The sequence below is a fragment of the Artemia franciscana genome, chromosome 4 (assembly GCF_032884065.1).
Source record: "Artemia franciscana chromosome 4, ASM3288406v1, whole genome shotgun sequence".
NCBI classification, from domain to species: Eukaryota; Metazoa; Arthropoda; class Branchiopoda; order Anostraca; family Artemiidae; genus Artemia; species Artemia franciscana.
This window is the reverse complement of record NC_088866.1, coordinates 3,657,740-3,729,828: the sequence shown is the minus strand read 5'-3', so window position 1 is coordinate 3,729,828 and position 72,089 is coordinate 3,657,740. Positions and strand designations below refer to the sequence as shown.

General features: G+C 35.2%; 2 protein-coding genes across 2 annotated transcripts; both read left to right on the top strand.

Annotated features, from left to right (window-relative positions):
- Positions 1-34,137: 34,137 nt before the first annotated feature.
- Positions 34,138-35,104, top strand: LOC136025628 (E3 ubiquitin-protein ligase CHIP-like). The gene has a single exon (XM_065701620.1). It carries the CDS (start codon positions 34,220-34,222, stop codon positions 35,102-35,104), a length of 885 nt encoding a protein of 294 aa, XP_065557692.1. The 5' UTR covers positions 34,138-34,219.
- Positions 35,105-49,317: 14,213 nt separating this feature from the next.
- Positions 49,318-57,908, top strand: LOC136025870 (E3 ubiquitin-protein ligase CHIP-like). The gene has a single exon (XM_065701909.1). The coding sequence runs from the start codon at positions 49,396-49,398 to the stop codon at positions 50,278-50,280; it is 885 nt and encodes a 294-aa protein (XP_065557981.1). The 5' UTR covers positions 49,318-49,395; the 3' UTR covers positions 50,281-57,908.
- The last annotated feature ends 14,181 nt before the right edge of the window (positions 57,909-72,089 follow it).

Sequence of the window (72,089 nt, the reverse complement as noted above, 5' to 3'; positions counted from 1 at the left end):
AAAACAACAGGAAATCAATAAGCCATCCCATTTAAATTATTTACTTATTTTCTACCCAGAAGGTGGTTCTTCAGTCTACTCTTAAACTAGCTAACATTTTCAAATAACCTTATACTCATAGGTAAAGAATTCCACACTACTGGTCCAGCTCACGGACGTCCAATTCACGGATTTGCCAGCCCTTAATTTTCCTTCTAAGTGCCGGTAATTTCCGACGAGCCTCTCTAACAGAAAGTGGCATATAATCTGTCAAATAAATATTAGAAAACTTCATAAGACTTTTTTATTATTTTTTAGTATTTTTCAGTAGTGCCAGTGGAGTCTCTGTGTTGTGCATCTCAACTTTGATGTATTTTTTCTCCTTTCCATATTCCAAAACTGAATAATCACAAATAGGTTCATAGTCAAGCCCATCTTTGACGAGCTTTTCGAACACCACTTTTGCTGATGCTGCGTCACTCGCCGAAACGTTCCTTAAAATCACATTCTTACGAGTTTCTTTAGCTTCTACTTGTCGGAGGTTTTGCTTACCTGTAAAAAACAGTATTATTAACTTTGCATTTTCACTAGCCAAAACCGAAATTTGCAACTTCAGATTTGACGCTTCATCTTCTACGGTGGAAACTCGCAGCTTTAATTCAGAAATTTTCCTTTTTGAATCCGTCACTGATTTTTCCACTTCCGTTAATCGGTTCTCTACTGCTTTCATACTAACCGCTAGACCTTGTAAAGCAGTTGATTTGCCCTTTACTGTTGCTAAAATTATAGCTATGCTGTCAGATAACGATTTTATTGACAATTCTTCAATTGATGTGCCTGTCGAGACATTTGAAATTTTAGAGCTGTCGAGCTCTTGCTGCTTCTTTTGTTTTTTCGTCATTCCTAATGAGCCTCTCCAATAAATTTAAATAAATAATCAAAAGAATGGGCTCACCTAGAAAGCTCCTTTTTTTACCCACATAGAGCAAAACATGTAATTTGCTTTATAGGCCGTTAATTGAGCGACTGCGAACAGCTAAATTCACGAACAACCAGGCCTTAAATTGCCAATTTTCCTCTCTAATAAACGATTATCTTGATATTACTAGCCGATTTTAAAATCTCTTTTCCCTCCTCAAAATCACCTGGCAACACATAATAGCCAGGTCAGGATGCAAGCAAATCTACCTGTTCCAATATATTCAGGTAATTAAATAAAAAAAACAAGTTTTTTTAGCTGAAAATAAGGAGCGACATTAAAACTTAAAACGAACAGAAATTACTTCGTATATGAAAGGTGCTGTTTCCTCATCAACGCCCCACTCTTTACGCTAAAGTTTGACTCTTTCTCTCAACTCTGCTTTTTAAAACGGTATATTATAAATATGTCGCTCCTTTCTTTCAGCTAAATAAACTTGTTTTTTTGTATTTAATTTCTGAACGTTTTAAATCAATGCATGTTTTGATTTTGGCTCTCTGCAGAGGAATAATTAACACGAAATTTGCAAGTTTTTTTTTTGGCTAAATGGCTTTCTCATAGTTTTGGTCGAATGATTTTGAGAAAAAAAGGAACGGTGGAGGAAGTCTAGTTGCGCTGCGACTTTTTGGTTACTTAAGAAGGCAACTAGAACTTTTAATTTTTTACGAATGTTTTTATTAATAAAAGATAAACGTAACTTTTAAATTAGCTTACGTAACGAACTCATGTTTTTATTACATATATGAGGGGTTCACCCCCTCGTCAGTATCTCGCTCTTTACACTAAAGATAAAATTTTGTCCCAATTCATTAAGAATGACCCCTGAATCACAAAAGCCGTAGAATAAATAGTTGAAATCACTAAAAATACTTTAGCGTAAATAGCGAGGTATTAGGATGAGGTGAGCCCCTCATATGCGTAATAATTTCTGTTCGTTTTAAGTTTTAATGCTGCTCCGTACTTCAAGTTGAAAAAACTTTTCATATTTATTTTTTCATTTTTTTAATAATGCTAGAAAATCCTGCGCTCCCTCCATGGAAATTTTCTCCCCCCATGAGAAATTCCTCGATGGAAAGTTCCCCCTCTTGTCAAACCCTCCCCCCAACCAAAAATCCCCTGAAAATGTCTGTACACTTCCCAATAAGCATTACTATATGTAAGCACTTGTCAAAGTTTGTAACTTGTAGCCCCTCCCACGGGGACTGTGGGGGAGTAAGTCGTCCCCAAAGACATATTTATAAGGTTTTTCCACTACGCTGAATAAAAGGGCTATCTCAGAATTTTGATCCGTTGACTTTTGAAAAATAATTAGCGTGGGAGGGGGTCTAGGTGCCCTCCAATTTTTTTTGTCACTGAAAAAGGGCTCTAGAATTTTTCATTTCCGTTAGAATGAGCCCTCTCGCAAGATTCTAGGACCACTGGGTCGGTACAATCACCCCTGAAAAAAACAACAACAAACAAACAAACAAATAAACACGCATCCGTGATCTGTCTTCTGGCAAAAAATACAAAATTCCACATTTTTGTAGATAGGAGCTTGAAACTCTACAATAGGATTCTCTGATACGCTGAATCTGTTGGTGGGATTTTCGTTGAGATTGTATGACTTTTACGGGGTGTTTTTCCCTATTTTCTAAAATAAGGAAAATTTTCTCAGGCTCATAACTTTTGATGGGTAAGACAAAATGATGGGGAATATATTTGATGGGTAATATATTTAAAATCAGCATCAAAATGTGATTCTTTTGATGTAGCTATTGGTATCAAGCTTCCATTTTTTAGAGTTTTGGTTACTATTGAGCCGGGTCGCTCCTTACTACAGTTCGTTACCACGAACTGTTTGATTAATAATAGTGTCAGAGTGAAATGTTGAAGTCTTGAAAAAACCAGACAGACAAGTTTTACAGTAATCCCGTTTACACTTTTCCAATGCGCATTATTGTATAAAAAACAAAACAAAAAACTTTCAATGAGTCCAAAAGAGGTGCTATTGCACTAAATATTGAATGGTTACTGAACAACTATGAAGTTATTTGAAAAATAACTTTGAAGAAACAAGACATGTGGAGATCTAATTGGAAAATCAACTTTTGAGAAGCAAAATCTATGGAGATCTAATAGGAGAAAAATATTTTTTGAGTTCTTTAACTTTGGAAAAACTAAATTTTTAGAGATCTATTTGAAAAAACAACTGAGAAACAATATCTGTGGAGACTCCATTGGAAAAACAATTTTGGAGAAACCATATCCATGGAGATCTAAATCCAACCTCTTCTATCTAAACTTCTTTTAGTTCCTTGTTCTAAACCTCCTTCTTCTAAACCAAGAGATCTAAATCTTGTTTAGTTAACCCCAAATACAATGAAAAAAAAAACATTTTTTCATTATTCATGCAAAATGACAGTGTGAAAGCATAAATTTCATACAAACATTGTAAAACCCTTAGTTGTGAGAAAATCATTTTCTTACGACATCTCTAGCAAAACCAGCATGTTCAAAAAGAATATACCTAGAAAAAGCAAGACTTCGGTGAAAATTGCATTTCGTCAAAATTGCATTTTTTGTCATTTCACCAAAATGGCTAGTTAAAAAGTATTTCATTTCGTGTCATCAATTGTCAAAATGTGGCTTGTTTTGGCATTTTATGTCACTTTTTTGCCCTTTTGTGTCATTGTGACCAAGCACATGAGAATATCTCCCTTAGACATAAAAAGTGTCCAGTAGGCAACTCTGTTCCATACCTCCCGCCCAAGCAATACTTTGTTTCTAGTGCCGTACGGTGTCACCTATATTTTAGAGCAGGCCCTACTTACTAGCCATGGAGACTTAGCGAAATCTACTGTAAAACAAAAATTTTGAAGAAAATTTAGTTACTCGTAACTTCCCAAGAAAGAACACTTTTTTTCAAACTGGCTTAAGACATTATGGAGTATGTAAACTACCAAGAGGATCCAAAAGATGATAACCAATTTTGAAAGAAGAATGGCGTCGTATTGTAACAAAAAAAAATAATCTTCGTCACACAGAAATTATAGAGGGATGAAAGCAAGATTAAATTAAACCTCATTGATGATACGCACTTTGGAAACAAATTTACTGGTATAGATTTGCTGTGTTCATTTTCTGGGGTTTATAGGCCGAGAAAACGGAATTCTTAATATCCAGTCTTAAATTCTTTTAAGTTTATGCCAATAAGAAAATACAGATTTTCAGTTCTTTTCATGGCTTCTCAAATTGATGCAATGAAATTTTGTCAATATGTTTGTCTTCATTGAATTCTTCCTGGATATGTTTAACCATTACAGAAAATTTGTGCCGACAGTGATGTCGTTTGGAAGTGGGCAAGAGGGATGGCAGTTGCCCCTTAATGATTTTAAGAAAAAGTTACTTGGACGATACCCTTTTTATTTATTTAAAAAAAAATAAAAAACAACCCAAACTGCATTTTTGGGTGCCATATGGCACTTGCCTTACTAATTTGCCTTATGTTTGCCTTACTAACCAAACTATGTTTGCCTTACTAATTCAGACTCATAAAGAGCAATTGAATGTAAAAGTTAATTTATAAATGAGCCAAAATCAAACTCTCTACAATATCCATGTGTCTGGCCCAGCCTTTACATTCCAAAAATATCACCCGAATTGTGCTCTTAGTGTACCATGTCACATTTTATGACTGCCTAATTGAATTTTAGGTCTAAAAAAATAAGATACAAGAACTAGCCTTGAAGAGTCCTTAAACAGCTCTATGATTTTCCAGTGCCCTAGGTGAAAGGGTTACCCCCTTCACCGTTACTGATAAAGGGTCATCATGTTTTAGTTTTGTGTTTTGTTTTAAGGGTTTTCTTTATATTTTTATCAGTTCATTCTGCAGTGAGGACGGTCAAGCGGAGATTTTGACCGAAATATTTAGAGAATTAGCTATTAAGAGTTCTTAAACAGCTTTATGATGTTCCAGTGCCCTGATAATGATATTAAAGATAAGAGGACATATCACTGCTGTCCGTGCCAAAAAGTGATTTTTCCTTGTTGTTCAGTGAGGGGGGGGGGTGTAATTTTCCTTTATAAGGTTTCAACAATGGCAAGTTAAAGGCCTTTTTGATTTGTTAAGACGGCAATTTTAGGTTACATGCAACTGAATGACGCCGTGCTCGTGGCTGCTGGAATAGAACGTAGTTAAACTGCGATATTTAGCCTTCTATCATGGGCACGGGAGTTGAAGGAAGTGGAAGGGGGATATGCACTTTAATATTAACGGTAAAGCTCGCAAATAATCCAACCTTATTAAAGTCATTTTCACCCACCCAAAGTGTTTACAGTACCCTACTGTCGTCTGCACCCAATGGCGTCGTTGATGGGAGGAAGCAGTTGCCCCCCAATAATTTTGAAAAAATATGTATAACCTATTAGGTATACTGCTACTAATGCCACTGCTGCTACTGCAACTACTACACAAGCTAAGGGTATTAAGGTGAAGCTCTCAAGGAACATTTAGGTAGATGTTAAACTAAATCAAAACGAACTATGATCATGTAGATTGTCAAAAGGGTGACAAAGCAGTATCAGACTAACGGCTTAGATTATTAAGTTAGAGCTTTCAGGATAAGTTGTGGCGGATTTTGAACAAGCTAGAAGATGCTATGTGTATACTTCTAACATTACCTCTACGGTTACTGTAATTAATGACACTGAGGGCATTAAGTTAAAACTTTTAGGGAACATTTAGTGGGAGTTTCAATTAAACAAAAGAACTATATGCATGCAGGTATTAAAAGGGCATATAAGTAATATCATAGGCAGTGCTGCTCTATCTTAACTTGTAATATTGATATTTTAAAGGAACTGATTTGAATGGAAATTAAAAGTTTTAATGCCCTCTTTAAGAGTCTAATGTTATTGGAAGGCAATCAGACCTCTTCTTTAGCTCATAATTTCCAAAAACTTCCAATCAAAATGTTAAGACAGCCTTTTTATTCAGCATAGCTGAACGGTCTAGTAACTCAATCTCAATGGTTAGTGGGTAAGTAAACCCCTACACAATTATGCAATTTGCACATTATGCTTAAAAACTAACTGTTGCTTTCAACTTAAATAAAAACGCGCTGAGTGTATATTGTTACCAATAAGACAACTCAGTAGTATCCCTAGAACAATTGAGGGTATTAAGATCAAAGTTTTATTCAAAGTTTTATACTTTTATCATAACTTCTGCTCTTGAACTTTAACCAAATCAAACGAGTGTAACTGTATCTAAGCTGTCAAAGAGAATGGTATTAAGTTTTATTTTTCAGGTCAACTAGAGGATGTATAAAACTGAGTTAAACACTACTATTTTTGTCAAGATTTTCAAAAGGATGTATGCTAATAAAACAAATTGTTGAAAAAGTTCCTCTAGCGCACAAATAACAGCCCAAACTAAAAATTCTTAAAGAAGGAAATAAATGGATTTAATATAAATGGACTGTCAGTAGGCCTACAAAATGATTAAAAATTAATTTTAAAAAATTCCACAAATTAAGTATTTCAAAGAAAAGTAAAGAACTCATTTAAACCAAAAATGAGCGAAATTGATATCAAATAATTTATCCAAGATTTAAACTACCACAAATCAGCATCAACAAATAAATAAAACCCAAAACGAACATAAATCACAATAGATACCAGAGTCAAATTCAAAACGAGCAGAAAATAACAAGAGTAGGGCCTACAAACCCTATGCCATCTCAAGGAAAGAACATAATTTCTAATTTACTGATTTTTTCTTTTTTTCACATTTTTAATGAATCAAAAATAATGAAGATTTCAAGGAATAAATAATAACATATATATATTAAACTAACAATGCATATTCACTTGTATTATTTTCAGCAATGTGCCAATAATGTTTTATCCTTGAGAAGGCATAGGGGTTTTGAGCCCTACTTATTTTACTTTCTGCTTGTTTTGAGTTTGGTTCGGTTATTTATAGTAATTTCTGTTCGTTTTTGGTTTCATCTATTTATTAATGCTGATTTATGGTAGTTTAATGCTTGGTAAATATTACACAAAAGCTTTTCTTGTGTAAATCGCGGTATGGAGGGTGGTCTCAAAGCGTGGTCTCCTAGTGCTGCATGATAAAAATCATAACAATAGAAAGCGACATTGGATTGGCCACAAAGTCTCTAAATTGTGAGAAAAATATACATATTTTTCTAAAATTCACTTTTTTCTATTATCAGTAGACATTTCGTATAGCAAGCTGATGCATAGATAATGTCCCACAAGTAGCAATGGCTTTGTGTGAAATACGACTAATTTCTATCAAGCACGCCTATGTCAGTTCTTTTTTGGCTGGTAAAAATAAACATTTAAAAAAGTGAAAATAGCGAGAAATCAGCATGGTATCAAACAGTCCGTGGAAAAAAACTGTAGTAAGGAGCGACCCCCTTATTTTCTAAAAAGGGGAAACAGCCCTTAAAAGTCATTGAATTTTAATTAAAATCAGACCATCAGATTCAGCGGGTCAGAGAACCCTGCTGTTAAATTTCAAGCTCCTATCTGCAAAAATGTGAAATTTTGCATTTTTTCCAGAAGAAAGATCACTGATGCGTGTTTGTTTGTTTTTTTGTTTTTTTTTTGTTTATCAGGGGTTATCGTATCGACTCTGTGGTCCAAGAATGTCGTAAGAGGGCTCATTCTAACGGAAATTAAAAGTTCTAGTGCCCTATTTAAGCGAACAAAATAATGAAGGGCTTTTATTGTTTTAATAAGTGCCCTCCCGCACTTATTGTTTTCCCAAAGTAACCAGATCAAAATTTTGAGATGGCCATTTTGCTTAGCATAGTTAAATACTTAATAAATACGTATTTGAGGACGACTTAATCCCCCACAGTCCCAGGCGGAAGGGTTGCAAGTTATGAGCTTTGTCCATTGTTTACGTATTATCATCGTCATCATTTTATTTATAACCCGTCACAAAAAAAAAAAACTGGGCAGAAAGCCCAGATAAAGAAAGAGTCAAAATCAAGAAAAGACAAAAAAAGAGACAACAGAAATAAAAACACACTTTGACAACTACAAAAAAGGGATAAACAGAAATTACCAAAGATGGAATTACTTCCTGTATTCGGTAGTGAAATCAAAAATACGCTTTCTTGTCCAAGTAGAAAGTTTCATTAAATACTTTGCAAATTTAAAGTAAAGGAAATGAACTTGCTTTCTTTTGCCACAATTAAGTAAAGACCAAACAGGAGCAAGAGCAAGTACGTGACGAACCGTTAGGCTATTATATAAGTGAGAACGGTGAACTCTACTTAGATACGCAACGTTTGAAGCCAGAGAGGCATATGCAGCCCGGATCTGACTGGTATAACTTTTGATTGCCAGGTTTACAGTTTAGGTTAGGTTAGGTTAAAGGTTTGCTCCAATAGGCATACCCCGGTAAGTAAGGCTGCTAGCAAAAGAAAAAAGTAAAAGAAAAGTAAAAGTAAAGGAGATAAACTTGATTTCTTTTGCCACATTTAAGAATAGACCAAACAGGAGTAAGGGTAAGTAAGTGATGAACCGTTAGGCTATTATATACGTGAGAACGGTGCACTCTATTTAGATACGAAACCTTTGAAGCCAGATAGGCCCACGCAGCCCGGATCTGACTGGCATAACTTTTGATTGCCAGGTTTACAGTTTCTTTCAAGTTTTCTCCAATAGGCATGCCTAGGTAAGTAAGGCTACTAGCAAAAGAAAACTCAGAGTCGGATAAACTTGTTGAATTTCTATTCCATTTATAGTTCAATGGTAGAACAACTGTTTTATCAAACAGTTCGTGGTAACGAACTGTAGTAACGAGCGACCCTGCTCAATAGTGAACGAGACCATAAAAAACAGATTTTTGATACTAAGAGATACATCAAAAGAAACAGATTTTCATGCTGATTTTAAATATATAAGTCTCATCAAATTTAGTCTTTGTCATCAAAAGTTACTAGCTGAAAAAATTTGCCTTATTCTGGAAAACAGGGGGAAACACCCCCTAAAAGTAATTAAATCTTAACAAAAATCACACCATCGCATTCAGTTTATCAGTGAACCCCATTGCAAAAATTTATCAGTGAACCCTATTGCAAAAATTTCAAGCTCCTATCGACACAAATGTGGAATTTCGTATTTTTTGCCAGAAGACTAATCACAGGTGTGTGTACTTGTTGTTTCTTTTTTTCCAAGGGGTCATCGTATCGACCAAGTGGTCCTAGAATGTCGCAAGAGGGCTTATTCTAGCGGAAATGAAAAGTTCTAGTGCCCTTTTTAAGTGACATAAAAAATGGGAGGGCACCTAGGCCTCCTCCCACGCTCATTTTTCCTCAAAGTCAACGGATCAAAATTTTGAGATAGCCATTTGTTCAACATAGTCAAAAATTGTAATAACTATGTCTTTGAGGATGACTTACTCCCCCAAAGTCCCCGGAGGAGGGGCTGTAAGTTGCAAACTTTGACCAGTGTTTACATACAGTAATGGTTATTGGGAAGTGTACAGACGTTTTCAGGGAGATTTTTTTGGTTTGGGGGGGGGGGGGCGAGGACAGGAAGCTATGTGATAGGATCTTTCCTTAGAGGAATCTGTAATGAGGGAAGAGAAATTCAGTGAAAAGGGTGTAGGATTTTCTAGCATTACTATAAAATAAAAAATGAAAAAATAAACATTGAAAAGTTTTTTCAATTGAAAATAAGGAGTAGCATTAAAACTTAAAACGAACAGAGATTACTACGCATATGAGGGGTTATTCTCCTCCTAGATACTTCGCTCTTTATGCTAAAGTATTTTTAGTAATTTCAATTATTTATTCTCCGGCTTTTCTGATTCAGGGGTCATTCTTAAAGAATTTGGACAAAACCTAAGCCTTAGTGTAAAGAGAGAGGTATTAAGGAGGGGACAAACTCTTTCATATACATAATAAAAATATAAGAATATAAGTTTGTTACGTAAGTTAATTCTTAAGTTACGTATATTTTTTACTAATAAAAACGGTTCGTTAAAAATTTAAAGTTCTAGTTGCCTTTTTAAGTAACCGAAAAATTGGAGGGCAACTAGGCCTCCTTCCACCCCTTATTTCTCAAAATCGTCTGATCAAAACTAAGAGAAAGCCATTTAGCCAAAAAAAGAATTGATATGCAAATTTCATTTTTTGGTTGGAGGGTTTTGGTTGCAGATATCTAATTTGCAACAATATTGTTTCCAAAATCAAGAAAGAACTTCATATTCTACTGTTCTCTAAGTACAGCTTGAAGTTCTGTTCCAGTGTTGCCACAGCCCCATTTGCTTCAGAGACTTTGTAGGTGAAGGAAATCACCAACAAATGTCAGGTTAAGCAATCTAATCGTCTTTACAAATTGGCCGTGACAACACCTGTCCTAGCTGCTACTGCCAAAAGAATATGTAGCTAGCTAAGGTTTGTTAATAATTTGCTAAGAACTCTCTCGAATAGATTCACTCGAGTTTTCGGCAAATGAAAAAGACCTCACCGATGCCTCTGACTCTGATTGACTGAAACAAACAAAACAAGATTGTCCAGCACTACTCCACTCTGAACAAGGGGTGAATACAAATTTTTCTGTTTTTAATTACACATTTACGTATGAGGCATTCCGCTTTAGTTTCTGTTTTGTCTCCATAGGTAAGCATAAATGATAAAGGATTAATGTATAATAAATTGTCGAGAGTCGTACAATACGATTTTGGAGTCGTTTAAATGAGGGGACCTCATCCTCCGAAGCCTGGATGCTTCGAGTCACCCTTGCGTGCAGGAATACTCTTAGTCCAATGCGTGTGGTATTTTATATTATCTTGCTTACATAAAAAGGGTCTAAAAGTTTGGGAAACTTATCAGACTAGAAATTTGCCTGAAATAAGAAACGTGCTAAAAATAAATCACTGACGCTATCTTGCGTTAAATGTTTTTTTTTTCAATAAACTGGTGCAAAATACCGTATTAGATACTTTACAGCGTTGGGCAGCATAAACAAGTGGTATTAGGTCATCAGGAGGCATAGTAGCTCAAAGTTAAACTACCTAAGTTATTCAGATAGCCTTTGCTTTGATATCCTTCTTCTAGTTTACAGATTCTTTACTGTTTTAAGTCAATTGGAAAAAAAAATGCCCTGTTTTGGGATAGAACAAATTTCGTTTTTCATACCCGGTAGGCAGGCCCTACTCTAAAATATAGGTGACCACCAACAGCACTAGAAACCAAGAGGTGCCAATTGGGCGACAGGTGCAGGGTTGCCAACTGAACACTTTTTAAGTCAAAACGAGACATTCCCATGTGCCTAGACAGATAGGCATAAAAGGGAAAAAAGTGATACATATTAGAAATTTGGAATATAAGATGGCAAAACAAAACAAAATTTGTAAATTTTAAACATTAAACGAAACATTTCCCAACTTATTATTAAAAAAAAATGTCATTCTTCACTTAATTCGTGATTTTTCTCGGTATTTTATTTTTTTAACATCCTCATTTTTTTCAAAAATGTCGTAAGTAAGGAATTTCCCCCAAAGTAAGGGATTTACATGTTTATATACATTTCATGCTTATTCAACTAAGTAATCTTGCATGAATGCTTATATGGATTTGTTTTCGTTTTCATCGCATTTGATGTGAACTGGCCGCTTTGAAAGAAGTTTGTTTGCAAGGCGTCTTTCGGTTATAACTGGCCAAAAACTAATCTCTAGTTTTTGAGATTTCAAGCTTGAAACATAGTAGTTAAAAACGACATATTTTAAGATGGTCACGGGTCTTGAGAAAACCTGTAAAAATACAATAAAAAAATTCTGAACTAACATTGCAATATGAAAAGAATGCAAAATTTATATACTCATTCAATTAGCTAAGGGTAAGCTTGGCAAAAATGGGCTTCTTTCTTAAGAAAACACATAAAATACAAAAAAAAAAAAATCAGTATATTTTGTGATTAGCAATCCAATACGAAAAGAATGCAGAATATACGTACTCATTCAAATAGCTAAGGCTAAGCTTGGCAAAAATGGGCTTCTTTCTTAAAAAACACATAAAAGTATAAAAAATTCGGAATATTTCATGATTAGCGATCCAATACGAAAAGAATGCAAAATTTATATACTCATTAAAATAGCTAAGGCTAAGCTTTGCAAAAATGAGCTTCTTTCTTAAGAAAACTTCATCTACTGACGCACTGTAGAACCGGTTTCTTTCATTTGTTTCTTTTAGCTTAGCGAAAGACAAGACAAAGACAAGCGACATAATAGATGGAATATACATAATTTGGGCTATATATTTGCATATTAGGGGAGATAGGGGTAAATATTTTGACAGTGTGAACATATGGCGTAATTTCGTAAAAATAGTGGATGAAAGGAGGGGAGGGAGGTGTAGCCAATTTTCCCAAATCAAGAGAAAATGATAGTAAAAACTATAAGAATAAGCCATTTGAAGGTACTATTTAGTACTATAAAAGTGCTATAAAGGTAAATATATATTTAAGAAAACTAATCTGTTTCTGTTGATGCTTAAATTATGCAGAATAATCTTAGTTTTGACAAGATTTTGGAAGAAAAAAAATAAGCTGGGGGGCAAACGGGGTCTGGGGGGAACTGAGGTCTGGGAAGGACAGTTCCTCCCTTCCCCATAGCAAATTACGCCCCTGATTGTGAAGTTAGAAAACAGTTCTTACTTCATAATATACAGATTAAATGTACTTAACACATCTTGCATTCAGACCCACTATAATTTACCCTCACCCCCTAATGTGCAAATATATAGCCCGAATTTGTTTCTAAAGTAGAATATTTTTATCATACTTAGGTATATTTATTAGGATTAACCTAATTTCCCTTCTTGAGTGTTGTTGCTATATCAGATAAGTATGCAGGATAAATATATCACCCTAACTTCCTTGATTGACTAAGGACATGGTGCTCTCTTAGCTAAGTCTGGCATTGTTAATAAGAGGAGGGGGAGTAATTGAAATTTTAGATAGAATTAGGGAAGAACATTTTCGTCATAAACCCTTTTTGAGTAATTTTATTCAAATAAATTTAAATGTCCCCCATACCTCATGATTTTAACACCCTTTTTCCATCTTCTCAACAAAATCCTAACCCTCCCCCAAAGTTTCCATGGTTTGGCATCCCTGTTTTATGAACTAGTGAGGTATATCTTTGAAGTTCGAACTGATAAATCCCTCAGAAAACTCAGTTGATTTTTATTATTCGAAATGAAACAGTCCACCCGCTGAAGACACGCCAAACAAAACACCTTTTCAGAAGGGAAATTAATGTGCTAAGTGCTAAGTGGAAGCACGCTGCTTATTAGTAGTTTTAATTTCTCATTGATACAAATAAACAGGTTAGACAGGCTTTGTAGGAAAAAGCCCGAGTCAGAGTCTGCGCGTCAGAGTCTGGACTGGACTCTTTCCAACATGAATTCTGTGCTTGGGAATATCTTGTTTGACTTATGACTTCATACATTTTTGATTGAAGTCTGAATGAGGAATATCTTGTTTGACTTGTACATTTTGGATTGTTTTTGTTGAAATTGGAATGATTTCACTTTTTTAGATGTAAGTTTCTGTTGTTTTTTTCATCAGTGTATTGAAATGTGGAATCACGCAATTTTGGGTCATAGTCAATAGACTGATATTGGGGGTAATGTTTATATTAACGGACTATTCTGTCTGCTTAAAGATAAGCTTACCTCTATTGGATCCTGAATCAAAATTTAACATTCATATGTGTCAGAAATGAGCTTTACCCCCACCCCTATGTATACCAATTCAGAGTATGTTCTTGCACATTAAGGGGGATAGGGGTGAAGTTCAGACATACCTCTATAGTCAGAATTGCATCCTGAATCCAGATTTAACATTCATTTAGGCTACATCGGAAATAAACTTTACCCCTACCTTATATATACCAATTCAGGATATATTCCAATTCATTGTATATATTTGTACATTAGGGGTGACGGCGGGGAAATATCAAAAAAGATATTATCCTACAAAAGGAACTATCAAGAGAGAGAGAGAGAAAAAAAAATTAGTTAACACATTTGAAGGTGCTTCCACTATAGTTCAGCCTAACCTGGGTAAAATTCTAGTTAATTGATTTCTTGCTATCTCAGAATGGGTTTAGGTTAGGAAAATGAAACTTTCAGGGATGAATCTACAGACTAAAGTATGTCCCGGGAAGGTATGTTGAAGCAACTACCTCCACTCCTCCCTCTAGAGGGCCCTGACCTTTAGAAATGTGTGTGTTATAAAAGTGAAATCTTGCCAAATAGATATTCTGCTTAATTGAAGTACAACAAAATTGTTTTCAGCTTCATAACTTTGCCCAATTCCATTTTATAAGGTTTTAAAGATAGGCTATGCAAATGAATTTCCTAAATTTTGAAAAAAAATATTAATATGGCTCAAAATTCTACTCAAATAACAGGAATTGCATTTTGAGAACTAAAGGCAGAGAAAAAGCAACTAGTAACCCAAAATTAAGGTAAAATGTTTTGTCAAAATTTCAATAGGTAGGCCTATAGACCTGTCATGAAAGCAAAGTTTAGGGCCCTCTAAAGGGAGAAGGGTTCTTGGAAAGGGTTCAGGTTAGGAAAATGAAACTTTCAGGGATGGGTCTACAGGGTAAAGTATGTCCCGGGAAGGTATTTTGAAGTACCTACCTCCACTCCTTCTCCCACTAGAGGGCCCTGACCTTGGATGACCTTTAAAAATTTGTGTGTTATAAAAGTGAAACCTTGCAAAATAGATCTTCTGCTTAATTGAAGTACAACAAAATCGTTTTCAGCTTCATAACTTTGCTCAATCCCATTTTATAAGGTTTTAAAGATATGCAAATACATTTCCTAAATTTTGAGAAAAAACATGGATATGGCTCAAAATTCTACTCAAGTAACAGCAATTACATTTTCAGAACTAAAGGCAGAGGAAAAGCAGCTAGTAACTGAAAATTAAGGTAAAATATTGTTTTGTCAAAATTTCAATAGGTATACCTGTCATGTAGGCAAATTTCAGGGCCCTCTAGAGGGAGAAGGTGTGGAGTTGGGTACTTTAAAATACCTTCCCAGGACATACTTTAGCCTGTAGACCCATCCCTGAAAGTTTCATTTTCCTAACCTAAACACTTTCCGAGATAGCAAGAAGTCAATTAACTAGAATTTTACCAAACTTTACCCTAACCTGTTCTGTTTGAGGGATGGGACAACTGGGGCAGTTGCTCTGAGTGCCGTGGCATAGAAGGCGTCGCGGTCGGAGAATTGACCATTTAAATCTAATTTTTCTCTTTAATTTGGCTTTATTTTTCTTATTTTTGAGTTGGGAAGCAAGGGGAGGGGACTATAATTAACTTTTCTCCAGACACCATCAACCCCAGGACCAACTCTGCCCCCTCTGTTTCCTAAAGTGCATATATTTAGCGCAAATTATTGCTTGGGTCATTCCCTAAAAGAGTGGTTCTCAAACTTATTTAGACACTGTACCCCTTTTTACCCAAACAATTTTTTAGGTAGCCTACACCTCAGTTACCGCTACCAAGTAAACTATAGCTATAATATAGGCCCATTTGAAATTGTCAGTCCTAGAGGTAAAGGGTTGTTTTTTTTTTTAGCCGGCCACTTACCCCTTAAAAATTTTGCATACCCCCAAGGGGTGCGCGTACAACAATTTGAGAACCACTGGCCTAGAAAACTAACTAGAGAAAGGAACATGCTAGGAAAACAATTGTTGTTTCATAGCCTGCAGAATAATCATGGTTAACACACTTTGCATATACTTTGCCTCCCTATACTTGGCCCCTCCCCTCTAATGTATAAATATAGCCCAAATTATGTATTTTAAATGCATTCGGCCACCATAACTTATTTTTCCAGTTTTTATTTCGTCGCAGTTGATTCAATTTACAGGCACACTCACAGTCTACATAGACATTGTCTATATAGGCTCCTTTATACACGGGTTGAAACAAGAGTGACGCACTGCGAGAATAGCTGGAAAATATATTCGGGTTATATATTTGCGCATCGTCTGGGGGGGGGGGCTGGGGGTAAAGTATAGCGAGGCTGAATGCAAAATGTGTTACATTATTCTTATTCTGTATACTGTGATGTAAGAATTATTTTCTTAGTATGTTTCCACCTCTCCAGTTAGTTCTCTAGGAAGATACCCTCTGGTATTTCCCAAGTATTTGGCCACGAACCTCTACATTTTCAACCCGTGTACTCTAAATACATGGTTGCCAGTGTTTCGACGGAAACAGTTTAAAGAATAGAGTTGGGACTAAGTCAAACTTTAGCGTAAGGAGAGTTACTCTGAGGAGGGGACATACCCTTTCATATACGAAATAATTTTTATTCGTTTTAAGTTTTAATGTTGCTCCTTACTTTTAGTTAAAAAAATGTGTTAAAAAAAATTATTTTCTGAAAGTTTATCAGCTAATGCAGGTTTGAATTTGGCTCAACTTACACGAAAAATTAAAACAGAATTTTGGATATTAATTTTAGTAAAGTATCCCCCCCCCCATGTCAAGTTTTATTTGAAAAGCTCACCTCCAGAAACTACCCTATCAATGTGAAAATCTTCCCGTATAAAATACCCGCTCCCCCTCCGGAAATAATTCCCTCGAAAAAATATCTGTATACTTCCCAATAACCAATAAACTATGTAAACACTAGCCAGAATTCAAAGCTTTTAGCCTTTGTCCCGTGGGTGTTGAGGGGTCAAGTTATCTTTAAAAACGTAGCTATTAAATCTTTTAACTATTTTTAACCAAAATTGGCTAAAAGACCTTTCCCCAGGGTCTGCTGGTGATCGTGTTATATCCAGAGCCATAGTTATTTGGCCTTTCAACTATGGTGAACGAAATGGCCATCTCAAAATTTTTACCGGATGATTGTAAGAAAAAGGGGGGAGGGGTGTATTTGCCCTCTAATCTTTTTGGTCTTTTAAAAAGAGCACTAGAACTTCAATTTTCATTCAGACAATCCCTCTCCCAATATTTAAGGAGTACTGGGTCAATATCATCATCCCTGAGAAAAAAAAAACAAATAAAAAAAACAACAACAAATAAACACGCATCCGTGATATTTCGTCTGGCTAAAAAGATGTGATTTTCATTACAATTATTTGACTTATAGGGGGTCTTTCCCCTTGTCTCGCATATCAGGCAAATTTTCTCAGGCTGGTAGCTTTTGATGGGTAGACTAAAGTTCAATTAGACTTATACTTTTTGAAATCATCATAAAAAGCCAGTTCTTTTTATATATCCATTGTTGTCAAAATGCCGTTTTTTTAAGTCTTGGTTACTATTGAACCGAGTCGTTCCTTATCTACAGTCCATTACCACGAACTTTTTGACTTATTCAAACTAACAAAATTCACCTTGTCTCCGTGGCTACTACTTTCATTGTGATTTGATATTCAGAATGTGGAGTTTTTGTTAACTTTTTGATATGAGTTGGTAATAAGGATGCATTTCTGGCTTTTAGAAGCCGGATGAGAAACAAGAAGGGGATAACCATAGTTCAAGACACGGATTATAATATTATTGTGGTCCAAGACTCCAAGGAAGGTAAATGACCAAATAGATATAATAAAGTAGTCGCAATATGGCTGTGCAAAGGGATAGATCAGGAACGCCAAGAGCTTTAAGTTGAAACTCTCAGGGCTACTGCTACTTCTACAATTATTAGATGCACTAATAGAGTATAAAGTAAAAACTTTCGAGAAATTTTAGATTGAAAAAAAAAATGAAAAGGCATAATGTAACTGCTGGTTTTCAAAGTGATAAAGCGCATATTTCTGTAAGTACCATTACAAAGCCATTCTTAGCCCTCAAAAAAGGAAAAACCCAAAAAAAAGTAAAGTGAAATGCCAGAAACAATAACCAAAGCCGAAGTAGTGAAAATCTCATTCAGAAATTAGATAATGCAAACTGTCTTGCTAGTGATTGATGCAGTCTGTCTAATGACCGGGTTCTTATTAGTTATAGCAACTACGCCAATGTTGGGAGACCGTGAAGTTAGAAAACAATTCTTGCTTCATAATATTCAGAATAATCGTGGCTAATCCCGTTTTTCATGCAGACTCGCTGTACTTACCCCTCCCCCCTAATGTACAAAAACGAAGCCCAAATTATACAAGTCAAATGTATTCTGTCACCTGTCACTTATTTTCCGGTTCTTGTTTCGTCACAGTGATTCAATTTATAGGAACACAGGTTGAATTAAGAGAGCCGCGTTCGGAGAATATCGGGGAAATATATAATTTGGGCTATATATTTGCACATTAGGAGGGGGCTGGGGGAAGTATAGCGGGTCTGCATGCAAAATATGTTAGCTATATTTATTCTGTTTTCCGTTTTCTAGCTTATCTTCATGAGTTTGGTCGCTATAATTAACTTCTATGGTGTGGTCGGTATAATTATCAAGTACCCAGATTTGCTTTAAAACTGCGAGTTGGTATTTTTTCCAAATTGTATAATTTTTTCCTGGAGAAAGTAAGGAGTGATATTAATACTTAAAAGAACATAAATTATTGCTTATCGGACAATAGGGGAACTAGCCTACCTGTTACTCATCCCTCTATCTTTACGCTGAATTAAATAAAAAGATAAGTTTTTTAAATGAAAGTAAGGAGCAACATTAAAACTTAAAACGAAGAGAAATTACTAAGCATATGAAAGGGGCTTTTCCTCCTCAACGCCCCGCTCTTTACACTAAAGTTTGACTCTTTTTCTTAACTCTATTTTTAAACAGTAAGAAACTTTAGCGTAAAGAGCGGGGCGTTGAGGAGAAAAAGCCCCTTTCATATAAATAATAATTTCTGTTCGTTTTAAGTTTTAATGTTGCTCCTTACTTTCATTTAAAAAACTTGTTTTTTTATTTAATTTCTTTTTGAATTAATGCATGTTTTGATCTTGGCTCTCCGCACATAAATAATTAAAACGAAATTTGCATATTAATTAATTGCAATTAATCGGAAGATTTTGAGAAAAAAGGAGCAAGGGGGGAGGCCTAGCTGCCCTCCAATTTTTTGGTTACTTAAAAAGCAACTAGAACTTTTAATTTTTTACAAACGTTTTCGTTGGTAAAAAATATATTTAACTTACGAATTAATTTACGTAACGAACTTTAATATTCTATGTTTTTATTGCGTGTATGAGGGGGTTCAACCATCGTCGATACCTCGCTCTTTACCCTAAAGCTAAAATTTTGTCCCAATTCCTTAAGACTGACCTCTGAATCACAAAGGTCGTTGAATAAATAGTTGAAATTACTGAAAATACTTTAGCGTATAGAGTGAGGTATAACGAGGAGGTAAACCCGTCATATGCGTAATAATTTTTGTTCTTTTTTAGTTTTAATGCTGCTCCTTACTTTCAGTGGACAAAACTTACTTTCAGAGAGGTAAAACTAAAAAAATGAGGTGTTCTTAACTTACGAATGGGTTATCGGATGTTAATGAAATTTGATATTTAGAAGGACCTCGTTTCTCAGCGATCTCATTTTAAATCCCGACCTTATCCGGTGATATTTGGGGAGTTGGTGGGGGAAACAGGAAATTTTTGAAAATGCTTAGAGTGGAGAGATCTGGATGAAACTTAGTGGGAAGAATAAGCACAAGTCCTAGATCTGTGGTTTACATAACTGGACTGAATCCACTCTCTTTGGTGGAGTTAGGGGGGATGGTATTAGTTCGAAAAAATTAGAAAAATTGAGTTATTTTTAACTTAAGAACGGGTGACCGGGTCTTATTGAAATTTGATATTTAGAAGAAACTCATGTCTCAGAGCTCTTATTTCAAATCCCGACCAGATCTGTTGACATTGGGGGGAGCTGGAGGGGGAAAACAGAAATCTTGGAAAATGCTTATAAATGTCGTAGATATGTGACTGACGTAACCGGACTGGATGTGCTCTCTTTGGGGGAGTTAGATAGTGGGGTTCAGTGCTTTGGTGAGTTTGGTGCTTCTGGACGTGCTATAACGATGAAAATTGGTAGGTGTGTCAGGGAGCTGTACAAATTTATTTGATGAAGTCGTTTTCTCCGATTCGAACATCTGGGGGGCTGAAGGGAGAGGGAAAATTAGAAAAATTGAGGTATTTTTAACTTGCGAAAGCGTGATCGGATCTTAATGAATTTTGATATTTAGAAGGACCTCGTGACTCAAAGCTCTTATTTGAAATCCCGACCTACATTAAGCTTCTGATTTTCCTTTTAAAGCAATCTATTGATTCTTAGAATTTTGCTAGAGCTCATACCATGCAACTTCATGGGTCTTGGCTCTTTCAACCTCGTAACAAGTGCCATATGAGCTCTTAGCTCTTCTCAATATCTGTGATATTTTTCTGGTTGTCAGGTTACTTTCCAACTTTTTCTTGATTAATGCTATTCCACACCTGCATGTCTAGATTTTGGGTGTGTTTTTATCAGGGGGGGGGGTTGTTTAGTGAAATTAGCTAAACATACAAAAAGTTTGCTAAGGTCTTTAAAACCTTAAAAATCTTCTTTAGAAAAATAGTTACTCTTTCTTAACTGTCGAGTTTGCCCACTGTCGAGCGACATTAAAACTTAAAACGAACAGAAATTACGTCTTAGAATTACGTCTCAGAATTAAGTTTTAAGTTTTAATGCCCCTCCTTACTTTCCCTTAAAAAGCTTGTTTTTTTATATTTAATTTCTGAAAGTTTTTAATCAATGGATGTTTTGATTTTGGCTCTCCGCAGATGAATAATTAAAACTGCTTGACTGATATAATCGGACCGGACCCGCTCTCTTTGGTGAAGTCGGGGGGGGGGAGGAATAATGTGGAAAAATTTGAAAAAATGCGGTATTTGCAACTTACGAACAGTTGATCATATCTTAATGAAATTTGATATTTAGAAGGATTTTGTGCTTTAGAGCTCTAATTTTTAATACTGACCAGAGTCTGTGACATTTGGGGGAGTTGTAGGGTGAAACCGGAATGCTTGGAAAACGTGAAATCTTTATCTTATGAATAGGTGATCGGATCTTATTGACGCTTGATATATAGAAGGATCTTACGTCTCAGATGCTCCATTTTCGACTCGAATCTGATCCGGGGACATAGGAGTCCCCAGATCAGATTTTCATAATCTTGGAAAAAGCTTAGAGTGGAGAGATGGGGATGAACCTTTATCAGAAGAATAAGCACAAGTTCTAGATACGTGATTGACATAATTGGAACGGATCTGTTCTCTTTGGAGGAGCTAGGGGGGTTAATTTGGAAAAATTAAAAAATTGAGGTATTTTTAACTTAAGAATGGGTTACCAGATATTAATGAAATTTGATATTTAGAAGGAACTCATGTCTCAGAGCTCTTATTTCAAATTTCGACCAGATCTGTTGACATTGGGGGGAGTTGGAGGGGGGGAAAGGAAATCTTGGGCAAAGCTTAGAGTGGAGGAATCGGTATGAAACTTGGTAGGTAGAATAAGCAAATGTCAGGGAGCTGCACAAATTGACTTGATAAAGTTGTTTTCCCCGATTTGACCATCTGGGGGGCTGAAGGGAGAGGAAAAATTAGAAAAAATGAGGTATTTATAACTTACGAGTGGGTGATCGGATCTAAATGAATTTTGATATTACAAGGACATCGTGGCTCAGAGCTCTTATTTTAAATCCCGACCGGCATTAAGCCTTTGATTTTCCTTTTAAATCAATCTATTAATTTTTGGAATTTTGCTAGAGCTCATACCATATGAGTTCTTGGCAACAGCCTAGAATCTATTTTATCAATCTATCTAATTATATTTTCACAGTTTGTTTTGCTTTTTTTTAGATTAAAGTTGTATGAATCGTAAAACAGTCCAAATTAATATCATAAATTTGACGCATAAAATGTAGGGTTTTGTTGACATTATTATTTTGAAAAAAAAAAATTCTTGGAATTTCACATGAAACCTCTGTTAAATTACACCTTTTTTTATAGTTAGGGCTTTTGATAGGAAATACATGCACTTCTAGAAATAAATGGCGTTTGCAAAAAACGTTTTTTAAAATAAAAGCTGCATGACGTTTGAAAAAAAACAAGGAATTATAATCTAGAAATCGAGGGTGATTTTACGCATTTGTGAAATAAAGAATGGTTAAAATAAAAACGTATGTTTCGACTGGGATCTCCGCCAACCTGCAGTAAAAAACAAAAACAAAAAATCGAACCCAAAAAAACCTTTAAACGAACTCTGTTTGGTGGAAAATCTTTTCTTTAAGAAAATTCCGCTGGAAAACCCCGCCCCTCTACCGGAAATTTCCTTTGGGACCCTCCTCTCTACGAAATATTCCATCTGCGGAAAATCACTGAAGGAAATTTGTGACATTAACTTATTTCTTTTAAATCTTTTCTTTCGGTTTTGTGGTTGGGTTTTGAGTTCCATTATTGGATTGAGTAACAGAATATTTTAATTGATTTACTTGTTGATTTGAAATTAGGGATTTAGGCCAATCGTTCCTGTGAGCTTTTGAAAGACTCCTAGATAAAGAAGAATATACAAAAATTAATGGTTCGGTTTCCTTTCTGATAAATAAACGAAATAGAAAATTACGCTAAAATGATAAATGAATATTTTGCGAAAGTAAGATCCAAATAATCACAAATATCTTCTATTCTATCTCTTAAATCATTCCTCTGTTTTTCTCTCTATTCCTAGCTACCTTTACACCTCGTTCCTCTTTCATTTAGCACCTCTATTAGTAAATATATTTCTTAACCTTTTACTTGGTGCTCCTCTTTTCGTTCTGCAAAATGCTTTCATATTCCCTTTTATAAAGATTAGTCTAGTTTTATCTTATCTTTTAAAGTTGTCAAAGATTTTTTTTACATCTGGTTTTGTACTCATAGCTGTCAACTATTTTATTCAGTCTGGGAAATTACTCTTTATTAAAAAACCAAAATTGCAGTCTTTAAATTAAGATAATGTGTATCATAGCTTCACGTATTTCAATCCATTGGGTGTATTATAAGATCTCAAGTTTTCTTATCAAAGAAAACATCCCTACCGTATAATTTACAAGGCATTTAAAACTTTATTTTAGGTCCAGAGTCACTCACTTACGCACATAGTTTCGGAGACACTGATGGATGCTATACTCCTTTTATTTGTGGGATTCAGAATGACCCCATCAAGAAAAAAGGCTCTGAAAAAAAAACAGAAGTTAACGTAGGAAAAACCAGATTATGACTCAGGGAAACTTATGTTTAAAATATCCAGTTCAAAATTAATGGATCAGAAAGTATTACTAAACCTGGTTAATTGTCCAATTTTAGTAAAAATGATGTTTTGAAATAATATAAATTTTAGAGGGGTTTTATACTTTCACTTAACGAGAGCTGTAATATAGGGGTCGGTAGCGTAATATCTATATTATCAGAGATTTCGTTATAACTCTATACAACGTAAAATTTTCTAGCTTTTTTCAAGATAATAGAAAATCCATTGCATTAATGCAATTCAGGGTATATATTTGCACACTAAGGGGGGAGGGGGGTTGTAAAGTCATTTCTGGGGTTAATGAATTACTTAATGTATGCTAGTTTTCAAAATAAAACATCTTACCCTGACAGTGTACTTTCTTCTCCTGATAAACTCATTTTTTGTTTTAATAACATATTTTTCTGTTATTTTTTTCCATTGTTTAATCTGTTCTAGTACTGCTTGTGTTAATTTGCCTCGAATATATTTAGTTTAAAATGAGTGACTGTGATGAATATTCGCAAAAAATGTGTTAAAAATCACTTGTGTTAGTGATGTGTTAAAATGTGTTAAGACAAATGTGTTAAAATTCATTTTCAAATGTGTTAAAAATTTAAATAATAATCCTACATGGAGTGTAGCTCTTGTGTATGTAATACTTTTCATTCGATTCATTTTTCAGGGTAAATGTTTTACCAAAAATAAACTTGAATTTCCCCTTTTTGCTGTTTCTGATTTTTGCAAGCAGAAACCCGTATGCTCCAAAGACAAAAGATTGATTGATGAAAAGTCTCAAATAAAATTTGGAACAGTTATAAGTGGAACAGGAGGGTGAGGCATACCACCATTTAGCAACGTCCACACTTTTCTCTTTGATATTGCATTTGATTACACATTTTGTCTTAAAAATCAATAAATACATAGAAGTAAAAAGGAAAAAATATTGCACAACATATGAAGAGGGCTGCAACTTTTAATCATTTTGCTTTTCGTCTGATCCCTTGCAAAAACCAGAACTCTTAAATGTTTTATATATAAGCCGAAGTTAAATTTAATTATTCCAGTTAAATTTTTTTAGAGTTAAAATTGATTGGAGGGTTACAGGCACCTATGCTCTCTTTCCCGCAAATAGTCTATATGTCGTATAACCATGCCTCTTGGGCTTATACAGCCCCCCAGAGCATGGAGGAAAGGTCTTCCAGTTGTGGCCTGGGGGCCTATAGTTGTTTTGGAAGAGGTGGTCATGTCAACCCTGGAGGATGGTCTTTTGATTGATAATTTAAAATTCTAGTTTTCTTTTTAAGATTCAAAAGTCATTTGAGGGCAATAGACCCCCGGAGCCTAGGCGACAATGGTTGTAAGTTGTGCCCGGGGTTATATAGAGTTATTTTGGAAGGGGTGGTGATATATACTTTGGAAGATGCTGATTTAATATTAAAATTTGTCTTTGTTAAATCGATTAAAGGGCAGCTAGCCCCCCCCCGCAACCTTTCCCCCCCAATATATCTGATCAGAATTTTGAGATAGTGTTTTGTTAAAAATAGTCCACTTGTCATATAACACTGCCGCTGTGGTTTTCACTGGCCCCCAAAGCTTACGGGATAGGGCTATAAATTTTGCCTCAAAAGCTGTAGAACAAATTGTTCAGTTGTCAAACTGAGCAAGTTCTATTGTTAAACTAGCTCGTTTGTTCAACTTATCTCATTTTGTTCTCAAGTTAAATATAAGTTTCTATTGTTTCTTTTTCATAAGGGTTTTCCAGTGGAATTTATATTGTGTAACATGCCGTATTTGATACGGTAATAATATATTCTCCAAGCCTTTAATCACCCGAAATAAAACTTTGGATACGTTTTGAGTAAGGGACCTCAGAAGCAGTGATGGATCCAGACGGAGGAAGGGGGCAAGCGGTGTACAGCTCCCCCATGAAAAGGTGGTGGATTTGTGGTTGGGACCATTTGTTCTGGTTTGGGTTGGGATGAAAGTCATTTTTTTTAAATTGGTTTTTATGGCACTTGGTATTAACCAAGTGACATATAGCGGTCGGAAATTCTGTCGGTCGGTCTGTTGGTCTGTCGGTCGGTCTGTCTGTCTGTCTGTCCCGATTTTGCTAGTTTAAGCACTTCCAGATAAGCTAGGACGATGGAATGTGAAGGATGATTTATTTTGTGAGGAAGAATAAGTGACAGTAATAAAATGATTAAAACATGATAATGCCCCAGGTGCTGATAATTGGTAAATGGAGTTGCTAAATATGGTGGTAATGGGCTTGGAAATAAGCTACCGAAGATTATGAATGCGATTTTTGAAAAAAGGTAGCACCTAGCAATTTTAAGAAAATCTTAATTAAAACCTCTGTATAACAAAAGTGATAAAAGCAAATTATTGATTTTTAGGTATCAGCCACAGCCTTTCTAATTAATTAGTTTCCATAGCTAGCTAATTAATTAGTATGATGGTAATCATAGTAAAGACACAGGATTTGTCCTATTGCTAGCAACAGCAATTCAGGGTTTAATTTGTAGACTAGGAGATATAGTCGACAAAACTTTAAAGAGAAGAACAGTGTGCTTTTATGAAGCAAAGAGAATGTACACAGTTTTACTGGTATTTTAATAATTAAGAAGTGCCTGAGTTATCAAACACCTTTTTGTCGTCATTTCTATAAATTAAATAAAAAAAATTTTTTTTAACAGAAAGTAAGTAGCAAAATTAAAACTTAAAACGAACAGAAATTACTTCGTATATGAAAGGGGTTGCTTCCTCACCAACGCCCCACTCTTTATGCTAAAGTTTGATTCTTTCTCTCAACTCTTCTTTTTAAAACAGTAAAGAACTTTAGCGTAAAGAGTGGGGCGTTGGTGAGGAGGCAACCCTTTTCATATACGAAGTAATTTCTGTTCGTTTTAAGTTTTAATTTTGCTCCTTACTTTCAGTTAAAAAAACTTGTTTTTTTTTTCAATCAATGTATGTTTTGATTTTGGCTCTCCACAGAGGAATAATTAAAACGAAATTTGAATATATATTATCTTTTTTCTTTGCTAAATGGCTTTCTCATAATTTTGATCGAATGATTTTGAGAAAAAAGAGCGTGGGAGGAAGCATTAGTTGCCCTCCAATTTTTTGGTTAATTAAGATAAAGGCAACTAGAACTTTTAATTTTTTACGAATCTTTTTTTTAGTAAAAGATATACGTAACTTATAAATCAGCTTACGTAAAGAAGTTTTGTATTCTCAAGTTTTTATTACATATAAGAAGGGGTTAGCCCCCTCGTCAGTACCTCGTTCTTTACACTAAAGCTTAAATTTTGTCCCAATTCATTAAGAATGACCCCTGAATCAAAAAAGCCGTAGAATAAATAGTTGAAATTACTAAAAATACTTTAGCGTAAAGAGCGGGGTATTAGGAGGAGGTGAGCCCCTCATATGGGTAATAATTTCTGTTCGTTTTAATGCTGGTCTTTACTTCCAGCTGAAAAAACTTTTTCATATTTTTTTTTCATATTTTTTTTTAAATAATGCTAGTAAATCCTGCACTCCCTTCAGGGAAATTTTCTTCCACCATGACAAATTCCTCTATGGAAAGTTCCCCCAGCCTATCCCCCTATTCTCAACCCCTCCCCTCAACCAAAACATCCTACTGAAAACGCCTGCACACTTCCCAATAACCATTACTATATGCAAGCACTGGTCAAAGTTTGTAACTTGTAGCCCCTCCCACAGGGACTGTGGGGGAGTAAGTCGTCCCCAAAGACAAAGTTATAAGGTTTTTAGACTACGCTGAATAAAATGGCTATCTCAGAATTTTAATCCGTTGACTTTGGGAAAATAATTAGCGTGGGAGGGGGCCTAGGTGCCCTCTAATTTTTTTGGTCACTTAAAAAGGGCACTAGAACTTTTCATTTCCGTTAGAATGAGCTCTCTTGCAACATTCTAGGACAACTGGGTCGATACGATCACCCCTGAAAAAAAAAATAAAAAAAAAAAATAAATAAACACGCATCCGTGATCTGCCTTCTGGCAAAAACAAAATTCCACATTTTTGTAGATAGGAGCTTGAAACTTCTACAATAGAGTTCTCTGATACGTTGAATCTGATGGTGCGATTTTCGTTAAGATTCTATGACTTTTAGGGGGTGTTTCCCCCTATTTTCTAAAATAACGCAAATTTCTCAGGCTCGTTTGGAGCCCAAATCGAAAATCCAGATCAATTTATGTCTACTTTCAAAGTAAAAGGGCAAATTTATCATAGAGCAGGGTCCCTTCTACCATTCTCAGGCGAGAATCATAAATTTTTACAATTGTACTTCATCAGTGATAGAAATTCTGAATTGAATGCACGTTGCGAAATTTCTCCCAACGTTGAAAGGGCAATCGTTTCCCAATTGCAAAATCTTTTCCACGAAAATACTAATTTAGTGCGTCTGTTCAAAACAGTAATCGATTTGATGCCTACTGATACGCATAAAATTGTTATTTCCGCTGACAAAACGCCTCCTGGCCAACATGTGCGTAGATACAATGCTCCAACTATCGACGAAGTGGCAATCGTTATGGTCGGTGATCAGTTTTTATCTCGAGATATTATTCTTCATAAGTGAAACGCTCAGTTGTTAATAATTGCTGAAACTCATCGATGCTACGATGCCCTACAATATCCTATCATTTTTTGGGATGGAGCCGACGGCTATCACTTTAATATTAAATTGATGAATCCAGCCACTAACAAAGAAATGAATAAGAAATGCAGTGCAATGCATTATTATTCCTATAGACTAATGATTCGGCAGGATGAAGAAAATTATATTTTAAAATGCCGTGAATTGTTTCACCAATTTGTCGTTGATATGTATGCTAAAATTGAATCAGAACGTTTGCTATATATCCGCCTGAATCAGACCAAGCTCGAACTGAACAATACATTCATTTGCGAGATGCAGTTATAAATGACGGTAATACCACAAACGGAAGATTAACAATTTTACCTTCGTCATTTGCTGGCAGTCCCCGTCATATGCATGAATATGCTCAAGAGGCTATTGCGTATGTTCGTCTCTATGGTCGTCCAGATTTATTTATTACATTCACATGTAATCAATCTTGGGACGAGATACTGCAGCTTTAACTTCAAGGACAATCGGCGGTTCATAGGCATGACATTACGGCCCGTGTCTTCCGGCAAAAGTTGAAATCACTGATAAACTACATAGTAAAACTTGAAGTGTCTGGGTCAGTGCGATGCTGGATGTACTCAGTGGAATGGCAAAAACAAGGTTTGCCACACGCACATATACTAATCTGGCTACATAAAAAAAATTACTTCGAACGAAATTGATGATGTGATTTCTGCTGAAATACCTGATAAAAATGTCGATAAGGGTTTACATGATATTATTGTAAGAAATGTGATACATGGACCTTGCGGTGCACTGAACGAAAATTCACCATGCATGGCCAAAGGAAGGTGCACAAAGCAATATCCTCGACTTTTAGTATCAAACACAATTACTGGCAATGATGGTTACCCACAATATAGAAGAAGATCTACTGAAGATGGCGGTAAAACAGCAATAATAAAGAAGCGTAACGGTACCACCATCGAAGTAGATAACCAGTGGGTTGTTCCATATTCCCCATTATTATCAAAAACGTTTAATGCACACATAAACGTTGAATACTGTAACTCCGTAAAGGCAATCAAATACATATGTAAAAACGTCAACAAAGGCAGTGACATGACAGTTTTTGGCTTGCAGCCCGAAATCAAATATTTTGACGAAATCGTACAATATCAGGCTGGAAGATACATAAGCAGTAATGAAGCTATTTGGCGAATTCTTTCATTTCCGATACATTAACGTAGTCCAGCTGTTGTTCACTTAGCGGTACATTTACAGAATTGTCAACGTGTTTATTTCACAGAAACCAACGTGCAAGAAAGAGCCCTGAATCCACCGGATACAACATTAACAGCTTTTTTTTCGCTTATCAAAAATTATTCTTTTGCAAAAAAACTGCTGTATACTGAAGTGCCTTCGTATTACACGTGGAATACTAAAAATAAAGTATTTGAACGTCGAAAACAGGGTAAGTCAGTCGACGGCCAACCTACCATCTTCAAAGATACCACGATAGGAAGCCTCTACACCGTTCACCCCAATCAACATGAATGCTTCTTTCTACGCCTGCTTTTGGTGAATGTACCCGGTCCGACATCCTTTGAGTATTTGAGAACTGTAAACGGTACTACACATGACACTTACCGTAGTGCATGCCAAGCTCTGAATTTATTGGAGAATGACCAACACTGGGATAACTGCATCAATGACGCGTGCGAAACGTCAAACCCAAGTCAAATTCGTGCATTGTTTGGCATCATTTTAACAACTTGCTCTCCATCAGCTCCTACAGAGTTATGGGAAAAATATAAGTCAAAAATGTCCGAAGATATACGCCATCGAAAACAGTTAGAGACGTCAGATATGACTTTTGATTTTACATCAGAAATTTATAACTACACTTCAGTTATTATAGAAGATTTGTGCGTACGTATGGCAAACAAACCTCTTCAGCATTTGGGAATGCCTTCACCTAACCGTATCGCTGTTGTTTCGACATGTGTAGAATTGGATCGTGAACAAAGTTACAGTACGAGTGATCTATTGTCGTATGTACAAAATAACATTTCCAAGTTAACGTCGGAACAAAAAGACATTTATGATACGATAATGCATTGTGTCGATAACAACGTTGGAGAAATTTTCTTTTTGGATGCGCCAGGAGGTACTGGTAAAACGTTTGTGATAAAACTGATTCTGGCATCAATTCGATCAAAAAATGATATAGCGTTGGCAATTGCGTCGTCCGGAATAGTCGCAACATTGGTGCCTGGTGGAAGAACTGCTCATTCCGCTTTGAAATCGCCTCTGAATTTGCATTCTACAGAAACTCCCACGTGCAATATTTCCAAATCATCTGGGATGGGTAAAGTATTGCAGCAATGCAAACTTATTATTTGGGATGAGTGCACAATGGCACACAAAAAATCGCTCGAGGCTCTGGATCAATGCTTGAAAGATTTGAGAGGGAATTCAAAACCCTTTGGCAGCACATTAATATTGCTTGCGGGAGATTTCAGGCAAACATTACCTATAATACCTAGATCAACTCCTGCAGACGAAATGAAAGCTTGCCTGAAAAATTCTAATTTATGGGCACACGTAAAAATATTAAAATTAACTACAAATATGCGTGTCCGATTGCAAAACGATGACTTTGGTCAAACATTTTCAGATCAATTGCTGGCAATTGGAAATTTCAGGACGTATACAACTACCTGCTGATTTCTGTAATTTAGTGACGTCCAAAAATGAATTGATTGAATAAGTATTTCCGAATATTCTAAAAAACTATAAAAATAATAAATGGCTAAGTGAAAGAGCGATTCTCGCACCCAAAAATATAGACGTCCACGAAATCAACAATATTGTTTTGACCAAGATTCGAGACCAGGCAGTCCTTTACAAGTCAGTCGACACAGTTTTGGAACCAAATGAAGCGGTTAATTATCCATCTGAATTTTTAAATTCCATAGATCCTTCAGGGTTTCCACCACACGTGCTACAACTAAAAATAGGCGTGCCAATAATATTTTTAAGAAATATCAACCCACCAAAGCTTTGCAATGGCACGCGACTTACCGTAAAAAAAACAATGGAAAACCTAATAGAGGCCACAATCTTGACAGGGCCTTTTGAGGGTGAGGATGTTCTTATTCCTCGCATTCCCATGATTCCAACGGATCTGCCTTTTCAATTTAAAAGATTGCAATTTCCAATTCGATTAGCATTTGCAATCACCATTAACAAAGCTCAAGGTCAATCATTAGAAAAATGTGGTATAAATCTTAATACTGATTGTTTTTCCCATGGACAATTGTACGTTGCATGTTCGAGGGTTGGTAAACCTGACAATCTATTTATATGCAGCGACAATTGGACAGCGAAGAATGTTGTATATTCGCAAGTTTTACGCAGTTAATTTGTATTGTATCTATCTATCTATCTATTTATATAAAAACGAGTTGTGTGTATGCATGTTTTTTGTTTGTAAAAAGAGTGTTTGCATATGACGTCATTATTAGTACATACGGCTTTGTATATGCACAGACAATGGGAAAGCCAAGAATGTTGTATATTCGCAATTTTTACGTAGTTTGAAACACATATATAAATCTATCTATATTCACAGGTGGGACACAGGGACACAACTACAATGGCGCATAACTAATATGGCGCGTAACGACTTACGCGCACGGGGGGGGGGTTGGGGGGCGCAAAGCGCCCCACCAACTAGGTGTTGGGGTGGCTTGAAGCGCCACCCCAACAGCTAGTCTATATATAGAAATAAGTTGTCTGTCTGTTGTCTGTTACATATGTCTGTTACGCCAGATTATATCTTCTATATATATAAAAATAAGTTATATGTATTTTTGTGTTGAGGGTTTAAATGTAAAAACTGGGTATTGCATAAATATTTCGAAATATTTTGACAATCATAATATTTGAACGAGTCATGTCAAAACCTTGAAGAATTTTTGGAAGTGGAAGAATTAATGATATGAAAGAGAAGGGTCCCAAAAGTGAATCACCAAAAAGATTAAATGTTAAGGATATGAGTGACAAGGACTTAAAAGAACAAGGGTTCCCAAGCCCCCCCCCCCCCCGTGCGCGTAAGTCGTTACGCGCCATATTAGTTATGCGCCATTGTAGTTGTGTCCCTGTGTCCCACCTGTGAATATAACAATATTCACACGAAATCAACAATATTGTTTTGACCATGATTCGAGACCAGGCAGTCCTTAACAAGTCAGTCGACACAGTTTTGGAACCAAATGAAGCGGTTAATTATCCATCTGAATTTTTAAATTCCATAGATCTTTCAGGGTTTCCACCACACTTGCTACAACTAAAAATGGGCGTACCAATATTACTTTTAAGAAATATCAACCCACCAAAGCTTTGCAATGGCACGCGACTTGCCGTAAAAAAAAACAATGGAAAACCTAATAGATGCCACAATCTTGACAGGGCCTTCTGAGGGTGAGGCTGTTCTTATTCCTCGCATTCCCATGATTCCAACGGATCTGCCTTTTCAATTTAAAAGATTGCAATTCCCAATTCGATTAGCATTTGCAATCACCATTAACAAAGCTCAAGGTCAATCATTAGAAAAATGTGGTATAGATCTTAATACTGATTGTTTTTCCCATGGACAATTGTACGTTGCATGTTCGAGGGTCGGTAAACCTGACAATCTATTTATATGCAGCGACAATTGGACAGCGAAGAATGTTGTATATTCGCAAGTTTTACGCAGTTAATTTGTATTGTATCTATCTATCTATATAAAAACGAGTTGTGTGTATGCATGTTTGTTTGTTTGTAAAAAGAGCGTTTGCATATGACGTCATTATTAGTGCATACGGCTTTGTATATGCACAGACAATGGGAAAGCCTAGAATGTTGTATATTCGCAATTTTTACGTAGTTTAACTCCTGCAGACGAAATGAAAGCTTGCCTGAAAAATTCTAATTTATGGGCACACGTAAAAATATTAAAATTAACTACAAATATGCGTGTCCGATTGCAAAACGATGACTCTGGTCAAACATTTTCAGATCAATTGCTGGCAATTGGAAACGGAAAGCTCCCAATAGACTCAATTTCAGGACGTATACAACTACCTGCTGATTTCTGTAATTTAGTGACGTCCAAAAATGAATTGATTGAAAAAGTATTTCCGAATATTTTAAAAAACTATAAAAATAATAAATGGCTAAGTGAAAGAGCGATTCTCGCACCCAAAAATATAGACGTCCACGAAATCAACAATATTGTTTTGACCAAGATTCGAGACCAGGCAGTCCTTTACAAGTCAGTCGACACAGTTTTGGAACCAAATGAAGCGGTTAATTATCCATCTGAATTTTTAAATTCCATAGATCCTTCAGGGTTTCCACCACACGTGCTACAACTAAAAATAGGCGTGCCAATAATACTTTTAAGAAATATCAACCCACCAAAGCTTTGCAATGGCACGCGACTTGCCGTAAAAAAAAAACAATGGAAAACCTAATAGAGGCCACAATCTTGACAGGGCCTTTTGAGGGTGAGGATGTTCTTATTCCTCGCATTCCCATGATTCCAACGGATCTGCCTTTTCAATTTAAAAGATTGCAATTTCCAATTCGATTAGCATTTGCAATCACCATTAACAAAGCTCAAGGTCAATCATTAGAAAAATGTGGTATAAATCTTAATACTGATTGTTTTTCCCATGGACAATTGTACGTTGCATGTTCGAGGGTTGGTAAACCTGACAATCTATTTATATGCAGCGACAATTGGACAGCGAAGAATGTTGTATATTCGCAAGTTTTACGCAGTTAATTTGTATTGTATCTATCTATCTATCTATCTATATAAAAACGAGTTGTGTGTATGCATGTTTTTTATTTGTAAAAAGAGTGTTTGCATATGACGTCATTATTAGTACATACGGCTTTGTATATGCACAGACAATGGGAAAGCCAAGAATGTTGTATATTCGCAATTTTTACGTAGTTTGAAACACATATATAAATCTATCTATATTCACAGGTGGGACACAGGGACACAACTACAATGGCGCATAACTAATATGGCGCGTAACGACTTACGCGCACGGGGGGGGGGGGGCTTGGGGGGCGCGAAGCGCCCCACCAACTAGGTGTTGGGGTGGCTTGAAGCGCCACCCCAACAGCTAGTCTATATATAGAAATAAGTTGTCTGTCTGTTGTCTGTTACATATGTCTGTTACGCCAGATTATATCTTCTATATATATAAAAATAAGTTGTATGTATTTTTGTGTTGAGGGTTTAAATGTAAAAACTGGGTATTGCATAAATATTTCGAAATATTTTGACAATCATAATATTTGAACGAGTCATGTCAAAACCTTGAAGAATTTTTGGAAGTGGAAGAATTAATGATATGAAAGAGAAGGGTCCCAAAAGTGAATCACCAAAAAGATTAAATGTTAAGGATATGAGTGACAAGGACTTAAAAGAACAAGGGAACAGATATTTCCAACAGAGAAAATATGAGGATGCTATTTCCTGCTACTCAAAGGCTATTGCAAAGAATAACCTTTTCCCACCTTATTTCACAAATCGAGCACTTTGTAACTTGAAGCTTGGAAGGTGGATTGCAGCATGCCAAGACTGCAGGCAAGCACTGGAATTAGATTTACTCTTTGTGAAGGTTCATGTGTTCCTAGGTCAGGCCCTAATGGAACTTGAACAATTTGACGAAGCTATCAATCATTTTCAAACTGCTCAAGATTTAGCACGCGATCAAAAGCTTTTGTTTGGCGATGATATTACGTCGTTTATTAGGAAATCGAGAAAACGAAGATGGAACGTATTGGAATGTAAACGGGTTTCAGAAGAAATTGAACTTCAGACATATTTGAATCGCTTGATTCTTGAAGATAAGGATAGGCAGATTGAGAATATTCACAATGGAAGAGATTATAGTGAAGTCCAAGATGAAATTGCCTCAATGGAAGAAAAGAGTGATAGATATGTTGGGGAACTTGAGGCATTGTTCAGCAAGGTCGATGAACGTCGAATGAAAAGGGATGTTCCCGACTTTTTGTGTGGAAAGATAAGTCTCGAAACTCTTAAAGACCCGGTGATAACCCCGTCGGGTATCACATATGACAGAAAGGATATTGAAGAACACTTACAGAGAGTTGGTCACTTCGACCCAGTAACCCGAGCTCCATTAACTCAGGATCAGCTGATACCCAATTTTGCTATGAAGGAAGTTGTTGACGCCTTCTTAAGTGAGAACGAGTGGGCCATTGACTACTGATAAAAATCCAGAATTGATCAAGGCCAGGTACAGAATTATAGAGCAACCCGCGGCCCATAGTAATATTTCTTAAGCATCTTTTTAAAAACGGTGCTACAAAATTGCCATTTGTAACTCAGTGAGAAATACCAACTATTATTACCATTGCTCTTAACTGAAAAAGGTCATTTTAAAAACAAATTTAAACAAATTCTTAAATAAGGGCTTGAAACCATTTGAAAATGGAGTAGGATAAATATGAAAATACACATTTGGAATTGATGAAGCCCGATTCGTAAAAATTGCAATCCCCCCTTTTGACCAACAAAGAAACTCACTTATTGCATGGATGCTCGTTTAAGTTTCGTTTTAAGTTTCGCTGTTTCTTTTAAGTTTTAATGTTGCTCCTATCTTTCAGTTGAAAAAAAAACTTGTTTTTATTTATTTAATCACAATAATCAAACGACTCAAACTCAAAATGAGCAGAAATTAATATGAATAGGGTCACAATTCCTATGCCTTTTCAAGGAAAGAACATAATTTGCACTTTATTGAATTTATTTTTAATGTTTTGACTTTTATAACTTTAATAAATACAAAATTATTAATATTTTAAGAAATAGAAATCTTTACGTGATATTAAACTGATAAATCATATTCATTTGTATTTTTTTAAGCAATTAAATGAAAAAAGTTTTTTTCACTGAAAGTACGGAGCAGCATTAAAATTTAAAACGAACAGAAATTATTACGTATATGAGGGGGGTATTATACTGATGATTTAAGCATCCTTGATGAAAGTATGAGCAAAATAATTGAACTGTTAGAGGTTTTGCGAAATCAGGGTGCCAAAATAGGCTTGAAAATTATGGTAAGAAAACTAAGTCACTAAGGCTAGGAATAAGTGCAGATGAGAAGGTGAGGTTGGGTCAGAGAATTGGGACAGAATTCAAATTTTTGTGTTAAGAGCGAGGTATTTTGGAGGAGTAAACCCCCTAATATAGGCCTACGTAATAATTTCTGTTCGTTTTAAGTTTTAATGTTGCTCCTTTCTTTCGTTAAAAAAAAAATTTAATTTCTGATCGTTGTTTAAACAATTCCAGGAAATCTGGCTGCTCCAGACTTCCTTAACTTAATGTTTCCAGGTTAAGGAGCAGCACTAAACCTTTTTTAAGTTACCTCTTTTAAGTGACCAAAGACATTGGAGGGAAATTAGCCCCCACCCTAGCCCCCTATTCCTAAAGTCATCTGAACAAGAATTTGGGATTCATTTGAGCACTTATGTATTGTGTGGCAAACACTCAACAAATGAAGCTGGGTTAATCCTAATGAAAAATAGCAACATGTAAAGTATGTTGATTCCGCATGCAAAATGTGTTGCAAGAAAGACTAATTGCGAGAATAGTTTGAAATATGTTTAATTTGGGCTATATATTCGTACATCAGGAGGGGGAGGGATAAAGTATAGCGAGGCTGCGTACAATGTGTGTTAACTATGCCTATTCTATATATTATGAAGTAAGAATTGTTTTCTTAACATGTTTCTTTCTCTCCAGTTAGTTATCTAGGAAAATGCTACCTGGGTATTCCCTATGCATTTTGCCATGATTCTCTTGTGTTTCAACGCATGTACTCGTATATCTATGGCGCTTTCATCTTGCTTTATTTAATTGACTCCACTTGGATTTTGTCATATTTTGCAGTTTAAGTATCTTATTCTTGTTTTTAATCAGAAATTCCTGATCGAATGTTGAAACTGCGACCCATCTGTCGACGAGAAGTTGACACAAAAAATACGCAAATCAACAAATTCAGCAAAGTTTTTGTGTTGCCTAGAACTACATCGGGACCCATTGAGGGGTACGGGAGGTGTATCCGGAACGCTGAAATGGACATCGACTGACACGTTTTTTTCTTCGTAGCTGAGCTCACGGATTCATCGGGAAAATCGAGAATGTCCCGAAAATGTAAGTTTATTAACTTAAAATTTAATATACTATTTGTATTTTTGTTTATCCGCCGATAGCGGGCCTTTATGACCTATGCTATTATTATCATAGGCAGCGCAATAGTGCTAGAGCAATGCGGGCGCAATGTATTATGTGTTTATTGATTTATTTATTTTTTTGCTTTTTTTTTGACCAGGGTAGTATTATAAGTAGTATAAGTAGTTATGACAGAAACTTTGAAACGGACTCAGCCAATTCGAAATTGAAAATCCTTTTTGATAATCAAAAGTGATTGGAGGAAAGCTAGCCCCCCTTCCCACGGTCATCATTTCCCTAGACACATCCAATCAAAATTTAAAATAATGTTTTTTTCGGCTTTGTTAAAAGGTCTAGAAATTATGCCTTTTGCATGACAGCCCCCCTCCTACAGTCCTCAGGACAGGAGTTTTGAGTTATTACCCAGGGTCATTTAAGCTTGTAGAAATGTTAGTCAAATAAACTTTGGAGGGGGCTCGTCGGATTGGAAATGAGAAATTCTAGTGCCTTTTTTGTGAGTCAATGATCGGAGGCCAGTTACCCCCCCCCCCTCTTCCATGCCCAAAGAAGAAACCCCCTCTTCCCCCATTTTTCCATGCCCCCCTCTTCGGATTGATTTTCCCCAAATGAATCCGATAGAATCTGCTTAAAAAAATGTCCAAAGATCACGTTGCAAAGCCTTTGGGGCTGACAAAACTCCTCATAGTCTGGGAGCAAGGGTTGTAAGTAATGCCCCAGGGGCGTATGAGGTTTTTATGGAAGGGATGGTCCTGTTAAGGTAAGAGGAGGCTCATTGGAATGAAAGTGTATAGTTCTAGTTCCCTTTTAAAAGTCAAAAGTGATGGAGGGCAACTAGTCCCGTGTCCCTGAGATACTCAATTCCCAAAACATATCTGATCGAAAGTGTGAGATAACCATTATGTTCATAATAATCCAACGAACATATAACATTGTCTAGAATGACCCCCATAGATTATTGGGCAAGGGTTGTAAGTCATGTCCTGGGCCTTATTATGGTTTTTACAGATCATGTTGTCGCATAAACTTTGGATCGGGTGAGGCTCATTTGATTGGAATCATGGCAAAATGCATAGGGAATACCCAGGTAGCATTTTCCTAGATAACTAACTGGAGAGAAGGAAACATGTTAAGAAAACAATTCTTACTTCATAATATATAGAATAGGCATAGTTAACACACATTGCACGCAGCCTCGCTATACTTTATCCCTCCCCCTCCTGATGTACGAATATATAGCCCAAATTAAACATATTTCAAACTATTTTCGCAATTAGTCTTTCTTGCAACACATTTTGCATGCGGAATCAACATACTTTACCCCCACACCCCTAATACACAAATATACAGCCCAAATTTGTCTCTAAAGTATTATAATTTCATTACATGTTGCTATTTTTCATTAGGGTTAACCCAGCTTCATTTGTTGAGTGTTTGCCACACAATACATAAGTGCTCAAATGAATCCCAAATTCTTGTTCAGATGACTTTAGGAAAAGGGGGCTAGGGTGGGGGCTAATTTCCCTCCAATGTCTTTGGTCACTTAAAAGAGGTAACTTAAAAAAGGTTTAGTGCTGCTCCTTAACCTGGAAATATTAAGTTAAGGAAGTCTGGAGCAGCCAGATTTCCTGGAATTGTTTAAACAACGATCAGAAATTAATTTTTTTTTTTAACGAAAGAAAGGAGCAACATTAAAACTTAAAACGAACAGAAATTATTACGTAGGCCTATATTAGGGGGTTTACTCCTCCAAAATACCTCGCTCTTAACACAAAAATTTGAATTCTGTCCCAATTCTCTGACCCAACCTCACCTTCTCATCTGCACTTATTCCTAGCCTTAGTGACTTAGTTTTCTTACCATAATTTTCAAGCCTATTCTGGCACCCTGATTTCGCAAAACCTCTAACAGTTCAATTATTTTGCTCATACTTTCATCAAGGATGCTTAAATCATCAGTATAATACCCCCCTCATATACGTAATAATTTCTGTTCGTTTTAAATTTTAATGCTGCTCCGTACTTTCAGTTGAAAAAAACTTTTTTCATTTAATTGCTTAAAAAAATACAAATGAATATGATTTATCAGTTTAATATCACGTAAAGATTTCTATTTCTTAAAATCTTAATAATTTTGTATTTATTAAAGTTATAAAAGTCAAAACATTAAAAAAAAATTCAATAAAGTGCAAATTATGTTCTTTCCTTGAAAAGGCATAGGAATTGTGACCCTATTCATATTAATTTCTGCTCATTTTGAGTTTGAGTCGTTTGATTATTGTAATTAAATAAATAAAAACAAGTTTTTTTTTCAACTGAAAGATAGGAGCAACATTAAAACTTAAAAGAAACAGCGAAACTTAAAACGAAACTTAAACGAGCAAACTTAATGGCAATTTTGTAGCACCGTTTTTAAAAAGATGCTTAAGAAATATTACTATGGGCCGCGGGTTGCTCTATAATTCTGTAGCTATTGCATTAACCGAAGACTGGCTTTTTGCGACTGTGCATATTCAAATTTCTATTTCATCAAATTTGTTTACGCTGTTTTCATCAGTTGGGAGGTGTATACCAATTTTAGCTCTAGGCGTTCTTTCCCCCATGGGAAAATATTCCCCCTCCCCCGATAAAAATATCCCCGTGGAAAATACCCCCCCGCCCCAAAAAAAAGAAAATACACCCCGTTGAAAATAATCCCAGCGGAAAATACCCCACCTCCCGAAAAATACACCCCTTTGAAAATACCCTCCCCCCAGAAAATTGCTCCGCGGAAAATATTCCTCCAATAAATACCCCCCCCCCCTCCCAGGAAAATACTCCCAACAGGAAACAAAAGTTTACAAATTTCAAAATTTTACTTGAGCTTTGTTTTTTATTTTCCGTAGGGGGAAGGATTTTGGTACTTGTGTATTATATACCACTCACTCAAGTTTATTATAAAAAGTCCATAAATTTATAAATGATATACAAATAAAGGTGACAAATAATCACATAAAATTGTTAATTAGAACACACTTTTTCCTGAACTTTATTTCTAAATTCTTCAAACCTTGTTATGTCATTAACTGTATTATCATTACTATTCCGGAATTTTATTCCTTGATAAAAAAAAGGAAACTTAGATCGCGTAGTGATTGTAATTGGAGCAGACAACCTTTCACTTAGCGGTACATTTACAGCATGGACAACGTGTTTATTTTTTGGAATCTAACGTGCGACAAAGAGCCCTGAATCCACCAGACACAACTTTAACTGCTTTCTTTTCGTTATGTCAAAATGATTCTTTTGCAAAAAAACTTTTTTCTTTTGCAAAATCATATTAACAACGTCCTCTCCTTCAGCTCCTACAGAGTTATGGGAGAAATATAAATCGAAAATGGCTGAGGATATACTCCAAGAAAACGGTTAGAGACGTCAGATATGACCTTTGATTTTACATCAGAAAACTATATTACGCTTTAGTTATTGTCAAAAGTTTGAGAAAATTCGTTAAGGTCCTTAATTTAGAGAAAACTATTTGTTAGTCACGTCATTTTTGTATACCTTAGCAAGGCAATGACGTTGTCACACTTGTCAAACTTCTAAGGAAAAACTGAGGAAGATTTTTATGCATGGAGATACTTATATTAAATTACTTAATGAGAGAAAATAAAAATTTGCATAGATTTTCAATACTATATTTAATATATATGTATTAAAAACATTTAGAAATATCTAGTATTTAGTATCTAGTATTTAGTATTTAGTATTATTATTTTTATTAAAGATTTGTGCGTATGTATGGCAAACAAACATCTTCATAGTTTGGGAATGCCTTCACCTAATCGTAACGCTGCTGTTTCAACATGTGTAGAATTGGACCGTGAACAAAGATACAGCACGAGTGATTTATTGTCGTACAAAATAACATTTCTAAGTTAACGTCTGAGCAAAAGGACATTTATGACAAGATAATGCATTTTGTCCATAACAATGTTGGAGAAATCTTCTTTTTGGATGCCCCAGGAGGTACTGGTGAGACATTTGTGATAAAATTGATTCTGGCATCAATTCGATCAAAAAATGACATAGCGTTGTCAATTGCGTCATCCGGAATAGCCGCAACGTTGCTGCCTGGTGGAAGAACTGCTCATTCCGCTTTGAAATTGCCTCTGAATTTTCATTCTAAAGAAACTCACTCGTGCAATATTTCCAAATCATCTGGGATAGGTAAAGTATTGCAGCAATGCAAACTTATTATTTGGGATGAGTGCACAATGGAACACAAAAATCGCTCGAAGCTCTGGATCAAACATTGAGAGATTTGCGAGGGAATTGGAAACCCTTTGGCAGCACATTAATATTGCTTGCGGGAGATTTCAGGCAAACATTACCTATAATACCTAGATCAACCCCTGCAGACGAAATGAATGCCTGCCCGAAAAATTCTAATTTATGGTCACACGTAAAGACATTAAAACTAACTACAAATATGCGTGTCCGATTGCAAAACAATGACTGGTCAAAGATTTCCTGATCAATTGCTGGCAATTGGAAATGGAAAGCTCCCAGTAGACTCAATTTCAGGATGTATTCAACTGCCTGCTGAATTCTGTAATTTAGTGACGTCCAAAAATGAATTGGTTGAAAAAGTATTTCCGAATATTTTAACCAATTATAAAAATCATAAATGGCTAAAAGAACAAGCGATTCTGACAGCCAATAATAAAGACATCCACAAAATCAACAATATTGTTTTGACCAAGATTCGAGACCAGGCAGTCCTTTACAAGTCAGTCGGCACAGTTCTGGAACCAAATGAGGCGGTTAATTATCCATAAGTATTTTAAAATTCTCTAGGTCTCCCAGGGTTTCCATCAAACGTGCTACAACTAAAAATAGGCGTACCAATAATATTGTTACGAAATATCAACCCACCAAAGCTTTGCAATGGCACGCGACTTGCCGTAAAAAAACAATGGAAAACGTAATAGAGGCAACAATGTTGACAGGGCTTTTTGAGGGTGAGGCTTTTCTTATTCCTCGCATTCCAATGATTCCAACGGATCTGCCTTTTCAATTTAAAAGATTGCAATTCCCAGTTCGATTAGCATTTGCAATCACCATCAACAAAGCTCAGGGGCAATCATTAGAAAAATGCTGTACAGATCTTAATACAGATTGTTTTTCCCATGGACAATTGTACGTGGCATGTTTGAGTGTCGGTAAACCTGACAATCTATTTATATGCACTGACAATGGGACAGCGAAGAATGTTGTATTTTCGCAAGTTTTACGTAGTTAATTTGTATTGTATATGTGTGTCTATCTATCTATCTATATAAAAATAAGTTGTATGTATGCATATTTGTTTGTTTGTAAAAAGAGCGTTTGCATATGACTTCATTATAAGTATATAAGGCATTGTATATGCACAGACAATGGGAGAGCCAAGAATGTTGTATATTCGCAAGTTTTACGTAGTTAAAAACATATTTATCTATCTATATTCACAGGTGGGACACAGGGACACAACTACAATGGCGCATAACTAATATGGCGCGTAATGACTGACGCGCGCGCGGGGGCTTGGGGGGTGGGGCAAAGCGCCCCCACCAACTAGGTGTTGGGGTGACCAACTAGGATATATATATATATATATGTATATATATATATATATATATATATATATATATATATATATATATATATATATATATATATATACATCTATATAAAAATAAGTTGTCTGTCTGTTATGTCTGTTTCACTTTGTCTGTTAATCGGCTTGCTTGAATAATCAAATATCTTTGAAAAGACAACAGTATTGAAAGAGATTAAATTTCTTAAAGAGTAAAAAACTGGTAACTTCAAAAATCTATCTATCTATCTATCTCTGTCTTCTATATATATAAAAATAAGTTGTCTGTCTGTGTGTCTGTCTGTCAGGTGACGTCATGTTTCTGTATCGACTGACGTCATGAAGTTAATTGTCGTCATTTTTGCTATGACGGTGACGTCATTAAAGATATTTAACACATATATGTTCACGTAGAAATCTATTAATGTTTAAGTTTAAAATGGCTGATGAACTTACAATGGCAAAAGCCGATGAAGATGCTCAAAGAGTCTATGCCAAAAAACTTGCTGCTGATAGAGAAAGTCAGAAAAGAAAGCATGCCGAGGAATCAAAAGAACAACAAGGAAACAGGCTTGAGGCTGATAGAGAAAGAAAGAACAGAAAGCGTGCCGAGGAATCAAAAGAACAGCAAGGAAACAGGCTTGAGGCTGATAGAGAAAGAAAGAACGGAAATCGTGCCGAGGAACTACCAGAGCAACGCGAAAGCAGACTTGCTGCTAAAAGAGAAAGTGAAAAAAGAAGGCGTGCCGAGGAATTACAAGAACAGCAAGAAATCAGGCTTGCTGCTGATAGAGAAAGTAAGAAAAGAAAGCGTGCCGAGGAATCACAAAAACAGCAAGAAATCAGGCTTGCTGCTGATAGAGAAAGTAAGAAAAGAAAGCGTGCCGAGGAATCAGAGCAACCTGAAAGTTATCGCCTGGCATTCAGGTACAGCCCAGTCGATGATTATAGCTTGAGTAGATGTGTTCAAATCGGGACAATGTCTAAAATTTGTCCCTATTGCAAGGCCTTGAAATTCAATGGTGAAACAATGGGAATGTGTTGCGCCTCAGGAAAAGTTAAACTTCCTCTATTGGCTGCACCACCAGAGCCATTGAAGACTTTCCTTACTGAAAATACGTCAGAATCTAAGCGTTTTTTGTCACAAATCAGAAAATACAACTCATGTTTCCAAATGACGTCGTTTGGAGCCCAAATCGAAAATCCAGATCAATTTATGTCTACTTTCAAAGTAAAAGGGCAAATTTATCATAGAGCAGGGTCCCTTCTACCATTCTCAGGCGAGAATCATAAATTTTTACAATTGTACTTCATCAGTGATAGAAATTCTGAATTGAATGCACGTTGCGAAATTTCTCCCAACGTTGAAAGGGCAATCGTTTCCCAATTGCAAAATCTTTTCCACGAAAATACTAATTTAGTGCGTCTGTTCAAAACAGTAATCGATTTGATGCCTACTGATACGCATAAAATTGTTATTTCCGCTGACAAAACGCCTCCTGGCCAACATGTGCGTAGATACAATGCTCCAACTATCGACGAAGTGGCAATCGTTATGGTCGGTGATCAGTTTTTATCTCGAGATATTATTCTTCATAAGTGAAACGCTCAGTTGTTAATAATTGCTGAAACTCATCGATGCTACGATGCCCTACAATATCCTATCATTTTTTGGGATGGAGCCGACGGCTATCACTTTAATATTAAATTGATGAATCCAGCCACTAACAAAGAAATGAATAAGAAATGCAGTGCAATGCATTATTATTCCTATAGACTAATGATTCGGCAGGATGAAGAAAATTATATTTTAAAATGCCGTGAATTGTTTCACCAATTTGTCGTTGATATGTATGCTAAAATTGAATCAGAACGTTTGCTATATATCCGCCTGAATCAGACCAAGCTCGAACTGAACAATACATTCATTTGCGAGATGCAGTTATAAATGACGGTAATACCACAAACGGAAGATTAACAATTTTACCTTCGTCATTTGCTGGCAGTCCCCGTCATATGCATGAATATGCTCAAGAGGCTATTGCGTATGTTCGTCTCTATGGTCGTCCAGATTTATTTATTACATTCACATGTAATCAATCTTGGGACGAGATACTGCAGCTTTAACTTCAAGGACAATCGGCGGTTCATAGGCATGACATTACGGCCCGTGTCTTCCGGCAAAAGTTGAAATCACTGATAAACTACATAGTAAAACTTGAAGTGTCTGGGTCAGTGCGATGCTGGATGTACTCAGTGGAATGGCAAAAACAAGGTTTGCCACACGCACATATACTAATCTGGCTACATAAAAAAAATTACTTCGAACGAAATTGATGATGTGATTTCTGCTGAAATACCTGATAAAAATGTCGATAAGGGTTTACATGATATTATTGTAAAAAATGTGATACATGGACCTTGCGGTGCACTGAACGAAAATTCACCATGCATGGCCAAAGGAAGGTGCACAAAGCAATATCCTCGACTTTTAGTATCAAACACAATTACTGGCAATGATGGTTACCCACAATATAGAAGAAGATCTACTGAAGATGGCGGTAAAACAGCAATAATAAAGAAGCGTAACGGTACCACCATCGAAGTAGATAACCAGTGGGTTGTTCCATATTCCCCATTATTATCAAAAACGTTTAATGCACACATAAACGTTGAATACTGTAACTCCGTAAAGGCAATCAAATACATATGTAAAAACGTCAACAAAGGCAGTGACATGACAGTTTTTGGCTTGCAGCCCGAAATCAAATATTTTGACGAAATCGTACAATATCAGGCTGGAAGATACATAAGCAGTAATGAAGCTGTTTGGCGAATTCTTTCATTTCCGATACATTAATGTAGTCCAGCTGTTGTTCACTTAGCGGTACATTTACAGAATTGTCAACGTGTTTATTTCACAGAAACCAACGTGCAAGAAAGAGCCCTGAATCCACCGGATACAACATTAACAGCTTTTTTTTCGCTTATCAAAAATTATTCTTTTGCAAAAAAACTGCTCTATACTGAAGTGCCTTCGTATTACACGTGGAATACTAAAAATAAAGTATTTGAACGTCGAAAACAGGGTAAGTCAGTCGACGGCCAACCTACCATCTTCAAAGATACCACGATAGGAAGCCTCTACACCGTTCACCCCAATCAACATGAATGCTTCTTTCTACGCCTGCTTTTGGTGAATGTACCCGGTCCGACATCCTTTGAGTATTTGAGAACTGTAAACGGTACTACACATGACACTTACCGTAGTGCATGCCAAGCTCTGAATTTATTGGAGAATGACCAACACTGGGATAACTGCATCAATGACGCGTGCGAAACGTCAACCCCAAGTCAAATTCGTGAATTGTTTGGCATCATTTTAACAACTTGCTCTCCATCAGCTCCTACAGAGTTATGGGAAAAATATAAGTCAAAAATGTCCGAAGATATACGCCATCGAAAACAGTTAGAGACGTCAGATATGACTTTTGATTTTACATCAGAAATTTATAACTACACTTCAGTTATTATAGAAGATTTGTGCGTACGTATGGCAAACAAACCTCTTCAGGATTTGGGAATGCCTTCACCTAACCGTATCGCTGTTGTTTCGACATGTGTAGAATTGGATCGTGAACAAAGTTACAGTACGAGTGATCTATTGTCGTATGTACAAAATAACATTTCCAAGTTAACGTCGGAACAAAAAGACATTTATGATACGATAATGCATTGTGTCGATAACAACGTTGGAGAAATTTTCTTTTTGGATGCGCCAGGAGGTACTGGTAAAACGTTTGTGATAAAACTGATTCTGGCATCAATTCGATCAAAAAATGATATAGCGTTGGCAATTGCGTCGTCCGGAATAGTCGCAACATTGGTGCCTGGTGGAAGAACTGCTCATTCCGCTTTGAAATCGCCTCTGAATTTGCATTCTACAGAAACTCCCACGTGCAATATTTCCAAATCATCTGGGATGGGTAAAGTATTGCAGCAATGCAAACTTATTATTTGGGATGAGTGCACAATGGCACACAAAAAATCGCTCAAGGCTCTGGATTAATGCTTGAAAGATTTGAGAGGGAATTCAAAACCCTTTGGCAGCACATTAATATTGCTTGCGGGAGATTTCAGGCAAACATTACCTATAATACCTAGATCAACTCCTGCAGACGAAATGAAAGCTTGCCTGAAAAATTCTAATTTATGGGCACACGTAAAAATATTAAAATTAACTACAAATATGCGTGTCCGATTGCAAAACGATGACTTTGGTCAAACATTTTCAGATCAATTGCTGGCAATTGGAAATTTCAGGACGTATACAACTACCTGCTGATTTCTGTAATTTAGTGACGTCCAAAAATGAATTGATTGAAAAAGTATTTCCGAATATTCTAAAAAATTATAAAAATAATAAATGGCTAAGTGAAAGAGCGATTCTCGCACCCAAAAATATAGACGTCCACGAAATCAACAATATTGTTTTGACCAAGATTCGAGACCAGGCAGTCCTTTACAAGTCAGTCGACACAGTTTTGGAACCAAATGAAGCGGTTAATTATCCATCTGAATTTTTAAATTCCATAGATCTTTCAGGGTTTCCACCACACGTGCTACAACTAAAAATAGGCGTACCAATATTACTTTTAAGAAATATCAACCCACCAAAGCTTTGCAATGGCACGCGACTTGCCGTAAAAAAAAACAATGGAAAACCTAATAGATGCCACAATCTTGACAGGGCCTTCTGAGGGTGAGGCTGTTCTTATTCCTCGCATTCCCATGATTCCAACGGATCTGCCTTTTCAATTTAAAAGATTGCAATTCCCAATTCGATTAGCATTTGCAATCACCATTAACAAAGCTCAAGGTCAATCATTAGAAAAATGTGGTATAGATCTTAATACTGATTGTTTTTCCCATGAACAATTGTACGTTGCATGTTCGAGGGTCGGTAAACCTGACAATCTATTTATATGCAGCGACAATTGGACAGCGAAGAATGTTGTGTATTCGCAAGTTTTACGCAGTTAATTTGTATTGTATCTATCTATCTATATAAAAACGAGTTGTGTGTATGCATGTTTGTTTGTTTGTAAAAAGAGCGTTTGCATATGACGTCATTATTAGTGCATACGGCTTTGTATATGCACAGACAATGGGAAAGCCAAGAATGTTGTATATTCGCAATTTTTACGTAGTTTAACTCCTGCAGACGAAATGAAAGCTTGCCTGAAAAATTCTAATTTATGGGCACACGTAAAAATATTAAAATTAACTACAAATATGCGTGTCCGATTGCAAAACGATGACTCTGGTCAAACATTTTCAGATCAATTGCTGGCAATTGGAAACGGAAAGCTCCCAGTAGACTCAATTTCAGGACGTATACAACTACCTGCTGATTTCTGTAATTTAGTGACGTCCAAAAATGAATTGATTGAAAAAGTATTTCCGAATATTGTAAAAAACTATAAAAATAATAAATGGCTAAGTGAAAGAGCGATTCTCGCACCCAAAAATATAGACGTCCACGAAATCAACAATATTGTTTTGACCAAGATTCGAGACCAGGCAGTCCTTTACAAGTCAGTCGACACAGTTTTGGAACCAAATGAAGCGGTTAATTATCCATCTGAATTTTTAAATTCCATAGATCCTTCAGGGTTTCCACCACACGTGCTACAACTAAAAATAGGCGTACCAATAATACTTTTAAGAAATATCAACCCACCAAAGCTTTGCAATGGCACGCGACTTGCCGTAAAAAAACAATGGAAAACCTAATAGAGGCCACAATCTTGACAGGGCCTTTTGAGGGTGAGGATGTTCTTATTCCTCGCATTCCCATGATTCCAACGGATCTGCCTTTTCAATTTAAAAGATTGCAATTTCCAATTCGATTAGCATTTGCAATCACCATTAACAAAGCTCAAGGTCAATCATTAGAAAAATGTGGTATAAATCTTAATACTGATTGTTTTTCCCATGGACAATTGTACGTTGCATGTTCGAGGGTTGGTAAACCTGACAATCTATTTATATGCAGCGACAATTGGACAGCGAAGAATGTTGTATATTCGCAAGTTTTACGCAGTTAATTTGTATTGTATCTATCTATCTATCTATCTATATAAAAACGAGTTGTGTGTATGCATGTTTTTTGTTTGTAAAAAGAGTGTTTGCATATGACGTCATTATTAGTACATACGGCTTTGTATATGCACAGACAATGGGAAAGCCAAGAATGTTGTATATTCGCAATTTTTACGTAGTTTGAAACACATATATAAATCTATCTATATTCACAGGTGGGACACAGGGACACAACTACAATGGCGCGTAACTAATATGGCGCGTAACGACTTACGCGCACGGGGGGGGGCTTGGGGGTTGCGAAGCGCCCCACCAACTAGGTGTTGGGGTGGCTTGAAGCGCCACCCCAACAGCTAGTCTATATATAGAAATAAGTTGTCTGTCTGTTGTCTGTTACATATGTCTGTTACGCCAGATTATATCTTCTATATATATATAAAATAAGTTGTATGTATTTTTGTGTTGAGGGTTTAAATGTAAAAACTGGGTATTGCATAAATATTTCGAAATATTTTGACAATCATAATATTTGAACGAGTCATGTCAAAACCTTGAAGAATTTTTGGAAGTGGAAGAATTAATGATATGAAAGAGAAGGGTCCCAAAAGTGAATCACCAAAAAGATTAAATGTTAAGGATATGAGTGACAAGGACTTAAAAGAACAAGGGAACAGATATTTCCAACAGAGAAAATATGAGGATGCTATTTCCTGCTACTCAAAGGCTATTGCAAAGAATAACCTTTTCCCACCTTATTTCACAAATCGAGCACTTTGTAACTTGAAGCTTGGAAGGTGGATTGCAGCATGCCAAGACTGCAGGCAAGCACTGGAATTAGATTTACTCTTTGTGAAGGGTCATGTGTTCCTAGGTCAGGCCCTAATGGAACTTGAACAATTTGACGAGGCTATCAATCATTTTCAAACTGCTCAAGATTTAGCACGCGATCAAAAGCTTCTGTTTGGCGATGATATTACGTCGTTTATTAGGAAATCGAGAAAACGAAGATGGAACGTATTGGAATGTAAACGGGTTTCAGAAGAAATTGAACTTCAGACATATTTGAATCGCTTGATTCTTGAAGATAAGGATAGGCAGATTGAGAATATTCACAATGGAAGAGATTATAGTGAAGTCCAAGATGAAATTGCCTCAATGGAAGAAAAGAGTGATAGATATGTTGGGGAACTTGAGGCATTGTTCAGCAAGGTCGATGAACGTCAAATGAAAAGGGATGTTCCCGACTTTTTGTGTGGAAAGATAAGTTTCGAAACTCTTAAAGACCCGGTGATAACCCCGTCGGGTATCACATATGACAGAAAGGATATTGAAGAACACTTACAGAGAGTTGGTCACTTCGACCCAGTAACCCGAGCTCCATTAACTCAGGATCAGCTGATACCCAATTTTGCTATGAAGAAAGTTGTTGACGCCTTCTTAAGTGAGAACGAGTGGGCCATTGACTACTGACAAATCCGGAATTGACATCCATATTTTTAGCTTTCTTGTAATGTATTTACGTTTGATTGATTTATCTGTTGTTTTATTCAAGCCACTGTTTCTAATCAAAATTTTTTTTTCAAGAGCGACATGATTCTGCAATTATAATGCTAAAAAAAAGGTATTTTTCAAAATCTCAGAGGGGGAGGGGGCATCGATTAGATAAGGTTTGGATGGATCAAATTTTTTATTTTTAAAATGGATTATCATTAGCTCACTTTGACCAAATTCGTATTTCGAAGTGAAAAAAAAATTTCACGAGCTTTAGATGATTTGAAACAAAGTTCAAGTAAAATCGCTAAAAATTATATTAACAAATAAAATCTCTAACACAGACTTAATAATTATTCTTTGAATGTTAGGTAAATTTTTCATTCGATGAATTTGACGCAGAAAAGAAAATATGTATATTTTAATCGAGAACTATAAAAATCTTTAAGATCCGTTACGTGGTTTAGGAATAACATTTCTAGCTAAAAACCCTGTTGTATGAAACTTGTGCCTCCCCAAAATATAAATTCTAGATCCCCTTGCCCCCCCCCCCTTCAAAAATAAGTCTTGAAACTTCCATCGCGATATCCCAGCCGCGAAAAAAAAAACAAGATGCGATTACTAAAACACAAAATTCCAATAATAAAAATGCTTCCTTGCCATTAGGCATCGGGTACCCGGCACTTGATGTACACCATCACACAGTATTCCCATATTAATGATTGGCTGGGACTCGTAGACAATTAGGGCTACATTCAGTAAGAAAATAGAATTATAAGGTGCGGAATCACGTTCCTTCTTGCTTTTTGCTGGAAATATAACTGTTAGTATAAACTCTTTATTCAATTTTAATTTGTTCTATCCTGTTATAAAAGTTCAAGTAAAAATATAAGTATATTTATACTTGATTAGAAAATAAATTAGATTAATGTAATTTGAAAACTTTAAAAAAGATACTTAAAATAATGAGGTTTATTATAAATTGTTGAGCTTTATCAAGCTTGGCACGTGAAGATTTTTTTAACTGTCAATGTTAGAATGAAAATTGACAAATTGAAAAACATTGAAAAAGATTGAATGTTACCAAATCCTACAACAGAAGAAACAGCCGAGGAAGCTGCTCAAAGAGCTAATGCCAAAAGGCTTGCGGCTAAAGATCGCCAAACCGCGCAATTAGATGAAGATCAACCTGGACAGCGAGAGTCAAAACGTATCAAAACTGAAAATGATAGCGATGATGATTGGGTTTGGGATTTTGACTTGGATAAGGTTATCAATGCCTACCAGATTTTAGTTAAAAAAACAAAGGTTCGGCGATATGTATTTACATCTGAAAAATAAAGAAGAAAAAGAAAACTGAAACTAAAATTGTAAAAACTGGGAATTGTATAAATATTTCAAAATATTTTGACAATAGATAAAAGTAATTCGAAAACCTTAAAACAGATACTTAAATTATAGAGATTTATTATAAATTGTCGAGCTTTAGCATGCTTGGCACGTGAAGATTTTTCCAACTGTCAATGTTAGAATAAACATTGAACGACAGAATTTGCGATTGCTATATGTCACTTGGTTAATACCAAGTGCCATAAAAAGGTAAAAAACTAAAAAGAAAAAAAAAGCTAAAAAAGCTGCAAAACTAAAAAAAATTTAAACTAAAAAAAAAAACTGTCTGTTGACTGACGTCATGTTTGTGTGTCGACTGATGTAAAGTTTGTCGACTGACGTCTTCATGAGGATTGAGCATTATTCCGTCATGAAGTTGTTTGTTGACTGACGTTATGTTTGTCGACTGACGAAATTACAGACCAGGACACCGGGGCACAAAGGACGACTGGGAAACAGGGAATATAAATGACGAACGGGACACTCAAAGAGAAATTACAGACTGGGACACCGGGAAACAAATAGCGACCGGGACACAGGGAATATAAATAACGACCGGGACACAGGGACACAACTATTACGGGGACGTTGGGGGGCACAGGGAGGATATATAAATGACGACCGGGACACAGGGAATGTTTGATTAGCCATCACCATCAACAAAGCTCAAGGGCAATCGTTAGAAAAATGCGGTATAGATCTGAATACGGATTGTTATCCCATGGACAATTATTATGTTGCAGGTTCAAGAGTTGGTAAACTTGACAATCTATTTATATGGACAGACAATGGGACAGCAAAGAATGTTGTATATTCGCAAGTTTTATGTAGTTAAAAAAATATATATATCTATCTATATTCACAAGTGGGACACAGGGACACAACTACAATGGTGCGTAACTAATATGACGCGAAAAAAGCTAAAAAAAAGAAAAAACCTAAAAAGGAAAAACTTTTAAAAAAAGCAAAAAAATAAAAAAGGTAAAAAACTGAAAAGAAAAAAAAGCTAAAAAATAAATAAAGCTGCAAAACTAAAAGAAAGAAAAACTAAAAAAGAAACTATATTTATATATATATAAATAAGTTTTTTGTAGGCATGTTTGTTTGTTTGTGGGTTTGCATATGACGTCATTATAAGTATACAAGGCTTTGTATATGACGTCATTATAAAATGACACTACAGACCGGGACACCGGGACACAAATGACGACCGGGACACAGGAAATATACAACTACGGTGGGGACGCCGGGGGGCACAAGGGGATATATAAATGACGACGGGGACACATCTATCTATATTCACAGATGGGACACAGGGACACAACTACAATGACGCGTAACTAATATGGTGCGTAACGACTTACTCGCGCGGGAGGGCTTGGGGAGATACGAAGCGCCCCCACCAACTGGGTGTTGGGGTTGCGCGAAGCGCCACCCCAACAGCTAGTATATATATATATTTATATATATTGTGATTTACCAAAATATTATTTGATTTAATTTGACCAGTAATTAGCTAGATTAATTCTTATAACTTGGGAAAGTGTTTAAATTTGAATTTAAGGTAGAAGCGATTATTATATTCGTAAAGAGCATAAAAAAGGCATCGAGTGAAATGTCCACTTTATACGAAACCAGATATATGATTTGCTATAAATTTACAATCGAATGTGCCCACTCTGCAGTTTATACAGCCATCTGTTATCTATGCTGTCGCAACAAAAAAGAAACTTAAAAACATGACTGGCATGTTACTTTTTACCATGTCAACGCTATTTGATCAACCATCTATTCTTTGCGGTAGCCTATGGTTCAATGTTTTACCAGAACTACAGTTTATGAATTTACTCCTTTAATATTGATCCCAAAGACCTCTCCATCCCAAAAGATATCCAAAGACTTTGCTTGTTGATCCTGATCAAATCGGTAAAAAATATTTATTTTTTTTTGTCAGAGAAGTGTCAATTTTCTTTCGATATAATGCTGAATTTGGCCACTTGTTTATTCTTCTGTCCTATAAAGATGTTTGTGTGTGTTGAAGGAGAGAGAAGGGATGGGAGATTGCCTGTCTGCTCTCTGAAGGCACATATTACCAATACTAAATCACTTTCAACGTTGTCAGTAGACTTAAAGCCTTGATATTAACTTTATTTTGATGGCTAAATACATTTTATAAATTGTGGTATGCTTTTTTGTCTGTCTGATGAGCTTAGACTTACCAAAAAAATAAAAAAATCTTGCAGAACTTATGATCTAGACTATCACTTTCAAAGCTATCAATAGAATTAAAGCCTTAACATTATTATTATTTCTCTGGCTAAATACGTTTTTAAACTATTTTTGTTTTTCGTTTGGTTGGCAAACATAGATTAACCGAGAGAAAAAAAGAAAAACTTTTATGAACCAAATTCGTATTTCCAGAATTTAAGGTCCTCCAAATTTCTTTTAAATTTGCTGCCTTGGAGAAGAAGGGAAAGGTTCATTTTCTACTCCCTCCCTCCAAGTATAAATTTTCTAGCGAGTTGGTGTACATGTGTATGAGATTGATTAAACACTTACAGGATTGTTTATCAAATCGTTGTTGAATTGGTATTCCGTGGATTTAAAAGACTTTAGAAGTTTTTGGATTTCTCTATCGCATCCACATTGAAAAAAAAACAACAAATGGCTGCATTCCTGGCATCAAGTAATTCTCGAATTCTAATATTAATAGATCTATTTGCTTCTTTGTACTCCTTTAAAGATAATACCATGTTTCTCACGTAGCAATTTTTCTCCTAGGATCAAGTCTAACTAATAACTGATTCGTTTGTAAAGAATATCTCCATTTCTGTGACTCATCTTGTGCGGGGATGTAATACGCTTGGATTTTTTTTTTGCATAATTTATTGAGTTGAACTTAATTAATCAAACTTGAATTGAGAAATATATATTTCTTTTATAGGCAATAAAATTGCAATTTGCTGAAAATAGATTGAGAGAGCAGAAACAGTTTTAGGGGGGAGTGGCAGAGGTTGCAGTTGCCCTTGGCGCAGACATTTTAGAGGAATAAGTTCAAATAAATAATCTAACGGTTATATTCATTTTGTAAATTTTGAAATTCTGACTTTTGGTAAATTAAACTGCAGGGTCCAGTTGGCAGTATGTATAAGCAAACTGAATGTGAAATTTTCATTTGGTACCTTTCTGTTAAACGGAACACAGCTAAGAAATGAAGTTATATTAATCCTAATGAAATATACTAAAACATGAGGATATTATACTGTAGAAACAAAATTATGGAAACTACGACAAAGAATTATGGAAAGCAGGCTGCGCAGAACGTATTGTATTAAATCAAACAGTTCGAGGCAACGAACTGTAGTAAGGTGCGACCCGCCTCAATAGTAACCGAAACTCTAAAAAACGGAATTTTGACACCAAAAGGTACATTTTTGTTTTGTTTTTCCAGGGGTGACCGTGTTGACTCAGTGGTCCTAGAGTGTCGCAAGAGGGCTTATTCTAACGAAAATTAAAATTTCTATTGACTTTTTTAAGTGACTGAAAAAATTGGAGGGCATCTAGGCCCCCTCCAACACATTTTTCCCCAAAGTCAGTGGATCAAAATTTTGAGACAACCATTCTGTTCAGCTTAGTTGCAAATCTAATAGCTATGTCTTTGGGGTTCATTTTGTCGGACGTATTTTTTTTTAATACACCTTTTGGGACATAACATGGATGATATAATTTCCCTTTGGAACTATTGGGAAAATGATTTTTTTTTATATCATAAGATAACTGTGCTTAACTTCGGACATTGGTAAGTCAAATCATTTTTCATCTCTAACAAATAATTTTTTATCTCCTTAACACTTGTGATAGGAATTTAACAAATAAAAATAACCCTGGACATAGTTCCCCGGATTCGTCCCATCCATTTGCACAGCTTACACAGCCATCACATAGGGAATCTATTTGTAAGCTATGTCTTTACGGACGTTAAAATCTTCCACTTGCACATGGATCACCATCTTAATTCATCAGTCAAAATATCGATACGATAGTGCTTTTTTAAAGTCGAAAAATTCCAAGTTCCAATTTTCATGATCTTTAAATAATTGAAATTATTTTGGTCTCAAGAAAAGTAATGATCCCCGATACAGACGCAGGACGGGATTTTTGATGGACGCATTTTTTGAATTATATCTTTTTGGGACATTACATGGATCATATAACTTCACTTTGGAACTATAGGGAAAAAAAAAATTTTTATCTCACAAGGTAACTGTGTTTTGTTTCGGACATTGGTAAGTCAAATCAATTTTCATCTCTAACAAATGATTTGTTTTATCTCCTTAACACATGCGATAGGAATTTAACAAACAAAAGCAAACCTGGACATAGTTCCCCGGATTCGTCCCATCCACCTGCATAGCTTACAAAGCCATCCCATAGCGAATCTATTTGTAAGCAATTTCAATACGGAAAGTAAAATCTTCCACTCGCACATTGATCTGGATTGGAAGTCATGGTTAGAATGTCAAGTAGGTTTTCAATGCCAAAATACTAGCCCAATATAATAAGTGGCTAAAAAAAAGAAGTGCAATCATGCTTTTAAGCCAAACATAGGTCTAGGTATCTATTATGATTGAACACTCAATAACTTTCTTCCCTAAGATACCATCAGCAACTCCACTAATTGTTTTTCTAAGATTATTCCGTCCATCTTCCACATAGTCAAATTTTAAACGCATAATTTCGGTAGATTCCTGGAATCTACCGAAATCATAACTTCCAGGAAGTAGTTACACTTATTAACCCTAGACACTAATAGACAAAAATCTTTACTTTAAGCCTGAATATCAACACTACTATATACCATTGTATATTGTAACGATCCTGCTAGTCTTTTGTTTACAATAACATTTTCTATTAGGTTTGCTGTCCTACCATCACCATGTCAACTTATGGGCTGTTTTATGATAAAATATTGTATTGATTATTGCTAGGTTGTTAAACAAAAAAAATTGCAAAAGTTTGAAGACATTACTGTCGTCTTATCCTACACCAAGTTTACCTAGGCTAGGATACCATCTATCCGTATTTCTACCAGCCTGTGCTTTAAAATGTCCAAGAAAAAACACCATATTTCGATCTGATACCCTGTCTATTGGCTCCTGTATCCGAATGTAAAATTCTGAAGTTTCTAGTATCTCCGTCTGTTGATTAGGATTCTATTATTAAGACTTTTCAAGCCTAAACAAGACTTAGCAGCTTCCTTATTCGTCATGAACCCTAATCCCTGTACATGTACCCCTTTCTTCCTGCCTGAGTAAACAAATTCTTTATCACCTAATTTCACGCTTCCTACCCCTACAATGTGAGTTTTTTGAGATTTCTATTTAGTCCAGTTATAACCATGTTAATTGATCATTCAAAATATCGATGCGATAGTGCTTTTTTAAAGTCGAAAGAATTCAAGCTCAAATTTTCATGTTATTTAATTAATTGAAAGTATTTTGGCCTCAAGAAAAGCAATGATCCCAGATACAAGTAAAGGACGAGATTTTTTGTTGGATTTATTTTTTGAATTATGTATTTTAGGAACATTACATTGATGATATAATTTGACTTTGGAACTATAGGGAAAATGAATTTTTCTTATCTGACAAGGGTACTGTGTTTTATTTCGGACATTGGCAAGTCAAATCATTTTTCATCTCTAACAAATGATTTTTTTTTATCTCCTTAGCACATGTGATAGGAATTTAACAAAAAAACAAACCTGGACATAGTTCCCCGGATTCGTCCCATCCATCTGCACAGTTTACAAAGCGATCACATAGCGAATCTATTTGTAAGCAATTTCCATACAGACAGTAAAATATTCCACATTTGGAATGAAAGTTATGGTTAGAATGTCAAGTAGGTTATCAATGCCAGTTCACTAGCCTAATATAAAATATATCTAAAAAAAAGGAGAGTAATAATGGTTTCAAGCCAAAAGTAGGTCTAGGTATCTGTTATGATTGAACACTGAATAACCTTTTTACCTAAGATACCATCAGCAACTCCACTAATTGTTTGTCTAAGATTCTTCCATCCATCTTCCACATAGTCAAATTTTAAACGCTCAAGTTTAGTATCAAATGTTCCTGGATAGTTTCTCTTATGATTTGATCCTGGAGTCTACCAAAATCATAGCTTCCAGGAGGTAGTTACCCTTCCAAAATTTACAACAAAATCATACAACAGAACTGTTTACGTGTTCGCGTGAATTGCTGTGCGCTGTATAATTAAGACTTCCTGGCATCTGAATTTCCTGCCATTGATTTCGGTCACTGTTTCTTATGGCCTTTGTTTAATAATAGCTTCTGTCTCATATCAATTACGCTTCTCCAGAATAGAAGACAGTCATTTAACTTAAAAATTTCTGGATAAAGTTTGGTTAGGTTAGGTTAGGTCATTTAACATAAAAATGTCTTGATAAAGTTTGGATTTTTTTAAACAAGCCTTTTTCAATGGTTGGATTGATAATCCTTATTTGTGTAGTTAATTGAAAAATGAAGATAAAAACATGAGTTAAGGCTGTTGGGAGAATTATTATAAAATAATTATATGTTTGATCACCCTTTCTATGTTAACCTTAAATGCCCCTTGATATAAATTTAAAAATGCCCTGAGGGATGTAGGGGGAAGGGAGGGGGTTTGCCATCGTCAAAGTTGTGTTTTCGGGATCTTTTACTTACGCCTAACGAAATAGCTATCTCAAAGTTTTTTTCGGATGTTTGGGGAAACGGTGGGGGTGTGAGGGGGATTAGTTGTCTTCCAATACATTCTGGCTATTAAAAGAGTACTAGCCCTTTCAATTTTCAATCGAATGAGCTCTTCTTGAAGTTTGTATGACAACAAATGGCCATATCGAATTTTCTATCAGATGTATTTCCGGAAAACACTATGTTTTGTGCATTTCCGGTCGGTATTGAGGAAGGGACAACCCTTCATTTCTGGAATAAATCAGTCAAAATTAATATTAAATTATTTTAATTTTAAATGCAAATTGGGGCAGACTTGAATCTCTTAGATTAAAAACGCTCAAAGATTAAATAAGAAAAACAATATTTTTATACTGAACTTAAGGAGCGACGTTTAAACGTCAAACAAACAGAAATCCTTCCGTTATGAAACAGGCTTTCCTCTCCTCAGCACCTCGCTCTTTAGGTAACTATTTTTTTATTTTACAAATTAGAGTTTGATTTAGTTACTTCTTTTGAATTTCTAAGGATGTTGATAATTTATTTTATAGTAATTTCTATTAGTTCATGTATTCTTCATCCATAACTAATTAAGATTAAACAGGAAATTGATAACCCAGAAAGCTAATTGTTGTTTATTGTCTTTCTTTCATTACTTAGCTGGGTTTGTACGTTGTATCAGAAGTGCCGGTGTTTTTGTTTTGACGTGAAAGGCCTAAGGGACTAATTTTTATAGTTCAGTTATTGTACTATTCTATCATCATTGTAAAAAGATGAACATTGTTTGTTTAACTTAATAAAACAAAAACAAGCCAAGCAAAGTAAGTTTAGTCAAGCAAAACAACCAGGCGACTTTTTGAACTTTGCCGTCTATAATAGAATTTTATAATAAAATTTCCCTAGAAAATTCCAAAAAGGTAAAAAAGAGACTCCTTTAATTACTTGTGTAATGAGAATGCTAACAATATATTTTTTTTTGTGAATAAACAGCAAAACTAAATTGCATTAAGTAAAATGTTTCTTGTCGGTTAAATGAATTTTCTAACTGTTCTATGACAGAGTCACACAGACTATTCACTCAAATCCACTTTTTGTTCTCATCTAGGGATATATATCTGGCAAATAGAGCAACATTCAAATTCGTATCAGAAAGTCTTACCCATGAAACCCAATATTTAATAAAAGTAATTTGAATCCAAATCCCGTCATAATCCCACTCATATGGTCTGTTATATGGAAACTGGACTGTCTAACATGTGCTGTTTCAGAAAATTCACCATTGGCTTGTTGCAAGCGAGAAATTCGGGATTTAAATTGAGAAAATATGGGCTTTCTGAGTCATTTTCAAATGTTTAATGAAATTTATCAACTGGATGTTTCCAGTTACTATATTTCTTGTATATGGAGAGTCGGCGCCAATAAAAAAGAGAGTAACTTTGTTACTAGAGAAAAAGCTTCTTTATTCTGTCCTAGTGTGTAATCGGTAAGGATATTTTTAATAAATTAATTTTTTCTGAAACGAATAGTAGGAACTAATAACAAATAACCAAGGCAATCCAAGGTTCTGTTTTAACTACTGTATTAACCGAAAATGCAGTGCAAGCACGAGACAACCAATAACATTTATAAAAACGCCTAACTAATTGGAAAAGAATTTAAGAGAATTTAAGATGGATGAAATAATTTTAGAAAAGCAATTTGTGAAGTTCCTGATGATTACTTATGAACTTCAAGCATTCTTAAAAGGAAAAATATCTGAATCGAATAAAACCACTTTTTTTCTTAATCTTTTCTTTCTCCCCTTTCTATCTTTTCAATTACCCTTTCTAAATAAAACCTGTTCTCAAGTAAAGTTAATTCGTCAGGTTTCATTGTTAATTCGTCAGTTTCACAATCATCACTAGATTTTTTTTCGTATTCCTGGTATTTCTCTGTAAGCAAAGACTTTAAGCGCCCTTAAAAGAAAAAGAAAATCAGCATCGAATAAAAATCCTTTTGTCTTAATCTTTTCTTTCTTCCCTTTCTATCTTTTGAATTAGTCTGAATCTGAAATCTGAAGTGCAGCAAATCTGTTGCTAGGTTAAGGAAGTTTCTTAGATTGTCTTTCAGGCTTGTTCTTCCTTTTTTTTCCTTGATCTTTTTTAGTTTTTTTTGTCTTCTTCGTAATTCACTGTATGCACAGAAGACGTGTCAAAAACCTTATCTAGTAAGGAGTGTACTGAAAATGCATCTTTTACTTTTTGTATTCAATCTGGCTTATTCACCGCGGTAGACACATAGAGAAATCGCCCATTGTAATTTGTCATCATATCAGTTTCAAGGTACGGAACAAATGTTAATTACTAATATAACAATTGCTAATATAACTTGAAGCATTATAATTTCGAAAAGACAAAATTGGCCTAATCATTACACACATACGCTCCATAATTGACAAAATGTCGAAAAGAGCATGGCGTTATACAGAACAAAAGAAGGAATAGAGAGTCAATTTCAGCCATTCTTTTATCAACGTCTTCTTTATTTTTTTGATCTGAGTTAGGGAATGTTAGGGAATAGGAAACCCTTTCCTTCTGCGCATCCTCGATTGGTTGCAATGCCTTGTCTCATTTTAGGAATTGAAAAAAAGATTGCTTTAATTCGTTAGTATTTTTCTTCAGTCTCATTACTTGTTGGAATAATGTTTCGAACGGCATATGATGTAGTTTCATCAATATTTTTACTTGTTAGAAGCGAATGTGTGTTCTTGAATAATACTCCATGTTTTGATTTCCTGTGCATTTGTATGAATAAAAATGTTCATCAAAATCGTTATGAGCTTCATTTTCTAAAATTAACGTTAATATTATTTGAGTTCAAAAGTAATTATCTTTATTTTTCTTGTTCAAAAGTAATTCTCTTAATTATACTAAGTTTTTTTTTGAATATTTGTGTTTTTAGAAAGAATATTTTGAAGGCAGTCGTTATTTTATATTTATTATATACTCTGAAAAATGCTCTACTCAAAGGTTGTAATTATTGACCATATAATATATAAGTCATAGAGTTCAGTCAAACATAGCCTTGTTGGCTACAGGGCAAGAGACACAATTTCTAGAAGTGACCAATTATTTTTAAATAATATAAAATTATTTATTTGCACACATAAAAATGATAAATCGTGGCACAAACGCCAGTTAAGTTCTTATATTTGAGAACTTAAGACAGGTGGCCTCCAGTGCCATTAGGGCTACACTACTTTTTAATTTAAAAATGAGAAAAAATTAAAAAAAAGAATAATAAATTACCAGAATATCAGTTTGCATTTTGTTGTTGAAGTTTTGGGCAGAGTATTCTCTAGTACCATTAGGGCTATACTACTTGTTAATTTAAAATAAAATAAATTTATAAAAATAATAAATTGCCAACAATATCAGTTGAATTTGACTTTTGAGGTGTGGGTCAAGGCAACCTCCCTATGGCCGCACTACTCATTAGTTATGTTGTTTGTAATTTCTATCCTGTAGTAATATAATAAGGAATAATTAGTTTTGTTATCAATTATGTTATTGTACAAAAACAATTATAGATCAACATGTCATAATTTTCAAAGCAGTGTTTCAATAATATTAGAATATCAATTGTAATACTCGTAGGTCACTCGGTTCACTGCGACTGAAGATTGTACTAGCTCAACGGTCAACTGCTTGGCGTGAATCTTTTTCGAGGGTCCTTAACGGTTGTTAAGGGAAGCCCACCGGGTTCGAAACACCCATTGCTAGCAGCCACATGCTTAGATAGCTGCAGCACCACAGTCGATCCCGAATGCCTAGACAAGTATGCGCTGGTCCTAACCGAGTTCAAACGAAGGAAATCCAATGTTCTCTTTCAACTACTGTGTTAACTGAAAATGCAGTGCAAGCACGAGACATACAATAACATTTATAAAAACGCATAACAAAACCTAAATCAAACTTACTTATGCTACATCCTTTTTAGACGACAAATGACTTAACAAAACAACCGCCAAGGCTAGAAAACTTTACTTTTTTTACTTTATACCCAAGAAACTATAAAGAAAGAAATTTCAACTTTAGTATAACAAAATTTAAGTGATTTTTTTCTTGTATTCCCATTTACATTTGTTTTTTTTCTTTTTTTTTCAAATGAGATCATCACAGAAAAAAAAATCGCTTCCTGAATTTTTGGATGATTAAGAAAAAGTTATTACAGTAAGGAGATTTCTTCAATCTTACATTAACTTTTAAAGAAAGAGATTGTTAAATTTGTCCTTTTTATATTGACACTGACTTTACTAGTAGAAAATAACGAACTAAGGAAGATTACATGGGAAGTTTGTGACCCGTATTGCCTTTTCCCCGCAATTTAAGAGAACAGGAAACCTCCGCGAGTACCAATACGGCTCTTCTGAATACGTCCACGCTCTCTTCTGTAATGTATTACCTATGGTGTATCTAGTTCCTCTAGTGTATCTCAATAGTTTGAACTAATATTCATTGTGTCCTTTTTGTCAATATTGCTCTTTCAGATACATTTTTTGAATTGACCTCATCAAGGTTTTTTCACTTCTTTCCAGAAGTAATTTATTTACAATTTTTTTAAGGCCTCCATGTGCTCATTTACGTTGATCTCTTCATATATGCTCACAATTTCCCCTGTGATCTCTTCATCCATCACGATGTCAAGCATTTTCTGTACATTTGTATGTGAGCAATGGGCCCCTTCATTTAATTTCTTTCTATATTGCCAGGTTATCAAAGGCTTCTGTCCGCTTTCTCTGGCCTCTTGGTCCAATTGTCTTAAATTCAGGCATTTAAAAACAAATGAGGGGTAACTAGGCCGAGACATTGAACCAACGGCAGAGATGATCTCGTTCATCTTAAATTCTTTTTCCATTTTCAATCTTCTTTTCTGCTTTGATCGTGGGGTATTGAAAGATGTATCATGTCCGTTATTCGCCCATAACTTGAAATTTTCAAGTGACCTGATCTTTTCATGAGAAATTTGTTCTGCTACTTCTAGCTTAATTTTTGGATTCTTGACCTTTTGATAGCTCATATTAGACACTTTCAAGTACATTGTCCCCCTTTCTATGGTCAAAAGCTGACTTTTAACGAAAATAGAAGGATATTTCTCTAGCATATAGCCTTCTACTAAAGTAGTAATTCGCTGATTGGGCTCAGTCTTTGTTGTTGCTAAAATCTGAATGCAAGTCCCTGCCTCTATTGTTACCTTATTATTGAGCTGTAATTCACATTTTTGGCAAGGATCAGTATCTTGCAAAATTGTTCAATTAAAATCCCATTTGATTGCGGGGCTAGTGATTTTGATTTCATTACTGGTCGGATTCCAAATTATACCATATTTTCGCAGTTTATACGCTTGCCATAGGTAATGGTTATAGGGTTACATCCAAGTATAAAGGAAAGGGTAAGAAAAGCTATGTTCTTTGCCATTTGATTATCTTTGTACATGTTGATTCCACAAGAAATCATGAAAATGATGAAACTTGATGAAATAAAGATATCAGAAAATCTTTCCATATAAAAACCTATAATAGAACAGAAAACAAATATTTGATTTAAAACTCGAAACTAATAATTCATGACAAAATTAAATGTGTCCATGTTTCTGTACCCTAATATGCATGGAAATGGCAGTTTCCTGCAAATAATCATCTACACGATGGTCTTTTCTTTATCTGTATGAAGTTTTAAATGGCATTCCCCCAAAGAGCTCAACTGATGATCTGTGACTGATATTAGGCTATTCATACATTTTGAATTTTATTTTGTATATTTGACGGTTGTTTCCTAAATATTTCCTCTCTGATCATTCAAGTCGAAGTCCCCGTATCAGTTAGACAAGGTACATTTTAAAGACACTACACTTAAACAACAAAATATGGGTAAATCTGTAGAATTATTGACTTTGCAACATTGAAGACTGTTTAAGGGTCTAATGTAACTCGCTGCCTTTTCAACCCTCAAAGGCTGTGCTTTTCGTTTAATTTCACCCCATGATCGTAATTGTTTCACTAAAATCTAAGAAAAGCACTGTTGGCATAACTATGTTCATACGAATATACACCCAAAACCAAAAAAAAAAAAAAAATTAAATATACAAAATTAAATCCTTATATCTGTCGATTCCCAAAAAAATTCAATAAGTTTAAATTAAATCAAAACCAAAGAAAAAACTGAACAAAAACAAAAGAAGAAATAGAATGACTAATAATAAAAATTACAGGAATCAAGTCTGTGTTTTTACTATTCTAACTGGAATTTTAGCCTGTTTTGAGGATTTCAAGAATTTCTACGATATTTACCTACATTTTAGCAATTGTAATTGAAAATGGCTTAAATTGCAGATTCTGTAAAACCTAAATTCAGCATAATATAGTTTATTATGAACGGTAAATTTTAATAAAAAAGCAAAAAATTTGAAAATTTAATTTTTCTCCAATTATCTAAGAAATAGCTGCAGACTGATTTAGTGCTCTGGAGTACTAATTTTTTTCTGATGTTGGTTTGAGTATTCAAAACTCAAATCCTCTTTCGATATTTAAAAATTTAATATTAAATCTTGCTTTCGTAAACTTAGTATTTTCAAAGATTCTCTATTTCAGCTTTCTCAAATCTAAACAATAAATGTTTTTTGAAAATCGAATGACAGAATACAGCATAAATATAATCTAAATTTCAGAATATACGGTCTAATTGCTAATGATCCAGGGAGAACATTATAACTATATTTACATTTAATTACTAATATAACAATTACTAAAACTTGAACTTGAACTTTTTACTAAGAACTTGAAGCATTATAATTTCGAAAAGACAAAATTGGTGTAATCATTACACAAATACGCTCCATAATTGACAAAATGTCGAAAAGAGCATGGCGTTATACAGAACAAAAGAAAGAATAGAGAGTCAATTTCAGCCATTCTTTTATCAATGTCATCTATTATTTTTTTATCTGAGTTTCGGAATCTTAGGGAACAGGATACCCTTTCTTTCCTTCCGCGCATCCTCACTTGGTTGTAATCCTTTGTCTGATTTTAGGAATTGAAAAAAGGATTCCTTTAATTCGTTAGTATTTTTCTTCAGTCTCATTACTTGTTGGAATAATGTTTCGAACGGCTTATGATCTAGTTTCATTAATATTTTCCACACACTGTTACTTGTTAGAAGCGAATGAGCGTGTTTGAACAATACTCCATGTTTTTTGATGTCCTGTGCATTTGTATGAATGAGAATACTCATCAAAATCGTTATGAGCTTCATTTTCATTTTCTAAAATTAACGTTAATATTATTTGTGCTCAAAAAAAATTCTCTTAGTTTTTTTGTTCAAAGGTAATTCTCTTACTTATACAAGTTTTTTGTGTATTTATGTTTTTAGAAAGAGTATTTGGAAGGTAGTCGTTTTTTACTTTTACTAATAGGTCCTAAAATTATACCGTAAGTGGGGGCCCTTGGATCAATCTCAGGTAAGATCATGTTCAATTTCGGCAAAACGCTGTTTTGTATTAATAACAACAAAGACCACACTACTTTTCCATCATAAAAAAGCAAGAGACATTTAAAACAGGTACTTTTTGCAAATAGTAACTAGTTAAGTGAATATTTCGTCTGTAGGTAATGCTGCCAACTTAAAAAAAGACATCTTCTGTAATGCAAAAAATATTAAGATATTCATCTTAATAGACCCTATATTATGGATAGATACATTTTGCCAAATATTGTGCTTTTTAATTATCCACATCTGGCCCAACAATGACATTTTCCCCATATCTATATCTAAATGAATTAGATATCTAATGAATATCTAAATGAATTACATGAACATCTTAATGAGTTATATATAAATGAAGACGCTTCATTTGGCCATCAAGCAGTAAGAATGCAATTACGAAATCCGATATTTATAGGCAATCACGCTGCAATAGAGGTGGTGAGAGAAAAGTAAGCAGAAGGGGGGGGTGAGAGTTTTGGTGGAAAGAGCTGCGGTACTCTCCAGGCTTGCCCCTTAGATTGCGGGGACAAGGTAGTCAGCCTTCAACGCTTCCCTCACTTCTTTCGTAAGGAAACCCCAGAAGAATGGTGGTTCTATACATTTGTTTCCAGTTTTAAATTTTCTGCAACGGAACATTAAAAAAGAAAAAGATGCAGTTATCAAGATTGCATCAAAATTTTTCGCAAAATATGCGATAAAGCAGGCACAGGATGTGTGCAAAAGTGCCTAGAAATTTAATAATCTTTTAAAAAAGCTTTCTATTGTTCTAATAAAACGACCCTTGTGTTTCAGGAGTCGTTCGTAAAATTGTGACAAAATTTAAACTTTAGCGTAAACTTTAGTGAGGTGTTGAGGAGGGGTCAATCCCCTTTGGAAACGTAACAATTTTTGTGCGTTTTAAATTTTAATATTGCTCCTTAGTCTAAGTTGAAGAAACCTTGTTTTTTAAAATTAATTTATGATCGATATTTAAGTAATGCCAGGAAATCTGCCCCCTATTTTTTCTACTCTGTCTTTGTTTGTTATGGAAAGGCAGTGTGGTCTTCGTCGCTATTCTTGTAAATAATTAGATACGATTTGCCAAATTCATTAGTATGTTCGTAACTAAAATTGCTACAGAAAAAACTTAAAAAATTTCACCTAAAATAGCTTAATAAGTCGATGAAAATTTAAAATAATTTTATTCCATCTCTTAGGCAGTGAGTAACTTCAATACTACGAAAAATTAAGCAAAGAGAAAACTGAAAATAAAAATTAAGTTAACTGGTAAAAAGAAAAGAAAAAGATAAGATTGAGTGTTCTCGGTTGTGTTTTTAGTTTTATATTTTATTTTTTGTTCCCTGCTTTGTCGAAATTAAAACCAGTTTTCTCTTTGCTTAATTACAAAATATTACGATTGAATTTTAACAGAAAATTAAAAAAACAAAACAAAAAAAAGAATATCAACAAACATTCTTAAAATGGTAAATAACCCGGTAAAATACATAATAAAAATGAGAAAAATTGTCATGAAAATGAGAAGCGCCACCGATTTGTCTGGCCATGCGTTAATTTGACAACAATTTGAATTTGTAGGTCGCATGGCTCTAAGAAGATATGGTAGCCAGGTCGACCGGTTTTCACTGGGACCTTGATCTAAAAGTAAGAAAAACACAATAAAACAGCTTTCTGGTACAGAAATCTAATGATAAACCATGGATTACTCAAGAGATTCGGAATCTGATAAAAGTGAGAAACAAATTGCATTTAACTGAACCCGTAAAAGATTTCAAAAGAGTAAGAAATTTAATTGTATATAAAATAAGATGTTCACGTAAGCAGTATGGGTCTAAAATAATAAGCAAAATATAGAAATCCAGTCCAAGGAAGTTCCATGATTTAGTTCAGAACATTGTCGGCAAAAAATAACCAGAGTTGAAATGAGATGTCAATGGTAAACCCCTGTTACCTAGTGAAATTAATGACTTTTTTGCATCAATTTGTAAAATTCATCCGCAACTAAGAAAATTACCACCAATGCTGTCACTTACTTGAAGTACTTTTACTTGAAGTAGGCTACTACTAAACTAAAATTTTCCATTACTTGTACTTGTACTTAAGGAAAAACTCTAGGGTGTACTTATTACTTGATATTTAAGTAAGATTACGAAATACTTATTACTTAAGATACTTTTAATATACTTGTTTTTCAAATACTTTTGTGTGCGTGTGCTTTGGCAATGTACAAAAAAACATTGCAAAATAGAGACATCTATTATCAACAAGAGCTATGAGCTCATATGGCACTTGTGACGAGGCAAGAAGAGCTAAGAGCCAAGAGATCATATGGTATGAGCTCTAACAAAATTCTATGAATCAATAGATTGATTTAAAAAGGAAAATAACAGGCTTAATGCCGGTCAGGATTTAAAATACGAGCTCTGAGTCACGATGTCCTTCTAAATATAAAAATTCATTAAGATCCGATCACCCACTCGTAAGTTATAAATACCTAAATTTTTTTAATTTTTCCTCTCCCTTTAGCCCCTCAGATGGTCAAATCTGGGAAAACAGACTTTATCAAGTCAAATTGTGCAGCTTCCTGACACGCCTATCAATTTTCATCGTTTTAGCACGTCCAGAAGCACCAAACTCGCCAAATCACTGAATCCCTCCGCCCAACTCCCCCAAAGAGAGTGAATTCAGTACGATCCTGTCAATCACGTATCAAGGACATTTGTTTATTCTATCCACCAAGCTTCATCCCGATTCCTACACTCCAAGTGTTTTTCCAAGATTTCCCCCTCCAACTCCCCCCAATGTCAAACGATCTGGTCGGGATTTGAAATAAGAGCTCTAACACATTTTTTCCCCAAAGTCGGTGGATCAAAATTTTGAGACAACCATTCTGTTCTGCTTAGTCGAAAATCTAATAACTATTTCTTTGGGGTTCATTTTGTTGGACGTATTTTTTTTCAAATATATCTTTTAGGGACATAACATGGATGATATAATTTCCCTTTGGAACTATTGGGGAAATGATTTTTTTTTATCTCACAAGATAACTGTGCTTTATTTCGGACATTGGTAAGTCAAATCATTTTTCATCTCTAACAAATAATCTTTTTATCTCCTTAACACTTGTGATAGGAATTTAACAAGCAAAAACAACCCTGGACATAGTTCCCCGGATTCGTCCGATCCATCCGCACAGCTTACAAAGCCATCACATAGGGAATCTATTTGTAAGCAATGTCCATACGGACGTTAAAATCTTCCACTTGCACATGGATCACCATCTTAATTCATCATTCAAAATATCGATAAGATACTGCTTTTTTAAAGTCGAAAAATTCCAAGTTGCAATTTTCATGTTCTTTCAATAATTGAAATTATTTTGGTTTCAAGAAAGCAATGATCCCGGATACAGACGCAGGACGGGATTTTTGATGGACGCATTTTTTGAATTATATCTTTTTGGGACATTACAAGGATCATATAATTTCACTTTGGAACTATAGGGAAAATAATTTTTTATCTCACAAGGTAACTGTTTTGTTTCGGACATTGGTAAGTCAAATCAATTTTCATCTCTAACAAATGATTTTTCTTATCTCCTTAACACATTTGACAGGAATTTAACAAACAAAAACAAACCAGGACATAGTTCCCCGGATTCGTCCCATCCATCTGCATAGCTTACAAAGCCATCCCATAGCGAATCTATCTGTAAGCAATTTCCATACAGAAAGTAAAATCTTCCACTTGCACATTGGTGTGGATTGGAAGTCATGGTTAGAATGTCAAGTTGGTTTTCAATGCCAAAATACTAGCCCAATATAATAAGTGGCTAAAAAAAGAAGTGCAATCATGCTTTTAAGCCAAAAGTAGGTCTAGGTATATATTATGATTGGACACTCAATAACTTTCTTCCCTAAGAAACCATCAGCAACTCCACTAATTGTTTTTCTAAGATTATTCCGTCCATCTTCCACATAGTCAAATTTTAAACGCACGATTTCGGTAGATTCCTGGAATTTACCGAAATCATAACTTCCATGAAGTAGTTACACTTATTAACCCTAGACACTAATAGACAGAGATCTTTACTTTAAGCATGAATATCAACACTACTATATACCATGGTATATTGTAACGATCCTGCTAGTCTTTTGTTTACAATAACATATTCTATTAGGTTTGCTGTCTTACCATCACCATTTAAACTTATGGGCTATTTTATGATAAAATCTTGTATTGATTATAGCTAGGTTGTTAAACAAAGAAAATTGCAAAAGTTTGAAGATATTACTGTCTTTTTATCCTACACCAAGTTTACCTAGGCTAGGATACCATCTATCCGTATTTCTACCAGCCTGGGCTTTAAAATGTCCAAGAAAAAACACCATATTTCGACCCGATACCCTGTCTATTCGCTCCAGTATCCGAATGTAAAATTCTGATTATGTCCGTCAGTTGATTTGGATTCTATTATTAAGACTTTTCAAGCCTAAACAAGACTTAGCAGCTTCCTTATTCGCCATGAACCCTAATCCCTGTATGTGTACCCCTTTCTTCCTGCCTGAGTAAACAAATTCTTTATCATCTAATTTCATCTTTAACATCTACTTCCTACCCCTACGATGTGATTTTTTGAGATTTCTATTAAGTCCAGTTATAACCATGTTAATTGATCAGTAGAAATATCGATACGATAGTGCTTTTTTTAAAGTCGAAGCATTCCAAGTTCCAATTTTCATGTTATTTAAATAATTGAAATTATTTTGGCCTCAAGAAAAGCAATGATCCCGGATACATGTGCAGGACGGGATTTTTTGATGGATGTTTTTTTTTAATTATATATTTTAGGGACATTACATTAATGATACAATTTGACTTTGGAACTATAGGGAAAATGAATTTTTCTTATCTGACAAGGGTACTGTGTTTTATTTCGAACATTGGTTAGTCAAATCATTTTTATCTCTAACAAATGATTTTTTTTATGTCCTTAACACATGTGATAGGAATTTAACAAAAAAACAAACCTGGGCGCAGTTCCCCGGATTCGTCCCATCCATCTGCACAGTTTACAAAGCGATCACATAGCGAATCCATTTGTAAGTAATTTTCATACAGACAGTAAAATATTCCACATTTGGAATGGAAGTCACGGTTAGAATGTCAAGTAGATTATCGATGCCAGTTCACTAGCCTGATATAAAATATATCTAAAAAAAGGAGAGTAATCATAGTTTCAAGCCAAAAATAGGTCTAGGTATCTCGGCTGTCCTCTGCCAAAACCTAGTAACTGCATTTCGGATGATTTTTCAGGAAATGCAAAAAACTGATTTTCTTACTTCCTGAAGCAATGAGAAGAGAAGAAAAGATGGGAAATTAACTAAAATATTTAGAAAAATTAGCGATTCAATCAGATATGTTTTTTAATCCAGTACATTTTTTTAAACCTGGGAAATTGCAGATACTAGGTTCTGGCGGAGCTTTTCGAGTCCGATTGCCAACGTTTAAAAAAAAGGGATCTTTCATATATGAAAACAGTTGCATTACAAAAGTAACAAAACTATCTATTTTCTCTTCGTTCGTCACAGAACTGTTCTTCCTCTTCGTAGGGATCATCCTCGTCGTCAATGAGATCCATGGATTCTGAAACTGGTAATGATTCCCAAAACGTCTGCCGGTTCTTAAGCATCATGGGGCACAACTTTTTGACAATCGCATCCTTCTTCTCTTTAAGTATCCCTCTTGGAACTCTGTTAACCTCTGGCAAACGTTTGATGTCAAACTTTGGCTGCAGAAAGTCGCACGACTCCATATCTTTGTCAAAGTCTGTACGATAGTAGAGTAAGTGGGACCCTTTTTCAAACTTGGCTTCGACAGTGCTTAATAACTTTGGCAGTACACATTTTTTGTTCATTGCTCGCTTTCGTGTAACCCAATGCCTAAATTCACATAGTTCCAAAGCTGTGAGTTCTTTTCTTGACGTTAACACGCACTCCACAAAATCTGGAAAATCGTACACTTTCCCTTTTTCCGCATCTTAGTTTAAATGTTGCCATGGACCCCATCAACGGATTTTTGAGTATGACCTTTAGTCAAGTATTTCAGTGTCACAGTTTGAGGTCCGTTTGAACTGTTTACAATCCGG

Excerpts from the sequence above, each read along its gene's own strand:
- LOC136025870 (XM_065701909.1), top strand. The coding sequence starts at position 49,396 with ATGAAAGAGAAGGGTCCCAAAAGTGAATCACCAAAAAGATTAAATGTT.
- LOC136025628 (XM_065701620.1), top strand. The coding sequence starts at position 34,220 with ATGAAAGAGAAGGGTCCCAAAAGTGAATCACCAAAAAGATTAAATGTT.